The sequence below is a fragment of the Mya arenaria genome, chromosome 8 (genome assembly GCF_026914265.1).
Source record: "Mya arenaria isolate MELC-2E11 chromosome 8, ASM2691426v1".
Classification (NCBI taxonomy): Eukaryota; Metazoa; Mollusca; class Bivalvia; order Myida; family Myidae; genus Mya; species Mya arenaria.
In genome coordinates this window covers 68,351,147-68,423,235 of record NC_069129.1, presented here as the reverse complement: position 1 = coordinate 68,423,235, position 72,089 = coordinate 68,351,147, and the positions used below count along the sequence as shown (strand labels likewise).

Sequence of the window (72,089 nt, the reverse complement as noted above, 5' to 3'; positions counted from 1 at the left end):
CACTATATGTAAAAGTTACCAAACCTGATAATTTACGGGGCGGAGTAATAAATGAGAATTAGGGTATTTTAACAAAAAAAGAATAAATATATTTGTAACACTTTTATTGAAATATAAAAGTCACACCCTATGACAAGAATCTTCCCTGCAGTACATGTTCTAAGAATTCGAGCCAATCGTTTTAATTGTACCGTTTATTTTGATAGATTTAAGGGCCATCGCGTTTAAATGCGTTTAAGTGGGAGTTTGATAAGGAGATTGAATTTTCTGGTTTGTTGTTAGAGATAAAAAAATAATCGATTTTTTGGTAAGAAGCAACCTGTAGTACCGAAATCGAATCAATCATTTCTGTTGTTCATTATTTTGGTGTTGTTTCAGTGGAATTCAACGGTTCTTTGAGAAAGTGTCAACGTATTAAAAGAATGATTGTTCTCGAATCCAAAATGTCAAGACTGGTAGTGTAATCAAAACAAATCCTGTTAACCTTTACCATCGATTTACGGAGGAAAGGCCCGTGGAGAGTAACAATACCTCTTGAATACCTTCACCTTCACCGTTCCCTGTGATATGTTTAAAAGATGTCCAAAACAACATACTAATGCTTGTTATACGAGCATCGACGTCGTAATGGATTTTGTGTACAAAAAACTTAAAGTCATAATCATTTAATAATTTACCATGAGGATGCTCTTACCAGTTTGTAATTCTAAACTAGTCTGTTGTTCAGCTAACTTAGCTGATATTTTTCAGAATGATTTTTTACACCATGGCATCTGAATTATAGCACAGGAACGGTATTGTTTTGTTGTCGGATGTACGAACCCTTCAAGAGTATCACGGCGTGTTGTAATGCCATGGAAATGCTAAATCATTTGGAAGAAAAACAAGAGAAAATGTAAATAATATAACTTGCACGGCGTACACATGGCTTACATCATAAACCGAGTAAACCTATTCGATCAACGAATTTGACATAACGAATAAATCTACGAAAAAGGCATTTTCCCGGCATATGCCAATGCATTTTATAAAATTTCTGCCACATATTTATATTATTCATCAATCCCAGTAAACGTGCCTGTTGTTTACTTTAGCGGTGCCGTCTTTGACCTCTGGTCGGGCCTTATGTACACATATATCAAAGACAGGGACCTCTTTATTAACCTCATTTTAGAGCTTATTGCACATCTGAGATTCTCTATGGGTCGGGTTTGTTTAGAAGGAGCATGCCTCTGTTTACCAAGGTTTCATGCTCATGATAATCTGGTGTGTTGATGTTACATTATAAGTATGGACGTTTGGAGAAGCATGTGTTTAAATATGATGTTTTGAGTGTGTTACATCTACTTCAAAACATTTCAAACTAAGAAAGAATTTATATTGCCAGTTGGACCATCTCAACCCTGAGTAATGTCAATATACTTGGTTGAAATTATAACAGATGTAGTTTGTCTTGGAAATCTAGTTTTGTGTACTCTGAAAACCTGTAATTTAAGGAAAACGGTCTTAAAACCAAGACACCGCTCAAATAAGCAAGAAATGGACGATCTTTTTAATTGTATAATAATTACAAAATAGGTTGAGAAACTGCAGCTTTCTTAGGAATATTAATTAGGTAATAAATGGTGATAATTTGAAATAAATGTCGTATAAAGAGTAGAAATGTATTTACCAGCTAGTTAAAGCAGACATTTTCTGGTCGGTATTTGATAAAATAACCTATTTATTCATGTCTTACCTATACATAATATTATATCATCAGGGCGTATGGTTTCTTCCATTAAATCCATACATAATCAACCACGGGCATCAGTAATGTCAGTGATTCTAGAAGTCGCAGTGCATATTGACTTCGGCATGGCTATGGTGGCTGGGGAATTCGTTGCTTCTATTAGTCCTTTATACGTTTTGAGTCAACCGTGCATTTTCTCAAAACTGAGTAATCTAATTTAGGCCGCCAGTATCTGATGTATTCCAAAATTAGAATATGTAGGCTGTGCATTCGTAAGGGACGAGGGAAACAAGATGTAAGGTACACTCGAAACCCTCTCCCAAGAGAGATGTATGTTAATTACCCATCTGACAGATCAAGTTCTACACCAGTCTTACGAGATTAAGGTCACAGCTTCAAATAACGTTGGAAAAAAAGCTAATCCTATAAACGCTGTAAATCAGTAGACATTCCTTCTGGGATATATCGGAAGCGGATAGTTATGGTTTATTATAAACTAATACCCCATCATTTACGATATATAACAACAGGGAACGTAGCTGAAAAGCTAGCATTCGCCGCCGCAACATAACGATTGTAAATTAGTTTGCTCAATTTATTTCTTTACTGAACTAATCACCAGTTACTGTCATCCATATGCTTTAAATATAATATACTTACGAATATACGACGACTAATAATAATAATAAAAAGTTCAGTATTTACATGAAAACGGTGTTACCCAGCAGAGTAACGTATATTGGTTATATTTTAAGTCATTTATGTAAAGTATGATCAGGACATGCTTTGAAAGGAATAGAGGGTCAGAGATAAATGAACTGAACTAAGTTCTACGAAAGTTCACATATATCAGAATGGTGAAATGTTGATAAAGGTGGATCTAATGTATTTTCGTATCATTGTGGTCATTATGCTTGACATCTCTTTGTGTTTCCCATAATTTTCCGTCATGTCACCGCCTGGCTATTGAACCCAGTTTCGTTACTTTCTTGTATCTGCAGCAAAGGTGAACATCCTCGTATTGTTGCTTTATAAGACAACGATTTCTATCTCAGCAAAACTGGATAAATTATTTGAACCATTTGAATTGTTGTGTGAAGGTATATATATCAAGATCTAGTGATGACAAAGATAATAATTTTTGGTCATTTACCTGCATCGTTAATAACATAGGAGGAGGAAAGTTTATTCAAGGAAATATAACACACAATATATATTTGAAATAGGCTAACATGACCCGTGATATGTAAACCTTTGTTTGAATATAATATTTTCGCAAGCAAGTTATTAAGCAAATTGTGAAAATGCTGAACCATTTTACATGGAATAAACGTATTTTTAAAGAGAAACAAAACCTTGGGATTTCACAAATCGTTTTTTTTGACACGTTGAAAGAAAAAAAAAGAAACCCATATAATTTCAAAACAGCTAAACGAAGGGATGCAAAATGCCGCGGAAAAGAGATATTTTCTTTAATACAATGAAAGCTACAGGGACAAGCCCCTTTGTCTGATGTATTTGTAATAGAAATGAAAATATATAACACATAGGCATATAAATAAGAGAAATCTAGGACAGGGAGAAGTCGAATCGATAAAGCAATTTATGTTATCTCCAAAGTCGATTTCTTAACTTGAGCCGATTTCTTAACATATCAATAATCAATAAAAGGAAACGCATAAGTGATTTTAACATTGAAGTATGCCGAATGAAAATGATGTATTTTTAGAAATAATATTTTTTTTTATATATCGTACAATCAATGCAATACTTAAATTAGGAAAATTACTTAAGCTAGGTAATGACTTAAGATGCCTTAAGATGCCTTATGAATACGAGCGAAGGCTACGGACCCAAATAAATCTGTTTTCAGAAGACTTAAGCTATTTGTTATGTATTACTTGCTTCACTATGTTTTTGTGTGAAGAATAATGCTTAAACCAATAACAAAATAAAAAGTATAACAATATTTCAACTGCTTATAATAAGCGAGTGGTGATGATGTAAGTGCAGGTGTGTGTTTATCATACGCCTACATATCAAAATAATACGCACATATGAAACATTCCTTGGCTGACATATTCAAATCTTATATCTCTGACAAAATCAAAGAGACTGCAATTCATCATAAGCAACAAACGCCCTTTCAAAACAGAACGTAATGAATACCCTGCCAGCATGCCACCGTTTTCAAGAACAATGCTACCCCACAGCTGTGAAGTGAGTTGAAAACAATTTTATAAGAAACATTAAATTCCTCATACAAAAAAACCCAACTTATATCGTATAATCGTTCTGATGTCCTTCACGGAAAACTATTTTTGAGAAAAAACAATGACTTTGTACCAAATGAAATGAAGTTTACAAACATGTTAGGAAAATTATGATTGAGAGCCAATAAGAGATCAATATATCCTGAAGACAAATATTAAGAACCATTCTTTTACAAGGAAAAAGATAAGGCCAGTTAGAAATGAAACCGAACCGAACTAGGTGGGGACACATCATGACCAGGACCGGACTAGCTTCAGGCATATCATGACCAGGACCGGACTAGCTTCAGACATATCATGACCAGGACCGGACTAGCTTCAGACATATCATGACCAGTGCCGGACTAGCTTCAGACATATCATGAACAGGGCCGGACTAGCTTCAGGCATATCATGACCAGGACCGGACTAGCTTATGAAATGTCATGACCAGGACCGGACTAACTTCAGACATATCATGACCAGGACCGGACTAGCTTCAGACATATAATGACCAGGGCCGGACTAGCTTCAGGCATATCATGACCACGGCCAGACTAGCTTCAGATATATCATGACCAGGGCCGGACTAGCTTCAGGCATATCATGACCAGGGCCGAACTAGCTTCAGGCATATCATGACCAGGAAATGACTAGCTTAAGAAATGTCATGACCAGGACCGGACTAGCTTCAGACATATTATGACCAGGGCCGGACTAGCTTCAGGCATATCATGACCAGGGCCGAACTAGCTTCAGGCATATCATGACCAGGAAATGACTAGCTTAAGAAATGTCATGACCAGGGCCGGACTAGCTTCAGACATATCATGACCAGGGCCGGACTAGCTTCAGACAAATAAAAAAATGAAATACATGTATTAGGACTAGGTGAATATCATAATATATGCAAAAAGCTACAGAAACATGCTCAGTAGCAAAAAGTTTAAACATAAACCCGGTTTAGTGGCAATGGGCAAACGCCAAAGACATAGAACTCATAAACCTTGACATTTATATAGTATGAGGATATTAAAAAGACCATTGACAAACAAAGGGCATCCCACAAAATGAATGAATTTTTGATAGAGGACGGATGTGGACATGTAGTGGCTTGGGACAAATATGCAATTTAAAAACATAATTGCTGTGGACGATTGTTTGAAGAATAAACGACAACAGAGGAGTAAAACAAGAAGAGGACATTGCATGATTGTTATTGAATACACTATGTGGATAATGTTAGACGTTAGTCATAGTTGCTGAGGAACTAAAGACGAATGCAATTACAGTCAAGTCATGACAGACAACCAATACAGTAGTTATGGTTTTTAAAGCTTGTCAGTGCATGCTATCTCCATCGTAAATCCCTGTGGTGATAAGGAGAAAATTGCAAGCCTAAAGGAGTGATTTACCCTGTTTTAAAACCGAAGAGAACAGTTTCAAAAACAAAAATCAAAGAGCTTAAAGCATTGAAATGGTTCCTGCCTGCTATGGTTTGTGAGTCTAGTCATGTTATTGTATAACAAATTAATATAAACATAGAAAGAAAGATCATGCATGCTAACATGCATGCTAATGATTCCTTCGCAAATACTTTTTGATTTTTATCCTGATACTCATTAAAATCAAAACCATAGGATATCGGTTATTTGAAATACTCATTACATATGAGGAATATCCAAATAATTACTTAAGTATGGAGTCATGCTCAATTGCATATAAAACCTCATCAGGAACTTTAGTTATAACGCATTTAGGCATGTTTAGTAAAATCAACTTTACACTTCAAACATGACTGAGTCGTAATAAATTTCCTACCTGGGTGTTACCGCTAAGCCAAACGAATACAACTATATGCATTGGAAATGATTTTTTTCTTCTTTTTTTCCGTGAATGACAGGATCCTCGCGAAAAGTTCATTTAGCTCGAAACTCCAACATAGTTTCATTTTCTGTATGTATTAATGTAAATTAGTATTGCCCTCAAACTATGCCGCACGTGGACATAATTAAAATATCTATATCAATAGTTCATAAATATGCATATGCAGCATGCTCAAGAATCTTGCCTGAAATTTACTAAGAACTTTTCCCACATTTTCGTTACATGACATTACTCACAAATTGTAGCAGGTCGAAAACCTGTCGACGCTTTAAGCGCTTTGATTTTAATTGTTGATGTGTATAATATGCATTTAGTTATGGTTAAAAGTTGTTAGTATGGACTTACACAAGTTATTGGGTTGGTGATCCACAGTCACATAACCATTTATTTTGTGTAAGTACATACTTACAATCTTAATAAAAATATGCCAGTAACGAGCCGATTTAGGCCATTCGAGTAATTAACGTAGAAAGTATGCTAATGAATGAATTACAATCACCAAAAGAAGGATTAAGGATTAAAATGAAACATTATGATTTCATTTAAAACATTTTGGTTTATTACCTTACGCCAAATGAGCATTTAAGTCCATCTTCAATACGATCAATGTTCTTTTTCCGTGTTTAAACGAGTAACTTTATATTATAAACACTGAAAGTAAATTGCTATTACAGTTGTTGTTAACGTTGCATAAGCTCAAACAATTAAACACTTAATGCATGGTTTCCAACATTGTATTCTTAATGATTTACCAAGATGTATGTGTTTATAAATGAGCACAGAGTAGTTTAGTTTCACGTCTTTTACATGATTGGACTTTTTTTGCTTGCCCTAGTGCATCTATGTGCCCCATCCCATCTGATGGCAACTCACTGACATGCCACTGAAAATCAACATAACATACAGCCTGTTAATATAATGATATCGTTTGTAAATACATCTCCTGTTCTTGGATTTTCCATCATTGTCTGTCAACATTGATGGGTTTCACGTTGCATTGTATTCTTTCATAAAAGATGGACTTAAATGATAATGAACTAGAAAGCTGCCGAATAACAGAAAGTTGAATTCAATACACACAATGTTACATGTAGCATGACGGTCAAATTTTACAAATAGTTCAAGATGCATTTACATAGCATTGAATAGCAAGGCGATTAAGTAAGGAAATCCACTGCCGTAGTCTGGAACTTTGTGTAAAAATAAATTAATTGAAGGTTACGTAAACATTTAATGAGTATTATGTTTTTGCGTATCAATGGTAAACGAGTAAAATGCGTGTGTATGTTTCCACCAGTGCACTGTAACGGTATTTCCTATTCCAACTAACTCTGAATCTTCCAAAACTAAACTAAAGTGTTGCGACATCCGCTACTTGCAGTCAGCTGACCACTTGACCAACGTACATGCTAAATGTTCAAAAATTACAAAACTGAACACAAACATATAACTCATAAAATGTATCTGTGACTTGTTGAGAGTCTGTCGGTTTTTTATTCTTGTTACTTTATACAATCTTATAAGGAAATGTGGACTGCTGGGTTCGTGTTGCAGCCGCCAATTTGTAACTGTATCTATGGTAACCGCTTTGGATTAAACCGTTTCCTAACAACAAATTTCACATTTCGCTTTTGTGGAATAATTGATTACTAAATGAAGGCCAACGTTGTCAAAATTTACATGAACAACTTATAGCAATTCATTAAGGACAAGAATAATAATGGAACACATTGGTCTATTGGTAATCATGTGGATCTACCATTTAATATAGTCATTTCAATAATATTATACATTTAAACTTACTATCGGTGATTCAAATGCAAGCAATAGTATTCTTTGCTTAGGAGAGTCGGACAGAGTGAACTCGTAATTTGATCCTTGCAGTCTATATATAAGCTATCTTATCGTGACGAGAGGCCGACAAAAAAAGAAACAAGCAAAAATGATGAATTAAAGATTATATATGGATTATATCTGTATTTCAAATGTATCGGAACTTACAAAAAGTACCAGCTGTGCAACTCTGATATCAAAAAGCTCTTAAAATACTGCAAACAGTGGCACATGCATGAACACTTCAACCTTTGAAAGCACGAGGAGATAAAAGGAGCCAACATGTTCGTTCGTATCAATTCTTATTTGCACGACAGTTTAAAAAAAAAACACCACTAAATTTGGATCATATATTTGATGGCGAATGAGTGCAATGGTTAGGTCATGACACAATGAATGAACGCCGGAATATTTGTACAAAATGCATGACGTTTTCCTCTTCAAAATAGCGTCCTTTTAGCACTTTAGGATTTGAGTTTGCGAGATCCAGCCATTGTCAAAATGAAATATCATCCAAATCCACTTTTCTAGCATTTTTTCTGTTCATGGCCTAATACTTTTAACAGGAATAATTTTGCAATGGACTTATTTCGAGATGCAATTAAGGTCTCACGGGACTAGTTTGACCTGCTCCTTGCTTCGAGCTAACAATGTTCTGTGACCTGCTCCTTGCTTCGAGCTAACAATGTTCTGTGACCTGCTCCTTGCTTCGAGCTAACAATGTTCTGTGACCTGCTCCTTGCTTCGAGCTAACAATGTTCTGTGACCTGCTCCTTGCTTCGAGCTAACAATGTTCTGTGACCTGCTCCTTGCTTCGAGCTAACAATGTTCTGTGACCTGCTCCTTGCTTCGAGCTAACAATGTTCTGTGACCTGCTCCTTGCTTCGAGCTAACAATGTTCTGTGACCTGCTCCTTGCTTCGATCTAACAATGTTCTGTGACCTGCTCCTTGCTTCGAGCTAACAATGTTCTGTGACCTGCTCCTTGCTTCGAGCTAACAATGTTCTGTGACCTGCTCCTTGCTTCGAGCTAACAATGTTCTGTGACCTGCTCCTTGCTTCGAGCTAACAATGTTCTGTGACCTGCTCCTTGCTTCGAGCTAACAATGTTCTGTGACCTGCTCCTTGCTTCGAGCTAACAATGTTCTGTGACCTGCTCCTTGCTTCGAGCTAACAATGTTCTGTGACCTGCTCCTTGCTTCGAGCTAACAATGTTCTGTGACCTGCTCCTTGCTTCGATCTAACAATGTTCTGTGACCTGCTCCTTGCTTCGAGCTAACAATGTTCTGTGACCTGCTCCTTGCTTCGATCTAACAATGTTCTGTGACCTGCTCCTTGCTTCGAGCTAACAATGTTCTGTGACCTGCTCCTTGCTTCGATCTAACAATGTTCTGTTATGATTACACGTGCTCCTTGCTTCGAGCTAACAATGTTCTGTTATGATTACACGTGCTGTGCACTCGTGTGATATCATGGTGTCTACAATGGATTGCAATGTCTGAATATTATTTATAGAATGGCAGCTCTAAGTGATTTATCATTAAATTAGACGCTTGTTCTATTTTTTTGCGAGAATCTACTAATATTGGACACATACCGACTCAGTGTAATGCCATAATTTCAGCAACGTATGTGCTTTTCAAGGTCCAGCTGTACTTAACAAAAAACAATGACCAAATGATTTTTTTAATATGCATTAGGCAGGGGAGACAAACTTTTCAATGAAACCGCTCATTAAAGCTAAATACTCTTCAATAACCCCGTCCTGTCAGTTGGCTTTGCAGGCGAGTGATCTAAGTGGCTGGTTTAAAAGTTCTTTTGATCAGGCAGACCGAGTCTAAAAGAAGCATTTTGTTATTATTTTGCGCATTTTTTATAACATCGCTATTGAAGTCAGTTTGGGTAATACCAGTTACGAGAAACAACCCAGTTGTATGTTTTGATGAATGTTTTCAACTATTTCTGAAACGTACAGATAATCATAGGAAGAAAGTTAATACAATCATTTGATATTGAAAGGCCACTAGTATTAGGAAGAGTTGACAACCACTGTCAAGAAATAACAACTCATTACCCTAACGATATAAATAAAAATAATTATAAACAAATGAGCGATGAATGAAGTTTTTGTTTTCTCTTAAAACAACGGACTGTGTGTTTCGGGGTCCTGAGAAACCGGAGAATGTTTTTGTCAGTGTGAATAGAGTTTAGATTCTTTTCATACACGTTTCATGATGTTTGTGTTCTTAACATCTCTGTGGAACTTCGATAAGAGTTTTGCATTTTGTGGTTTTGTGTTATAGCGATAAAAATGAAACATGATTTTGGTTTGAAACAACCTGTAGAGATGATATTATGTATTACAGTTCTGCTGATTTTGTTTTGTTTTTATGTGATACAAACTATATGCAATGCTATACTGTTTTGAAAAGGCATAAGCCTTAACATGGTATTTCATCTACAAAACATTGAGCAATATCAATTCACAATGCAAATTACAATTATTCATACGATGTATACATACATCTAGTTAAACCTTTAATTTTCTATGTCTATACAATCATAAATAAACTAATGAATATGTTTCAAACAATTTTAGCATTGAGCATTGCAGAAAAAAACACATATCATGGTAGCCTCAACTTGGTTTTCTCTGTAGTTTCCTGTATATGATCTAAATGCTTGCAAAAGAAAACACACTTAAGTCTCGGCCCGTTCACACCTTCGTGGTGCTGACTGGCCGCTCTGATTCTCAGTAGTGAGTAACATTTCTTAAACAATTAGGTTCAATATTATTTGTACAGAAGTGATATATAATAATAATTAAACAGATAAAAGAACTCAAAAATATACATCGTACAGTCTTGGCTCAATTTCAAGAAACGATTTTAAAATGAAATATTTATAAATTCCAGGAAATGCAGTTTTCATGTATATTGCACTAACCTTTGATGGCGTTAGACCATGGGTAGTTTTTTCTATATGTTTCAGATAGATACTAAAATGGCATTTCACTTAAAAGCAACCCCAATTGAAAAACAAGTAACTGGCTACTGTAGAACAGTCCAAGACACAAAATTGAATCACAAGAAAACATAAGGTTGACCAATAAAGTGTCTCAAAAAATTGAGTAAAAACACATGACCCTGAGGTAAAGACTGAAATAGGCTACACACAACCAATTTACACCGTTCGACAGGCAATGTTTTTCCAATATTCACTTTGGAAACTATCACTATGCATAACAGTGTCAAAATTATGTTCAGCTCTATGCAAAAAAAACATCCATTTCTTTATTTCATTCAACTTAAACAAAAAATTGATACTTTAACACAAGCAGTCCTGAACACAAGCACTCTTTTTTCTGTATTAACATCCGGATCTTTGGGTCAACGGGGGCAGATAACTGTAGACTTGAGCCAGATTAAGTTTTTGAGTTAGCGGTTGTTTACTCTAGCGTGTCGTCTTTGACCACGATCGGGCCGATATGTACACATTCACAGGCGGGCCTCTAAACTGGCCTCATTTAACAGCTAATTTCTCGTATGAGATTCTCTGAGGTTCGGATAAAAGGTGCCTGCTTATTTGTTAATATACACCACGGCATACCTTTAATGCGATGTTGGTTAAAATACATCATGCTGTTTGCTGAGGGAAGTCAGGAGAAAGGAATGATGACTTATTTCAACACCAAATGAACATGATTGTTTCAGTGAAAAGAACCTTAAAACAAGTCATAAAGCTTCGGTTCAATAAATATCTTCTAATTATTGTGACCTATTTAAAGTTCCACCGTATTTGCCTGTTTGATGTATCGGCGGCTACAATAACAGAACCTATCTAGAGCAGATATAGTAGATTGAGAAACTGCAGCTACACAAGAGATAACAAATAACTCATAAACGGTGATAATGCGGGGAAATGGCGCATAAAAGCAGGCAAAATTCAGGTTGGGTAATTGATAAACTGGCCTAATTGATTCATTTTCTTTCCTATGCACTTATGATGTTATCATGAAGTACGGTTTTATGCCCGATAAGTGCGAAGAAATTTCTTCGACACACCAAGCAGACAGAGATGCACAGAGCAATTGGTCGGACAACCTTGACAATGACCAGTTGAATTTTGCAAAGAAGCAGGACAATGACTTGTTTGTTGTTTTAAATGATTTATTCCATGCATTGAGTCAACAGTACGCTAGGACAATCATACTTTCAATATTGTCGTTACTGTTACCAAACTATTTCCTGCAATAGAAATGTGTGGAAAGTCCCTCCTGTCCCTCCGGTTCGATTTCTATGATGCTTCAAGACGGTGTAGGTAAATGTCAGGACAGCTTCCGGTTCAGTACCGAATGAAAGCAAATCATTGTTAATGTTGTAAATCAGTAGATTCTCGGTATTTGTTCTGGAAATTATGGGAAGTATGAGAATCATGGGAAGTATGTGAAGTGGGAATTCATCTTATTTTTAACCAACAAATCCATGAATTTACGACACAAAACAACAGGATGTTTGAAAGGAATTATCACAATTTACCGCACAATACCGTACCGAATAAGCATTTGATTGCAGTCTTTTTACGGGAATGATGGTTAACTACTTACTAAATATTGCATTTATGGAAAATATTAGTTACTGGTATCAAGATTGTAACCGTGTATTCAATTACTGAATACGTAAAAAAAACTAAAAATACTAAATGATTGGTGAGTGCTAAAATATTAAGTGCGATCTACTTTCAGCCAAACAGTAGAAATATCGTGTTTTCTGAACGTTTCTTTCCAATTAAACTTAGTATCCTTCATAAACACCATTATTTTTTAATATGCATTCATCCTTTTTGGTGTATTAAATCAATTGTATTATTTGTGATATAAATCTATTTTGGGAGTAAGAGTACATCTTTAGATTGAAAAGGGTGCTGAAATTGGCGCCATGTTTATAGTATTGTAACAACATAAGCAAATAATGAAGACATGTTTTTAATAAATGGCCATAGATTCATGAACATGAATTATATTATACTCAAAAATAAACTTGTACCTAACTCTATGGAAAACGTACACTGCTTTCTTGATAATATATAATACACTGTACTGCATATTGGATGAACGCTACTTAATTCAACAACACGCAATTTTTTATACATAGATGTGAATCCATATATATACAATTCAAATGTACTTATATAAGTATAAGGAATTTTCCATTTCAATGTAACTGCATGTTTTTGAATTCTACAAAATGAACAAGACATGTTTAGAAAGCATGCATACCTTAAACATTCTTAGGATAACAACCTCAAACACTGTTTTCCTGATAAAATCAAAGAGACTGTAAATCATCATACAACGCAACATACACCCATTGATTGCATGCAGATAAAACACAAAACACGAAACTGTTAAACTAATGTACGCCCATTTGTCACATGAAGGATTAGCAGAATACTGGTATAAAAACATACGCATATTGGTCACATGTTGGTGCCCTTTTCAAAAGGGTGGTAATACAATGACTGCTCAAACATCCTAATGAAGCTTAGAAAATAATTCCCTATGAGTAAAACTTTATCTTAGTGAGGGGCATCACGATCCCCTCCGGCGCCTTGCTTAGAGATACGTTCATTACTAACAACAAATATGGCAGGTTTACCTGACAACTACAAACACATTATATTATATTGAACAAGAATGAGCATAGAGGGAACGAAACGATAACCGGCACCTTAAGCGACACACACGATAGTGATTCACACGATGAACGAAATACTAAGCTATTAAAACAGCCAAATGTATATAGAATATTTATTGTTTTACATATTCTACCTTTTGGAATTACCGAAACATACGAATGGAATTCATGGATTTAAGAAGGATATCTGGAACGATGAATTCCAAATCGACTATCCATTATTATCAAGCCCGGTAAACAAACATTTCATCCCCGGAGTTATGAGATGAAGGAGTATAAATTGGATCTCAACTACTTTTAGTAGCTATAAATTACTTCAATGATTTTCAATCTACATTATGGTGACAAAACATTTCTTTTCTTTTCTTCTTTCGTTTTCACATGAAAGGATGAGGTATTAAGGAGTATGGTGATATACATCGATTTAACCATAAATTATTAAATGCAAGTCACCATAACCTAAAACGAAACCAAATTATTTTTCGGGCGAAGACAAGTTGTCAAGAAAGAAAACCAATATCGATATAAACTGTATAGAGACATTTTGAGTTAACAATTCTACCGATTTAAACCGTTACACCCATAGTACTATTAGAAGTCCATGATGATTTTACATGCTATGCTAGGTGATGGTGTTGTAATATAACGCTTCTGGTCCAGGTTTATTGTTAGGAAAAACAGTTTTTGATCATAGCCCTAATTCATTCATTCACTTAAAGATATTTAAATTTTGAAAATATATATTGTTACGACCCATTGATAAAAAAGAGAAGGCACTGGACCAGGGGCTACATACCTGTGTACAGAAAGTATACTTTGTATTTTTATCCTGCACATACATATTAAAATGGAAAAAATCGGGCGCGGGCCGATTTAAAAAAAATAAAATAAATAAATATAAAAAAACAACAACGAAAAACAAAAAGAACTTTATATTATTAATTATTATTATATTATTTTTTTTAAAACAACCATAGTAACCCTCTCTATATATGTACATGAACATTTAAAAAACATGTAGGGAAAACAAGTAATGTCAACGCACTCTCTTGTCTTGAAGAATCTTCAATAAGTAAATAGTGAGGAATAGTCGGGCATCGACAACAAAGTGGTCAGTTCATATATATATTAGAAATATTAATACATATAGTGGGCAAAAAGGCCTATTCTCACAACACTTTCTTGTCAATGAACTGACCAAGAGTCTTGCCCATCCTTTAAATAAATACCATTCTTACACGTAAATTTTTTTTAAGATACAATGCAATATCAAATTTACAGCTGTATTTAAGACTGGAGAAATGAAACCATATCCAATATTCAGAGCTGTGGGACCTCCCTAGATGTCATTCATCGCAGGTTTCGCGGCATTTTGGGTAAAAAATTACTCCTCTGACGAAAATCCCATCAACCGATGGGGGTAAAACTCCCCTTATGGCTTCAAAATTCTGTTTAAGTCACACTTGGGGATGTGACGGGGTCAAGCCATAATGCAGCCATTATAGGGCGCGGGCAGACCTATATAAACTCAACAATAACAACAATCACATGTTGGTTAACCAGAATAATGGCAAACATACATAATCCCATTGGTCGAATATAGTTTAACATAATACTGGTATACAAACATACGCCCATTGGTCGAATATAGTTTAACAGAATACTGGTATACAAACATACGCCCATTGGTCGAATATAGTCTAACATAATACTGGTATACAAACATACGCCCATTGGTTGAATATAGTTTAACAGAATACTGGTATACAAACATACGCCCATTGGTCGAATATAGTTTAACAGAATACTGGTATACAAACATACGCCCATTGGTTGAATATAGTTTAACAGAATACTGGTATACAAACATACGCCCATTGGTCGAATATAGTTTAACATAATACTGGTATACAAACATACGCCCATTGGTTGAATATAGTTTAACAGAATACTGGTATACAAACATACGCCCATTGGTCGAATATAGTTTAACATAATACTGGTATACAAACATACGCCCATTGGTCGAATATAGTTTAACATAATACTGGTATACAAACATACGCCCATTGGTCGAATATAGTTTAACAGAATACTGGTATACAAACATACGTCCATTGGTCGCATGTTGGTTTACGAAATACTGGAATACATACATACCCCCATTGGTCGCATGTAGTTTAACAGAATACTGGTGTACAAACATACGTCCATTGGTCGAATGTAGTTTAACAGAATACTGGGGTACAAACATACGTCCATTGGTCGAATGTAGTTTAACAGAATACTGGGGTACAAACATACGTCCATTGGTCGAATGTAGTTTAACAGAATACTGGTATACAAACATACGTCCATTGGTCGTATGTTGGTTAACAAAATACTGGTATACAAACATACGCCCATTGCCAACATGTAGGTTAAAAGAATACTGGTATACAAACATACGCCCATTGGCCACATGTAGGTTAAAAGAATACTGGTATACAAACATACGCCCATTGCCAAAAAAAATACGCCCATTGGCCACATGTAGGTTAAAAGAACACTGGTATACAAACATACGCCCATTGGCCACATGTAGGTTTACGCCCATTGGTCGCATGTAGGTTTACAGAAAACTGGTATACAAACATACGCCCATTGGCCACATGTAGGTTTACAAAACACTGGTATACAAACATACGCCCATTGGTCGCATGTAGGTTTACGGAAAACTGGTATACAAACATACGCCCATTGGCCACATGTAGGTTTACAAAATACTGGTATACATACATTCGCCCATTGGTCGCATGGACATTTAACAGAATACTGGTATAAATCTAACAGAATACTGGTATAAATCTAACAGAATACTGGTATACTAACAACACCCATTGGTCGCATGTACGTTTAACAAAATACGTTTATACTAAGATACGCTCATTAAAATGAGAATACCGAAGCAGTCAAGTCAAAACTGTCACTCAATACAACAAAACAAGTTATCTCCCTAAAAATAGGCCGAGTATTAAAAAATAAAAAATGGAATGTTAAACAGCGCTGTGACAACAAGGATAAAACAACCAGAATATACCGTTTAATATGTTCTAGAACAAATAATGATTGTGCACCAAATGAAATGAAGTTAAAACATATGTAAGTATTACTACGACTGCGAGCACATAAGAGACAATTTAGTCCTCATTACAAATAATTAGAACCTAGAAATATAGACGACACTGAGACAGAACCGGGCTAGCTGCATGCACATGAGCAGGACCAGATAGGCTGCAGACCCATTATTACCAGAGCCGTACTAGTGGCAGACATATTTACTAGACATTTTCCAGGCCAGGACTAGTAGCAGACGCATGACCAGAACCAGACTAGATGTGGACACATAATGACAAGGACCGAACTAGCTGCAGACACCAAACGCACGACGGAATAGCTGCAGACACAAAACGCACGACGGAATAGCTACAGACACCAAACGCACGACGGAATAGCTACAGACACCAAACGCACGACGGAATAGCTACAGACACATGACTAGGAACAGACTAGCTGCAGACACATGACTGGGAACAGACTAGCTGCAGACACATGACCAGAACCGGACTATCTTCGGACACATCGTGACCAGGACCAGACTTGCGCCTTATATAGTCATCATGACCAGGTCGCAAGCTATGTTTCTTTATTACATATTTGTCCTGAGCGGCAATTGGTGCAAATCGCCCAGTAACCATATTCGTGTCCCTATAACTATAAAAAGAAATATAATGTCTTTTGAAGACAATCTGCATTAATGTAATGCTAACGGAAGAGACTTGTCCATTCAGATGTCATACATCGTATTTGAACCTCTCGCGTTGTTTCAATATGTTTGAACAGGTTAATATTCCCTCGCTTTCAATGTTGTCTTTTACCCCACCCCGGGGATAGGTTGGGGTCAAGAGATAACGGAGCTTATGTGCGCCGACTTTCTAACACTAAAACTTTATTTTTGTTTGTTTTGTATTTTCAAAACATTTTCCACAATCGCTTTATTTATTATCCAACCTTGAAGAACTTGAGTTACAGTGTAACGGTCATGTTGTCTCAGCCGAGTTCGATCGTGGAGCAAATCGCCACAATGACTCCCGAGTTATGTCCCTTTTTACATGCAAAATAATTGATTTATGTCTTATGTATACACTAATTAAAGTTGTGTTCAAACAATCATAATGCAATTTGGTGACAGTGTCTGTTGGCACAATGTCTCATTCAATTTAATTCGTAAGGTAGATCACCCCAGTAACTCTAGAGCCAAGCCCGTTTTACATAAAATTAATAGTAAGTGTATGACTAGAGTTTTGTTTACCAAATCACAATGAAATTTAGCGACATTGCTTATTGAAAAAATGTCGTGGTCGAAATGGATCGTGAGGTAAATCCCCCGTCAGTAACGCCATAGTTGTGCCCCATTTACATTAATCTACAGCTGGTTGACTACGTGTCCATGCGTATGAAGAACAGACAAATTTATCTATGTAACGGCTTCTGATTGTCACGTCTAAAAACAAAAAAGCAAGCAGCCAGCTGATAGAATGTTTGTTAATACCGCTAGCAAGCAGCCAGTTGATAGAATGTTTGTAAATACCGCTAGCAAGCAGCCAGTTGATAGAATGTTTGAAAATACCGCTAGCAAGCAGCCAGTTGATAGAATGTTTGTAAATACCGCTAGCAAGCAGCCAGTTGATAGAATGTTTGAAAATACCGCTCTTGTTCTTTAAATTCGCTATCATATCCAGGACTCTGGCATTCGGTTCCAACATTGATAGGCGTCAAGTGACGTAATATATCGTAGTTACGTTTCCTCATAAGACAGCCCATATAATATTTTGATTACCGTCGGAATGAACAAGAAAGCTGTTGTATAACAAAAGAAATGAACGATTTCAACACAGGTACCTGCATGGCTTTGCATGTAATGTCATAAACAATAATGAATGTAATGGGTGCCAAATTGCACAAACAGTTCAAGATGCCTTTCAATAGCATTCAGTGGCAACGATCCAACCACAATTCAGAAGCAGAAGTCTGGAAAATTGTGAAAAAATGAATCAGTTCAAGGTTACATAATCATCCTTGAAGTAAATGTTCCGTGTCAGCTTGTAAAACACTAATATGCTGGTATATATTCCTCGGAAAGAATGCGTTGAATAAGCAAACACCGGAGTTTTACTACGGTTACAAAGAATGCGCGCGATATTTCCCACAGTGCACGACATAGTATATTCTCAATCAAAGCGCTGTTCAGCGCTGAATGGGGCGAGGGTTATGTCTGTAGTTGTAAAATAGCCATCATCTTGGTTTAGCATAGATGTACGTACTTCTTTAGACCAAAATGCAGTTGTTAGTAGGCGGTGATTTTCATTTTTAAAATGAGATGGGCAAAAATATTCATTATAAGAGGCTTATTTCAAATTGATTTTCGTTAAATACGGTAACGCATTTAAACTAGTAATGCAAATTCATACCAATGTTTTTGTATTTAATTTGTTAGTTATTTACAGCAACTCTGAAGCTATGATACTGGTAATTTCGGAAACAAACCAAGTGTACAGGATACAAAACATTAACCTCATTCAGGGGACCAAACCAAAATATGTGTAGCGTGTAGCGAGCCGGTACCATACTGTGAACAGTTAATCTCAAGTAAGAGTAAGAGGGAACGTTGTGTTCATTCTCTTAAAATATGTCTGTCTATAAACAATATGGAACACAATTTGTGCAGATCATATGTGTGTCTATAATAAATGAACACGAATGCATGGTAGTTTTCCTCTTTAACGGTATCTTTACTTTTACTCATTCGAACGTTTGTAAATATAAAACAGTATGCGAGAAAATAATCTGATTTCGTACATTACTTAAAAGAACAAATTATAGACTATGATCAGCGGTTAAAAAAAGTACATCAGATCTTAAACCTCGATTTAGTGCATTTTTTCCTGCGGCAAAGTACACTCACATCTATTTATTTTATATCATCATCTGCAATCTACTTTCACTTTTATACTCTGGGTATTCTGAAACGATTTTCACAAGTATTGGTAAATATTAGTCTAAAGTAAAACAACGACTATACATACTACATTGTAGTTTCAATAACTTTCATTTTTTGTAGCCATGGCTGACATACTATTGTTTAGTCAATAGACGGATCATTTGAAACATATAATCAATCCTGCCATTGTATAAAATGTGTATATATTTATGAATGTTATACAATTTTCTATATTTACTTTGTGACGACCGATCATAACGTAGTCCGCTGTTTGCCGGCTGCAGTATTTTTCAAAGATAGTCTTTGCAATTAGTACTTATAGTTTGTGCACTGCCGACATTTCAGCGGGAAACCAATCCGCACCGTCAACACTTTTACTACTAGTATTATCAGATCCTGGATATATTTTCTAAACGTTCCGACAACAGGCAGGAAGTACAATAGCCTTATTTTCGAAAAAGGGAATGAACAAAAATGTTAAATCATAAATTCTTTATGGAAGCGTTTCTTTATAGCAAATGTATCGGAAAGCTTGAAGCTAACACTGCCAGGGTATTAGATTTGAAATATTGCACAATTCAACTTTTGATAGCTCGAAAAGATAAAATGCCGTCTCTATGAGACAACGTCTTTCCTAAGAGGAGGTTGGTATTTTTTCATATCAATTTTTACAATTTTTTAACTGCATGAAATGTTTCAAAATAAATAATTTTGATTGTATATCTGATAGCGAACGAGTACAACAGTTAGGTCATGATGTCTACACGTCTGGCAGTGTCTGAGAATTATTTATAGAATGGCAGGCAGTTTATCGTGAACACTGAATCAACACCGATGTGTTTGTTCTGAATGTACTCAATACGTGACTGTTTTCCCATCAGGACAAATGACATCACTTTTAGCAACGTAGCGATTTTGCGTTATTAAGCTATTCTCAATATAATAATTATCTCGTCCAGATACACCTTTTCTCTTCGAGTTTTTTAATGAATAAAGTTTACAATGCACTTATGTCAATGTCAATGAAGTTGCAATGTTGGTTTTACCCCTCTTCGTCGATATATTTGATTGACAACTGTCGTTTTATTGTCTGAATATTTGCGCATGTCTTGCATTCGCACACAAAAACATATACTGCGTCCAACATCTGTTTGTGTTTCCAAGTTGCATGTCTTGCGCGTGCGAAAGTATTTAAACGTCATTCACTATCAAATAATGGATACCTTTTTATAATTTAATTGTCAAAGAAAGCTCCATGGTACTTTACGACGATCACTTCTAATACAAAAAAATGCTTATCTTCAGTTTTGCACAACATCCTTTCTGCAGAGAGCATGTCTTCTGATAAAAGATGATATTTTATTACAGAGTCGATACACTCATGAAGGATTCTCCGCTTTAGGATGTGTTGAAAACTTTGTCTGTCCAGACAGGCAGGCAGACAGACGGACAGTGTATATCTGACATGTATAATGAACAATATCAACAACACATACAATACAAATCTAATGTTATTTTTAACGTGTAACGTGTACTTGCATTGTAACAAACAAATAATTAGAATACAGCCTATTTTTTCAGCCAATGTCATTGCAGCCAGGTAGGGTTAATCATTAAGAATCAAGTTCAACTTTCGCGGGTGTTTAAAGGTCCGCCTATTGCCTCTTATCGTAGCGAACGAGCTCTTCTGAAGCATTATTATTTATTTCAGGTCATCTAACTGACTAGCCTTCGGAACACATCGGCCATTTTCCATGGAAAACAATGGATGGGGGGAGGGTATATTGTAAAGCAATTTTCTCATAGGGAATCAACACACCGATGTGGATGGTTAACAACTTGCGTTCTGGCATTTAATATTTAGGCTAGGTCGCTAACCTTTTCTTTCGCTGTATAGGAAGTACTTAAAATATTGTTTGAATCCGGAATATCGCTTTACGCATTTATGGACCGGAAACCGAAATGCCGCTGAATTTCAGTATAAAAATGAATAAAACGTCCAAATATTGCTTGAGTTTCGTTGTTTTATTATCTTTGCTTCTCTGGACATTTCTTTTGATAATAAGTTTTCACCAACGCGTAGCGATCCGAACATACATGTGTTGGCCCATGAAGTATTCTATATTATTCTTATCCCTCAGTGATTCCGTTCGGTCGATTGGCCAGCTATTATGACAGTCCAATCAAAACGCTTAGATTCAACTCTTATAGTTCGCTTTAAGGTATTAGCCATGTAATACAACTCGGGAAACATCGGGTTACATCGACATATATCGCCACTCGCCGTAACAGATCGCGACGAATATCGGGCGTATTCGGCCTGTACCGGATGTTGCTATTTTTAGAAACAGAAGGTATTTCCCGGCTATTCATAGGTCAATAATGGAATTTCTACATCGTAGGATTTGGAAACATTGTGATGTTTTTCTCATGAATATAAGTTTAAAATAAATAAACATTAAAAGTACACGCTGACAGTTGATTACGATACATCTAACAATTTGAGTCATTACAGTAAAACATGGATTATAAGTGAAATATACGCGTAAGAGAAGATTTTCTCTCGAAAAAACGAACTGTCAACAATCGGCATGGAACTGGGATATTCAGATATTCGTATCAAAGGGCTCTGAATGTAAGTATCCTTGAGCAGTTTTGTACGTTGATGTGTTCATAAACGTTTGTTTTTTAATTTATCTTTGGAATTCTTAAATCATTTTTATTAGCTAAATGTTTAGACAGCATGTTCATATTTTACATGTACTTATGTACATGTTACATATTTTTATATGTACTTATGTACATAACTTATGTTTAAGATATGATATGAGTATGTAATCTTTAAATTGATTGTTTTATCTTAGAAAAATATTAGACTTAAAATTTTGTTTAAAAATGATGTGTTTTGGTACGTGACCTATTTCTAACATACCACAATACATGTACATGCCGGTTATTTGTTTACAAAATGCATATTTTCAAAATTAACCTGTGAAAAAAAGTTATATACGGTTTGGGGCTTGAAGCCGCATCTGCTAGGACACTATTGACATTCATTGGCTTGGTGTAGGTCTCGTTAAAACCCCATACTGTTGTGAATCATTATCAACCATATGCACAACAACTACACATTTGTGCCTACCAACCCTTACTCTTGGCTAAAACAGATATTAGTTCAGAATGTATAATACTTGTGCATTTGTATATTACGGTGGAAGTTTCTGCTGGTTGATAATCAGAAGTCTAATTTCTTTCAGGCAGGAAAATGACTGAATATTACTTAGTCAACAACACTGGGTTATGAAGAATTCCAGCCTGCATTAAATACTATGTTTGTTCCTTGAGAGCGGATTTGACAGCCATGTCCATCCACAAGGCAGTCGCATCTGATCGAGATAATGTGAGTATTTCATATAAAACATATTTGACTTGGTTTTTGTTTTTATAAACACACTGTATTCAATAATCAAGTGTTGGTGGTGGTGGTGGTGATGGTGGTCAAGTGGCGGTGGTGGTGGTGGTGGTGGTGGTGGTGGTGGTGATGATGATGATGATGATGATGATGATGATGATGATGAATTTTATTGATAAATTTAATAATTTTCTTTATAGATATACATGTATGTATCAGCTTGTTGTTGTTTTTTCAAAATAATGTCGAGAAATATTAAACTGTTAATATTTTATTTTGTATATGTATGGCAGTATAATTATCTATACTCATTAGTTAGAAAGGCTTAAAAGTACAACTTTTTTCCTTTACAGCACTAAACATTCTTGATGGGTAAAGTACCTGAAGGTGCATGAAAACCAAATCAGCATTGACTCAGCATTGAGTAGTTATCATCTGTGCACACACTACAAGTACAAAGCATGGGAACAGAGCAAACTTCAACTGTTGAAGAGTGAAGAATTATTGTGAAAAAAACTAAATGTTAGAATACCAATGACAAAATAAAACAGATAGACATCAAATTACCTACAGAGATTGTTTACATGTTATAATATTAAAAAAAATTAGTTGAGAACTTTCACTCTGATATTTTTGGAGGGGCGAGCCCACTTAGTGTTCTTGTTTCTTCACATATTTTAGTTTAAAAGTACACTCATTTGTTTTAAACTCTGTATTCTGAGTGAGTATCATAAGTAAAATTCATTTATTTGAAAGAGTACATTTTATGAATAAGTCCAATTAAGCTTTATAAATTTTTACAAGAAAAAGGTTGATTTTTAAGCATTTTATTAGCTATAAAAATGTATGGTAACATGACATTATGTACATTTTCTTCAAAACTGGACGGTAAACTATCATAAATTGTCTTTTAAATTGTTCAATAGACATCATAGATAATATCTAAAATGATTTCAGCAGCTTGCCTTATAGTTAACTATTTTTTATGAATTTTATAAAACTGCTATATATTTTCAAACATCGAAAAACTGCTCTTTTCCGAAGAATCATAAGATCAATCAAAATCATTTTTTTCCATGTGTATCAATAATGTGTTCGTTTGAACTTTAGTTTTCTGTTAACTGAAGTTTATTTTACCAGAAACTGTTGTGTTTATTTCATAATCTCTGATAATGCGAAAAAAAATCAAATATAGGCAAAATATTTACTTGTCGCTCTTTGTAGCCCTTGGAGTTTGGGGGTGGGTGTAATGAAACATAAATAACTTTTTTAATTCACGGTAAAAAATCTTCAAAATTTGGATAAAAGTCCCATAGTGTACCGTAATTATAACTATGTTGTCGGTTAAAGCTTTTAAAAAAGTGTGTATTACGCGGCTAATACCTTAAGTTCGATTTGGTTATTGAATACGAGCCCGGGCGTCATGATGTGGTAGAAATCTAGTGTTATTTTAAAAAAAGCCTCAATTTAAAGGTTAATCATCGTAACACGTTTGTTAAAGCTGCACCTTCAGAGATTGACCATTTTAACAACTTTTTTACGTCATTGCTACAGTATACAAACATGAATCAGAAAATGATCCAGCAATGAATCAGGCCGCTTGACTGCCAAGCCGTTAACTTCACGCCGCCAGGCCGCCAGAGAGCTAGACCGCCGGAAAACTGTCGAACGACTCGCTTTTTATCCAAGCGTAAGTAACGCTTTTTGCCATAAAATATCAGTTTTCTAAAGAAAATATGAAAAACAGCGATCTGATCTTTTGTCAGCAGTCTGGTATTACTGATTCCCAGACAAGCGCAAACAATGGCTCTTTTTAAGATGAAGAAATAAACACATATTGTAAAAGCGGTCAATCTGTGTGAGTGCAGCTTTAGCGGTCAATCTGTGTGAGTGCAGCTTTAGCGGTCAATCTGTGTGAGTGCAGCTTTAAGTATTTCAGAACAATAGTTTTAATTCATTGAAGTGACCTAATATAAGTTAAAGGTATATTTATAAGATTTATAATTATATGTACCCCCTCCACTGTATACCCAGCGGCTTTATTTAACGAAGGTTTCCTGCTGTATGGAACGCTGCAATACAATGTATGTATGAACTGTTTTAGCGGTGCTGTATACATAAATATCATTGTAACGTGGGGTGTATTTTACGGGTCCGCTGTCATTTGTTATTTCAGAAAAGAATGCGGTCACATTCCAGTTACGAATTAACAAACATACCTGAAACATTATTTTTTGTTTCAGTAAAATATCATTCTACATTTCATACATATGTTTAACGTACGAGTGTATATCATTGGGGATAAAGTTTGGCAAATCAAAATTATTGATGATAGGGTGTTTCTTGGAAACCTTGAAACTTAACCGAAATGTCATCTCACGCTACCTTACATAAATGAATAGAAAATTATTATTTTATGAATATGAATATTCATTACTATAATCACAAAACACACAATTTATATAGACTTTGGAATTATTTCTAAATAAAATGTTGTTCACAGGTTTTAAGAGCGCTGTGTTGAGATGATTAGTGATGACTTCTCCGGAATCAATCATCGAACAGCATAGATTTCAGTTTTGCCGTATTTTATTCTAATTCCGAATATATATTCAGTAATATTGTGAACCACTGAGCAGGAATGTTGCTACAAACGTGGAACGCACATAAAATATGTTTTTTCATTATCCGATTTCCATGGCATTTTATCAAACACATTATATATAATTTCTGTCAAAACTAACCAGAGCTGGGCTTTGTCTTTTTAATCTGAGGCATTCGGTCAATGTGAATGTTACAGATAAAATCATTAGGGTCTAAAGACACTTAACCTATTTACCAATGCTGACACATACATTTGTCTTGTGAACTTACAACAGTGAGTGGAAAGAAAACACCAGATCACAACTTTACTCACAATCCCGTACGCACTGGTGTTACAACTCTTTCTCAGCCTATCAATTATTTCAGAGACGCTTAGAGTTCGAAGGTCAAAGTTCCAATTACGGAAGTTGCGCATGCGCAGAGAGAGTTTCGGATTGCTACGGACGGGAGATTTAAAACCATTCACCAATCGGAGAGGCGAGAGAGAGGCAATTTACCCGGCGTATAAAAACCGCGCCCTTTTGAGAGTCAAAAGAAACCGTTGGCATTTTACATCTGGCAGTGGATGAAAGAACATGAATAAAATCATGCAGGAAAATATCGAAGATCTGTGCAAGCCCGCTCTCTGGCGCGCTGTTGTAGCAGAGTTCTTCGGAACCCTATTTCTGGTTCTATTCGGGTGCGGTGCAATTGATAATAATGGCATCAACAATTCAATTGTTCAGATTGCCTTAGCTTTTGGACTTATCTATGGATCGATGGTATGGTGTTTTAATCATGTCAGTGGTGGTCACTTTAACCCAGCTGTGTCAGTTGCCGCCGTCGTGTGCCGCCGGGCGTCCGTTGTTCGCGGCCTCCTCTACATCATTGCCCAGCTTGTAGGAGGAATCGCTGGCGCCGGCATCCTGCGCGGTCTGTCCGCCGACGCCAGCTACACCGTTGGCGTCACGGCTGTGCGAGGAACACTGACGGAAGCCCAGGGTTTTGGTGTGGAGCTACTCATCAGCTTCGTTCTCGTATTTGTCGTGCTCGCCTCCACCGACGACAAGAGATGCGACCTTAGCGGATCCGCTCCCCTCACCATCGGCCTCGCAATTGTCGCCGGCACCCTCTTCGCCGTAAGTTAATTTATAATATATATAGTGTTTTGTTTTAAATGTACTGCAATACGACAAAGCTAAACCAGAAGCCCCAAAACAACACGGAAAGTTGTTAACTAACATTACTATGTTTACTTCTGATTTCTGATGAAAAAGGTGTCATACTTTCATAGTAGCATTGTTTTAGTTAACATTTTTTAAATGCAGCATTTATGAGTGTGTGTCGAATGGATTTCTTTTCATAGCAATAGAGAGCCGTATTACTAGTTCATCGACCATTAGTTGAACGCTAATGATTCAATTTAGATAACAAAACAGATAAATGATGGTTGAAATCGCTGTGACTTTGGCAACAAAGAACCTAGCTCGGGGCGATGAATCGGTCTCATTCATAAAGGCAGTAGATTCAGAAGCTGGTGTTTAGTTTCGCGCGCCAGTGTCGTAGTAACGCTGACATCTGGCCTCGCGCTAACCAATCATCGTTTCGTATTTCAAACAGTGTAACGCCCCCGGGATCGAATGCGCCCTGTGATCGCTGTTACACATGTGGATTTTGATGTCTCAATAATGTTTTTGCTACTGTGTAATGTTTCAATATATCATAATGGCACGTCTACATGTTAAGATAATGTGGGTTTCTCTGATTTTAATTTTCGAATCAGTTGCGACGCATGCTATTGTGAAGCGCTATTTCTTTGTCCAATGGACTATAAAAATGTAGAAACCACATATTTCACACGGTATTTAGGGAAACGCCACGAGAGCCTAATTGCATAAAGCCCTAATTTCGGTGACATTTTCAACAACCATTAGCGCAGATAAATGCCTGGCATCAGCGCGACAAAACGCGCGGACAATTGTTGTTTGAGAAAATTGACACTAATTTATACTGAAGCAGAAAATTCAGCGCCCAGAAAATTTTGAAAATCATTTAAGTTTGTTACCTTGACAAAGCATGCAAGACCATGTTACGATCCTTAAACCTCTTTAAAGGGGCCACTCAACAGATTGAATCGTTTCTGTAATATCAATAATTTATTGTTCATTGCCGCATGACACTGGTTTTGATACCGTATCATGGAAATGGCCTAATATTCGCGGGGATCTCATTAGATCAAAAGACTGAGGATTTAAATCAATACAGCTCCCTCCTCACAGAATTAGGAGCTGATCGCGCTTTAATGAGGTCCCTTGTTTAGTTGAACAAAGAGTCTTGAACAAATCCTAAAATCAATAGCTCGTGCCAGCACGTGCGCACGCGACGTGGATTTCGCAGTATTCTGAATTTCTTCAAATCAGTCTCTTTGTTATTCATACATTAATGGAGAAAGTATTTATTATCCTGAAATAATGATGGGAAACCTTTATGTCCCCACGGGAAGTCAATACGTTCTAATTATATTATTGATGACTATTACTAGTTGTCAGAGATTGAATCTATGATCCCTTTATGTCGTGATTGTCTAAAAATGCCGGCGGTGACAGGTAATGAACAAAATTAAAACAGCCTCCCCTTTAAGACCATAAAAAAGTTCAAACATGGTAGTTACATGCTTTTTAGCTTTAGTGTCTATGCACAGACAAGGTTCTTAAAAAAAAGCTCAAACTCCCATTGCAACTATTACTTTTGGCGCTCATAATTTTTAGTTCAGCATTTTTATACTGTTGTTCTTACTCAGTTTATATTTGAATTAATATTCTTCTTTTGGTCCGTTTGTCGACGTATTCGTATTATGTTCTGTCTGACATGTTTACTGGTACAAAAAGGAGAAAAACGGCCCTTAAAGTGTTATAAAACATTTTGATACCACCAAAAGATAAAACAAAATCTACCAGTACATTTTCCACAAATCGCAGAAATAACATAAAAATAAGTTACAAATAAGACGACGGCTCATCTTTTAAGATTGATGGTAATTTTGATGACGGTTTGCTCTGCTTTTATTGATGTCATTTCTATTTATTTCATATTTTCTATTTATAGTACAACTACACGATGGCGAGCATGAACCCGGCACGGACGTTTGGACCCGCTCTCGTACAGAACAACTGGGCCAACCACTGGGTACGTTTTAACGTTTTAAATCACGCATTAACTTTTTCATAGGAGCACCCATTTAAACATATGCGAGCTGAGTGTTATATTGGTAGAGTTTGTTTTCATCACTTTAGACCTTTATTTTGCGCTGATGAGTTTTTAAAAAAAAAGTTCTACACATATCTACATTAACCAAAATAATCAATTCATACTTCTGTTTACAATGGTTTTAACAAGACGGTTCGATTACAGCCTGACGTTAGCTGGCTTAATGGTTTATTATAATGAAAATCATTTTCTGATTAGCACTGCATCATTTGGTCAACCCTTTTCTCGACACCCTGGTCCCCTGCAGCAGCTGTTTTCCCTTACTTGATAGCTGTGTTAAGATAAAATTCCCTTTGAACTCGTATAATTATGTTTGAATTTCGTAGAGTATAAAACCAAGATATGGTTTCAGATTTCAAATTTCAATTGAAGACTTTTCTTTTGTTACAAAAACATTACACTTTTTGGGGAATTAGATCTAAAACAATGCCGAACAGATGAAAGGAAGGCTATGGGCATATTGATTTGTAATTAAGATGGTCAAATGTTTAATCTACTCACATACGTATCGGCTTATCAAAGAAACATTTCACGGTTGATGCTAAATCCCGTTCTGATAGTGCTACCTGAGAAATCCCATGTGAGCGCTCAATGCGGGTTTGATAAACCTCGCCCCTGTGTATTGTAAAAACAGACCTGCAGACACATTCCAGACGTGAATGTTTATGATAGGATGACGGATGGAGGGCTTACAATAAACATAGTTGTAAATATGAACTCTCCCCTGGCCACTCAGTAGAAGGCTGCACCGTCGGCCATGTGGCGGGGCTGGCGGGCCATGTGGTTTGGTTTCACATTCACACGCCCTGTTTCAAGCATGTGTGAGATATGTTTAGCTTTCCTCGTTTCTAATTTTATAAATCTACAAGTGCTATTGACTTGACATTGAAACATAATCCTTTCCTGCTTTCTAAACAAGCACTTATTAGCAGAACTTGTAACATCCATGTCTAAATTCGAGACAGTTAAGGGCTTCGTCCTTGACGCTTTACAAAGTACGAAACACATGGTCAGTAAAAGTCTTAGTATAGTGTTACAATATTCACGTAATCAAAATCTGAAACCTGATCATGTAATATTTAGTCTCAGATTTCACAGATACAACTCAAGCCCTGACACACAGATGGCACACTCATGGCACCTCAATCACTCGCGCATCCAGAAGCCATGCGCGGCGGCAGCGCTGCCACTTGCACCTTTATCTCGGCGTTATCTCGCTTATTAGGGAATCTTGACATTTCTAACAGATTACCCAGCCATTCCTGTTAATTGATATTTTATTGATCAAGATAGTTGACTTGCTTTGTGTTTATATTTTCGAGAAATGGTAATATTCCGGATGTTCTTTACGTTGCACTTTTCTGTAGCAAAAATCGGTGAAACACCGTGGTATCAAAGAGAATGTTTTGGCAAAAGCCGCAATATTTTTCCTCAATATTATGGGCTTTTTTCATCGCTGTTTCTTTTCATTTGATCATAATAACGCACACCGAGGGCACCTGGTGTTCCCTGTGATGTCTAAAGTTAATAATAAGTGGCGAAGCGGTATTCTTCTTCTTCCCCACTTGATTCATGTATGACATCTGGGTCTCTTGTTCAATTTACGATAGCTTTCTGCAAATATGTTTGCTTTATTCATTTTAATTGTCTAACTATCTCTAAAATTGTCTATAAATATATGTTTAAAATATTTTCATCACTCAAACTTGACCGTATTGAGGTTGAACCCCAGCGTGTTTCCTGCACAAATCTTATTTCAGTCATTAAACCACAAGCACCACTTGAGCAAATGGAACGATTTTCTTTTGATTAGCGCCATCTTTACTATCAAATAAACTTCATGGGTTATAGGGTTACGCTGAATTCAGGCAATAACATTCTCGTTGGTAACTTATTCCGTTATCGCTGAATTATCAACGTAATGATTCTCAAACTGAGATTGGGAACTTAAACGTATCTAGAACTCGAGAATTTCTGAATCTTGCAGGAATTCACGGAAAGCCTCTTTGATCGCGTATATAATGCTGTTATAATGAAACAGGGTGTGTGCCAATATAGCAAATATTGTTTTCGCTTCATTGCAAATGAGCTACGCGTTTGACATTTATCATTTTTCAGGGTTTGCAGTAATTTAGAAATTTGGAAAAAGGCAGTACACCATTCTTCTAGCAAGAAAAAAGAAAAATTAGTAGCTTGATATATCCCATATATATGTGACAGGAATGGTAGCCCTCGTTCCCTAATGACAGATTGAAACTGTCCAAATTTAAGGCTATGCTGGTAAAACAATCCCCACACCCCACCTCTACCTTTGGCAAACACAATCTGGAAATCCCATTACAATCTGTATGATTTCTGGTGGTAACATTTTTGCAAGGTATATATGGAAAACATTGGCCATCAATGTAATCAGAAATAGTAAAAAATCTTCTTCCCATTCGGGCAACCTGTTGGCCAGTGCATGTTCTGGATGAGTCAGCCTGATTGATTTCAAATGATAAGATTTTCATTTAGATTTATTCCATGATATTTTGCCATTTATTTATTTGGCCGCCAATCTGGAGAACGATAAGAATTTTGTTCCAAGATAAGTTGCATCTATGTTTGTTGTTCTTGTTTGACTGAAATGTATCAGTTGAGAATATTCAACGTTTGCAGTTTCATCGAGAAGGGATTTTATTGTAATGAAGTATCCAATTTGATTAATGACAATGTTGCCCGCGTTCGTTAGGAAAATTATTGTCTCCGTGGCTAGGGGTCTTTTATGTCATAAATTAAATTACAGCCTTGTACAACATCAATAAAACCAGTGGGCCTTATTATGCGCTTCAGCCCCTGCGTCCCTGTCGGGGGTCGTTTTTATGCCGATTGTTGATGATTACTCACGTCGGGGTCTTTATTGGAAACATGTGATGGGGGGAAGTTGCTGATCCCTTTCTTAAAATAACCGAAATATGTAGTTCTCTGTCCTTCATGCGCATTATGGTGAATGTGGTGTATACTTTAATAACCAGTTAAGCTTCAAAGGATGACATTTAGAAACATATTGCATTTCTTGTCGGCACTTGACATTTATGCGGTGAATTCCTGGTTGCGTTGAGTTACTTCAATAATACTTTAATTACAATGATCTTTGCTTTGCTTCATTCTCGAGTGCTGTGTTTACGTCCAATTACTGTGACAGTTTCATCAATGCTCGAGAAAATTGTTTATTTCTCCAGCGCACGTGTGCATGCGCTATCAAATCAAGGTCAATCAGAGCTTGGAGTTTTTGGGCCAATCTGAGGCAATGATCGTGAGGAGACGCCAATGAAAACCAGATGTATTCCCGGAAAAAGTCCCTAACTGCCGCCACACATGCCTCATGTATACCTTTGTGCCGCTTGGAATGTTGATATGGGCCTGGGGTTTGACATAGATAGTCAGAAAAAGGTTCACCGCGGGGTCGATGCCAACCATTTATCCATTCTCGTGTCATGTGGGTCCATATTTAATATAACTATTCAAAAATATTCACGTTTCATTGCTTATCCCGAAAACGACAAGTAAATGTTAAGATTAATTTCGTTCTGAAGTGCTTGACAAGAGTTATCTGGAGTTAGCAAACATATCTCATTCGTTAATTTAATCGCTTTTTGAACAGAAAACGCTAATTTATGGACGTTACGAAAATCTTTTAAGTTCACTTTATTGCCCTGCGGTAACCAAGGTTTCACTAAAACTGCTACAAAACGATCGTTACCATAACAATGCTCTTTCCGTCTAATTTGAAATACCGGAACGGAATCCCGCTGCATTTTTGTGTGGATAAAAGAGTACTCTTTAAACGCTTTTTCAAACGCTACTCCGCTGTTTTGTTCTCTCGTTCGCGCCATTATCATTACCCCACAATATTATCGAATCCTATTATCAGTATGAAACCTGCCAAAATGTCAGGAGTGTTACGTATTGTAATTGCCAAGAATATTTTGATGTAAAGATAACAGACCCACACTGATTATAATTATATATATATATAAATGCAAATATTAATAATGTCTGAACCACTTTATTTTCATTAGTTAATTTATTTCGATATACATACTTTCATTCTATAATCACGTATACGCATTCCTCAACATCAAACGTATTAAATGAATTGCCGGTAAAACCCTTACCTACTTTAAAAGTTTCACAGCGGAAGCGATGTGCCCTTAGTATCTGATAAAAAAATCAGAGTTATGCGTGATAACAACTTCATAGACTCGGCTGTAGCGATGTGATTTCTTACAACATAATCATCTTTACCGCTGAAGTTTCAAAACAAAATGTTTATTTAGAAATACCGAAGCGTGAATACGTTCAGGTAATCATAAACGTGCCCATCTGTTGATGCTGACAACATTTTTAGTTGCATTTTTTTCTGATAGATAATTACAAAATTGTCTGGAAGCTATGGCTTTTACTGAAAATTCGGGCATGAAATCATCCAGAACAGCCGGATTTTGTGGCTTGAAATTAGATTAAAGTGGATGAACCCTAGCGGTGTTTATGTACAATAAACTTGCTGTAACTACCAAAGCAGTTCCGAGCGGGTAAAACAAGTATTTATTTCAGTCGTTTGCCAGAATATAGACCTGTTTCGAGCAAAAACCAACTCAATATACCCAGCAAATGGTTGACTGCGGATATTACCATTATTTATCGCCCCATACTCTGACCATTATTTATCGCCCCATACTCTGACAAATCGCGAACTATTTCGAAATTAACAAAAATGACAACAAGTGACCTTTTCGTGGTAAAATAATTGTCGCTTTATGACATTAGGAATGTGTGTCATGCGACGAAGGTCCCATAAATAAAACAGTTCAATTTGTCGACATTCCTAGGTACTACATTTTGTAAACAAACATGACCTTGTTCTGATTATTAATAAACGCTTCGCATCCACATAAGCGCCACAATAATGCGTGGTGAAGACATTATCAATGAAATTTATGTGTGAATATGAACATCTTGACACGCAATTTATTTGCTTGTCAAATAAGGGCAACTGCGGGTCTGAGTGACCGGTTTTCTTGACCTGTATATACTCTTCTATTGAGTCATTCTGAGTTCAAATGGACTTATTTTACACGTCTGATTTTCATACATTAAAATAACAACTTTAAACACAATCAGCAGATCGTCGAAACATTGCCAAACAGTGCGAAAATGACAAATGACCACTTGGCAGTCCAGTAACGTAGCATTTACGTAACCGTTGCACGTTAGCTGACTCTCCCATGTTCCGTTACGTAGCACACAAACAGTGATTTATCTTCAAATCTGCTTAAGTGCGTCCTTTGGATTCGCATACTTACATGAGCAAAAACAGAGTCACAGGCGTATATTTATGTTGAAGATGTTTAAGAATAATGAGTCTTTTATATGATAGGACTTTGGATGCAAATGAAAATAATCATTACAGACGTTCATTATGCAGATGACTTAACGTCTTTTTCTCTGTACGATCAGGTGTACTGGGTTGGTCCAATCATCGGCGGGCTGGTTGCTGCCCTCGTATACGAGTACGTGTTCGCCGCCGGCGCCTCCTTCAGCAGAACCAGGAAATTCGTCCTCAAGCACCGCAAGCCCGCTGACAAACCCAAGAAACAGAAGAACACGGACGAGCTGAACAGCAGCAAGGCTGGACTCATCGAGGTAATGCTGATGACTTACTTGGAGTTCATTTAAGGAATGAATTGCGGGGTTGATGTCATTATCGGGGTATGAACGCAATTGGGTTGGTCAATGTGTGTGGAGTCCGAAACTCCACGTGTACTTTGACCAACCCAATTGCGTTCATATCCCCGATAATGACATCAACCCCGCAATTCATTCCTTATATTTACACCAATAGTTCACTATTTCATTCAAGAATTGTTAAAAAAAACTTTCAGTAATCCGTTCTTACCCATTCTGTAAAAAGAACGTCCCGGAAACATTTTTTTCAAATGACGTCACAGAACGCGGGAAAAGATCAACCACTTGAAATCAGCGTGTACTTCTGTATTGCTAACTTTGAACGACGTTAAGGGGGATAAGTCACCTTCATTTGAAATTAAAAATTGTTTAAATTGCATACTTTCATGTAATACATGTATATTCAATGCAATTCATGAATTGGGTCATAACAAAATGACTAATATGATTTGTTCTTGTGTTATCTTGTGGTGCATCGTAACACAATTATACTCATGCAACTGTTTCCCTGCAGGTCCCCACAACAGACAACGAGGGCGACGCCGTGCTGGAGATGGAGAAAATCGAAGAGGAGAAAAAGGATGAAGAGCCAGCAACAGCGGAGTCAGAGGTCAAGGCCGAGTAGAAACCACGTGACCAGTTGTTGCGAAATGCGCATGCGCACAACCACCTCATGACATAGATTAGATAGGAACTGTTTGAAAGCCTGAAGTAATATATGGGTTTGGTTGCGAACTTGTATTGAAGTTTATTGAGATGGAATCATCTGGAATGAAATTTCATTTTACTTAAATTGAGCATTCAGATATTATTCGATTGTAACCTCGTAATAGCGATTTGTTTCCTTTTGCCAGTTATATATTCAAGCATTAATTCTTAACATAAGCCAGTATTACTTTTACTGAATATGGTGTAGCAAATAATGAATGGAGATTGGTTATTGGTGCATAGTATTTACATACTTACATAAACCATTATCACCTCATTATCATCATCGTCATCATCATCATCATTACTTTTTGTCATCTCCTTACTTCAACACGTTTGCATTTGTCACATATTTAAAAAGGCAAACACTACCAGGAAATAAGTACTACATATTTGGCAGCTGTTTTGGGCACAGAACTGCACGTTTTGTTCGGCAAGTGAATGTCAGATTGGGTGAGGAGTCCATGATCAAAGAATGCCTTACATTTTGTGTGTTTGTTTTTGTTTTAGTATAATTCATTCTCATTACCAAAAAATGGTTAACAAAAATGTCACCAACTGTCCTGTGCAAATGAATCATTTTCGGTTCGTCATATTTCATTTACTGTATAGCGCACCAAAGTCATTATTATATTATGTGTATTATTTTGTATATACCATATTATTTAATATAATTCTACATACTTATATGCTTTTAAAAAAATACGTATTCACTAAATATTAAATTTTGGGAATGATTTTTAAAAAAATGCGAACAAATAACATGTATGTCCTCCAACAGTTTATTATTATTTTTATTATACTAGTCAATATTTTTCTCATCTTTCCTGGCTTAGAACATGTACTTTTATCGTCTTTTTTATTAGGTTTTTCTTTAGACTGTACGATTATTTATATATTCTGCTGCAGAATACAATGATTTTGATATCTAAGTGTTCAATAAACGAAACGAAATGAAATATTCTGATTTGTGTGTGTGTTTTTTTAGCTCACCCAAATACGAAATGCTAACAGCTATATATTGTGATCGATTAATGCCCAACATCTGTTTTCCGTCGTCAAGCGTTAACATTTTGAATCTCTTGTCTGAAACACCATGGCATGGGCCAGATCCATGATACTCGGTAAGCAGCCTCAGGTATTGGTCCTTCGTTCAAAGTATGCCTCTTGGGAGAAAATAGCCCAGCCCCAGGGATCTTAGGTTTTCTTTATACTTATATAGAAAGTCTTCGAAAATACTCTCTGAATCTGCAAAGCCCAGACCCTTGATATCCTGTAGTGTTCATTTTCCAACAGCTTAAATAATCACTGACTAGTTGACTAGTCAATTTAATCAGGTGAACGATATAGGGCCAGTTTGGCCGTCTTGTTCATTATTATTGAAAATCGCATCACAGGGTAGTTTCTGTTCCTGCTAGGAATAAAATCGACTTTGAGCTACAATCCAATGTATAGAGATGAAGAACACTTTTTCCGAATGTTGGCTGTTCACAAAAGCCTTGGACATATCCACCAATGTTCGATTCATTATTGTTGAAAATAACTTCACCTGCAATCCGGGAGAACAAAAGATGGACAAGAATGGACAGAAGAAAAAGAAAGTTTATTCAAATAAGTATATCACACAATTCATATTTGAACATGACCCGTGACCGAATTCAATGTAATACAATGACTTATATATATACATGTATGGTGAAAAAGATTAATTAACTCTTTTTAATTTATTATATTCATCTCACAGATATAACAACTATATCTATAGAATTGAACACAATTCTCTTAAAATATCAATTATGAGTTGTACCGTAACTGTATTATTAGTTACACTGTTAGTAGCTTGGGGGTGTATATCACATACCCCCCTAGCTACTAACAGTGTAACGAATATATCTCACCGAGTACTTTTAATAATAAGATTATATTAAGATAATAACGTACAGTAGTTTGGGGTATTCCGGATCAGTAACAACCTTTTCGCGTATTTTTAGTTCAAATCCATTGGTATGAATTATTTTTTTTATATAAAATGAAAGACAAACTATTCCTAAGTTGAACCAAACTTGTTTGTAACAAAATGTTACGGCTTTTATTAATATTTACACGCTTGAATAACCTTACCAATTTTGGTTACTTCCGGTTCACCTTGGGCAGTTTCGGATCAAAGTATGGGTGTTCTCAAAGTAGTTATAAAACTTTGTCAAAGGGTTACACTTCACTAAATTAGAAGTATATAATGTGTTTCACATTGAATTAAGAAGTTGTGGCATACATTAGTACCAGTTAATCAATGTATTCCTATATATGCCTTGTGGACATGTCATATTCAAATTTAACAAAGGGGGCATTTTAAAAGAGAACAATGATTTAACTAGATTGTATTTTAAACATACATGCTAGCATTAAATAACAAACTAACACAACTTTAGAACATGCATTCATTAAGATTCCAGCTATAAGACAGGAATTAACAAATACTCACACTCATAACATCACAAACCAGGTATACAAAACAAATATTTACACTTGTAACATCACATACCAGGTATACACAACAATAAAAGTTTGACTAGACTTATAAAATCACATTTTTAAAGCACTTGAAGATTTTACCCCGTATCATCAAGCATCAATCAAAAAATACTCACACTTATAACATCACATACCAGGTGTACAAAACGAATCAAAGTTTGACTAGACTTATATAAAAAAATCACATTTAAAAAACATGATTACACACTTGGAAGATTTTAACCTGTATCATTAAGCATCAATTAAACAACTGTTCTTTTCACTTAATAAATGACACGTTCATAGCTGAACCTTCTTGCATTGTTTCCAATGCTGAGCGCAACAGGGAGACAGACATTTCAAATGTTCTTGATGGACACGAGATGAAATAGGAGCATGGGATAACAGCACCCCCTCCTTTCTCGTTAAGTGCTGGCCAGGGAGGAAAGCTTAGACACGGTTCACCAGTTGTAATGGCGTAAATACTTCCCTCCTCGTCAAGAACTATTCTGAAAAACCCTGCTAATGTTCTTGGTACATGACCAATGGGAAGGCCGGCAATGTCGGATAATTTCAATTGTCTACTTTGGTCTGTAACCATGTCATGAATATGTTCATTAAATGTCTCAAGGTTTGGCAGCCACAAAAAACATGCCTCTTTGTCTACGATGTTAGTGTATTCACAGTCCACCCTAAGTTTAGTAGGCGGATCCGTAATAGGTGGCTTGATCTTGTAGACATGGTATCCTTTAATAACACTTTTCTCCAACACAATGGTCTTCAGCAAAGTAGCATCAGTTGTGCCTGAAGGACCAGGAACTGGCTCACTGGTTTTTACCTGAAACAGAAAGTATTTATTGATCAAAATTAAATGAGGTATATTCACTAAATTTTATGTTTTTAGTTGGAAATTGAATTTGAATATCACAAAACAGGATACGTGTATTTGTTTTTAAGATTCACTATATTTACAAATGTACATGTATATCAATTTCAAGGCAGTTACAGATGAACAAAATATTAATGTGCAAGATGTACTGGTAATTATTAGAAACATCAACTAAATCAACTTCTCCAGAAAGCCGCCTGTGTAAATAACCATAGGATACACCATAAAGTTCTGAAGATTTTCTTATAGACTTTACCTTTTTCGATTGCGATAATGGCTCGTCTACATCTCAGGGCTTTCCCGGGGGATCCACTTTGGTATTTCTTTTTAATACATTTAGCTTTCTTCACAGCTGGGCTTTGATGTTTTGGTTTTCCCATTTCTGAAAATAACAATTCAACTAAATTAAATGTATTTCAAGACACAAGACTAAGTTCAAGTAAATAAGTTGTTTTTTAAAGCTTAAAATTTTCAATCCAATGTTCCATTAAACAAAACTATCATAGATATATCCTGGATATGTCAAAATGATCATTCAAATAATTCACTTGAACATTAAAATGAAAATAAGCATAAATATTCAATTTCTTTTGAAAAATACAACCCATAAAAGCTGTTTGACAGCTCAAAATACATTTGAGAAAATCCCCCATTGAGTATCAATTTGGGAGTCACGTGATCCGTAACTGAACGATCAATATCATATCATAACATGTGGCAATTTACACAGGTGGCCGATATAATATTGGCTTATTTTGGGTCATAAAGGACATATTTGTGAACATTTTGATGTATAAATATGATGCATTTAAACAATACTTACTGGTAAGACTCCGATGTTTTCATTGAAACGCCATAATTTTCCCGTACTTTTTAAAGAGCGAGTGCGCATGTCCGATTGTCTGACACAAAAAATAGGTCACGAAAGTCGCAATTTGTAAACAAATAATTGTTTGAATTCTTTAAAAAGGTTAACTCTTCCAATATCAACTAACTGTTTAGGACAATTTTTATTACAATTTTCATAATTGATTGTTTTCACCTGCTTTGATCCGGAACTAACCAAGATCCGGAATACCCCAAACAACTGTTTTTGTTTTGAAAATATTCGGTAACGCTTAAATGTTGCCTCAAAATTATATTTTAAGAAAAACAAAAAGTTTATGTAATCAAGTTTATTTGGAACAAATACAATAACAATGTAAATATAGTAATACAATTGTTTAACAGCATATATATTTTCTCAGTAATGTTACATTAAAGTATAACTGTACAAGAAAGCTGTATCACAGTCAATAAATGTAATAATAAGAAAAACAACAACAGTTTAACAATTAACTGTTTTTAACACTTTATTTTTAACAATTTCTTGAAGGTAGCTCCTCAGCACATTTGCAGATTTCTTGTTGCATCAAAGCGTCTCTTCTGAATTTAGTTTAACCTTTTTTCGACAGATTCGTCACTTGTTGTGCTTGTAAACCGTTTTATGGTCGCCATTTTGTAACCAATGGCTCATGTAAACAGTCGGTTACACACAACAGATTGCTTGAATAAAATGGATATTCAATAACGTGCATGCGTTAGCTCCCCTACAGTGAAAAGATAAGCCGAGAGAAAAGTTACAATTTTTTCGGCCGCCATTTTGTTACGTCCTCTGCGGAGTATGAAAATTACAGGGGTGGTATGAAACTTACTGGAAATTACAGGGGGGTATGGATTATACACGTCGTGCACGTGACCGCTCTAGGCCAATCGGATAGCGTCATTCATGTAGGAGGTGAGATATATCTATATACCGTATAACGTGCGCACAATGCTATACTGATGTCATGAATTTTAACAAGTAATACACGTTACTATTATATTACTTATGTACAAATAATTTTAAAATTGAATGACTCATTTTGACTAAAATTTTAATAGATAGATAATCTATGTAAAACAAAAGAAATAAGCTTGTACGAAATTATGCATGGTTGACATCGATACAATCCGGTTAATGTGTGTCAACTTATTCCGAATAATTTATTGATCTGTAGTAATTCATATGCATTGTATTCACTATACGTCTAGTATAAAGAGTACCGTTTTTCATATACCATTTTACCTTAGACTAAGTCGTGTTTACACGCACATTTTTTTCTTATTTCAAAAGCATGTTATATGTATGCTGATAATTTTCTAACAGTATTTACCTTTTCGGACTGCAAAAGATGTACAGTCGTATACATACATATTAGGCCTTGTTCTATAACATCGTTTTATATATCTATCTCTAATAATATTATAAAGGGACATACCATCACAAATTGGTATTTATCTTTAAGTACTTGACATTAATTACAAATCCTATTTTCTTTTGGTATATTTGACCATCTTCCTGTTTCTATAAGAAGACGATGAAAACTTAAGTCTTAACCGTGACAGAGCAGTTTTGTATTTTTCTACATTACCCATGTTTGGCATTCAAATCTAGCGAACGATCTATAAAACGTAGCTCTAGATGATTCATTTATCCGACTATTAAGATTTTAAATAAAGTTCCTCATACCTCATTGAACCCAAAATTACACAGTATGTCCCTTACACTAGCGGCCCAGTTCTTTTTTCTTGGTCTAATATAAATGTCTCTTTAACATCATTTAATACACATTGTTAAGAAATTTTCTAACCGAGCTCAATATCATTTTAAACCAACATTTAAGAATAGGTACATAACTTAGATGAACAAAATTTAAACTTCCCAGCCCGATAAATAAAATATCATCCTGTGCTGATGTCTTAACTTTTAATATTGATAATAAATATAGTATGTAAGCGTGTTCGCACAATGCATCTGTAAATCCCACTTCACACCCATAAAATATGATAGATTAAACCAGCTTAGGCCTAAAAAAAATATGTCTGTTTCCTGTAACCCGACCGACCGTAATTTTTTACCGCCGACCGCATTTTTTTTATGCCCTCAAATTCGAAACGTCAGATTTTAGCGATCTCTGGCCTGTGATGACAACGATAATTTAGTCGTGTCCAAATTCGCCGCATAGTTACAAACGTTTCCGGTTCGACACTTGTAGTATGCATCAGTTTTGACCCGGGATATTTCGGTGTGAGAGTCGGTATCATCTGAAAGGGGCCTCAATGCATGATCTGAATGTTTGTTTAACCAGCAAGAGCAATTAACACCCGTAGTGACAAGTGATTATCGATCTCGAATCTGATCGGTAACCGTGTCAATTAGCAGCACTCAAACTCAATGACGTAATATTAACTCCGCCCATTATACAAATTAACGGATACCTTCCGCTTTTTCGCTAAGTGCGATGGTATTGAAAAACAATAATGCTAAGATATATTTCGTTCATTTATTTTAAGTTGTTTTATTAAATCTTCGGTTAATTAAAAAAATATTCTTATAAGTTTTTAATCAGTTAACAAAAAAATAACCTTTTTTCGTAGCGCATGGTCTAAAAAGCGCGGGAAACAGTTGCACGCTAACTGCCTGTCAATTTTAATGAAAGTGAAAGGAGAACTGCGTAGATCGTTGTCAGTGTTACAGTAAGTTCTATAACGAAACAGAATTGTATAACAGTTATGGTTATGCCATTAATGAAAAATACAATGTTGCAATATTGGCAACAGGAACGTTGAATGTTTTTGTTTACTTCCGGAAAAAAGATAAACGTGAAAGTGAAACTGAAAGTTAAAGTAAGAAAGAAGTCGTTGCAACTAAACAATCGCTGGTGTATATCGCAGCCGCCGCCACCACCACCGCCGCCGCCGCCGCCGCCGCCGCCGCCGCCGCCACCACCACCACCACCACCACCACCACTACTACTACTACTACTACTACTCCTACCACTACTATCACTACTACCTATAACCTACTACTGCTGCTGCTGCTGCTGCTGCTCTTACTGTTACTGCTTCTGCTTCTGCTACTACTACTTCTACTACTAATACTACTGCTACTGCTACTGCTTCTGCTTCTGCTTCCGCTGCAACTACTACTACAACCACTACCACTACCACTACTACTACTACTTCTACTACTACTACTACTACTACTACTACAAATACTACTACTACTACTCTTCCTACCACTACTATCACTACTACCTATAACCTACTACTGCTGCTGCTGCTGCTCTTACTGTTACTGCTTCTGCTTCTACTACTACTACTTCTACTACTAATACTACTGCTACTGCTACTGCTTCTGCTTCTGCTTCCGCTGCAACTACTACTACAACCACTACCACTACCACTACCACTACTACTACTACTACTACTACTACTACTACTAATACTACTACTACTACGACTACCACTACTACTACTTCTACTTCTACTTAACTGCTGCTGCTACTGTGGCTACTACTGCTGCTATTACTACTAGTATAACTTAAACTTCTTCTGATACTATTACTTCTGCTGCTGCTGATGTTGCTGCTGCTGCTACTGCTGCTTCTGCTGCTGCTGATGATGATGCTACTGCTGCTGCTGCTGCTGTTGCTGCTGCTGATGATGATGGTGGTGGTGGTGGTGGTGGTGGTGGTGGCCGACGATACCGCCGACGCCGACGACACCTAGGCTATGACTAAAACGAGCGAAAATAACCAGTTCAGCACATTGCAAGACTATGTCAAGGGGAAATACTCTTTTATAGTTACACTAAATCGCAATATAAGAGTTGTCTTCCGTCCGATCACGAACTCCATCAGTTATCTATTTAGCCAAGGTCACACATAGCTTGCGACTAACTCACAACAGCCAATATTTTATCTTATATGAACTAATTGCCGCGAACTTGAAAGTGTTTTTGCCGGAAAGTTCACTAAATACATCAAGTGGGACATACCAGGAAAGAAATTGAAACGCTTGTCCTATTTGAGGCGACGATAAAATAATTGCTAGATTTCCATCACCGTCCGCCCCCTTTTTTAAACCCCATAACTGTTATAATCTCATACAAAAATGTTAAACTGGGGTTTGTATTTGCGTATCGGTCCAGTACTGGCCGGGAACGGCGTTTATTCATACCGACAGTGTCGATGTGTAACATTCACATGTAAAACACTGCAATTGTTACGATCTGGAAACACGTGTATACATATGGTTCCTTATGCAATAAGAAAAAGCAAGAATACTGTTCAACGGAGAGTGAGATCTAAGAAAAAAGTCACCTTCGTCCCCATTAAAACAAACACACACTCAAAACAATTGGGTGGGAATATAGTGATTTGTTTATAATGGCGGCCTGAATGCAACTTGGATTTATTGCACCTTCTTTTAAATAACATGCAAGCAGTTCTGTTGCAGTTGACAATTTATTTAATATGTACACACAAACATCTACAATAGTAGTGTTTACATACATTGTAATACTTATATGATGCTCAAAATATGTTCCAAAATTACAGTATGTTTTTTTGTAAATTCGTGTACAATAATGATCAAAATCACCAGTAACTTTTACATCTGGTGGGAGAAAGACATTCAAGTATAAACCGGATTTCGACTCGAAGTTACATCAGGGGGCTGAGTTAAATTAGCATTATTTATATGTGTTTAAAATGCATTATGTGGGCATTTTAATGTACACTGTACATGCAAATAAAGCAAGCCCCAATTTCTTATGACTTTGTTTTGGTGTAAATCATTAATATATATGAAAACAAGAAATTTGAATGATTAAAACGATTAAAATAAGTTACCTGACAACATGTCAGAAATTTGCATGTAATTAAACTGACATATATACGAATGAAGTGAGAACAGACATTTAAATGTAATCCCCATCGGCGGAAAAGAAACACAACCCAATGTAAGGTTGCTTTGATATAAAGGGTATTTTAGATCAACTATATGTTTTGTTTGTTTCAGTTCAATATCTTATAAATATGTCATTATTAGAGATAAAACGAATGTAACATCTCCTTTCGTGAAATCTTAACAATACACTTTCTCTCCGATGTGTTATTTGTATCACTGGCCTGAGGTCACAGTTAGTTTTATTATACACTAATCTGGATTTGAACTTTAAAACAGTCCCAATTTAAAACGAAGACCTGACAGTTGATGAACAATCCATGACACAAAATAAAACAACAAATTTATATTCTTCAATTATTTTTTTTGCAATATTTACACTTGCATCTATAAATGTTTGCAATACAGTATCATTTAATTAAGTCTAATGCATAAAGCAGCTATTGTTTCTTCATCTATGCTCCCAAACTTAATATGACTACACAACACTCGTATCGTAGAACACGCCTAATCGGCATTGCCAAAGTGCAGGCGGAGGTCAGACTCCGCCTAGAACATGGACAATTTGCTTCACGCGCCTTATATGAGCAATGAATGACAATCATTTATGGTTCGTGGGGGAATCCGTGGTCTAGTTGTAACATACTTGACTGTAAATCCAGGGGTCGCAGGTTCGATTCCCCACCGATCCACTTAAACAAATACTAATCTTCTTCTGGGAGGGACTTTATGTGGGGTCCCTTGTGGCAGTGGTATACACTGGTGCACGTTAAAGAACCAGGATAGCTCTTAAAAGACCAACTCTCTTATCGGAGCACTAGCCGAATGGGCTTTGCCCGAATGTTAGTATAAATAAGCTTACAGACCTACCCTTTTTTGGTTCTCATTTTATGGTTCAGTGGACCATCGCCCTCTCCCCACCCCTTAAAAAGGAGAAAAATACCGATCACTCCGGCAAAGGAAGGGAGTAGTCGTGTGAACCTTATTTTAGGACTTGTTGATGAGCGCGTTCAAGCTTGAAACTCGTAAGCGACAGCTCGCTTTGATGTATTGTGCAATAATTATTAATTACTATTGAAAAAGTTTCAAGTGTGCATGTCTGGTTAATTTTGAACAGCAATTACTGTACTGATGGAGTGTGTAAATGTTATATATTATGTAAATAAGTGCACCATAATGAACTTTCTTGTATATCTTATTTTATACTATGAAAATTGTAATCCTATTATCACGCGGTCATACACATCTTCTTATCAGTCACAGCCGATAACACTAGAGGATTCAGGGGGGATAGGGGCGCCTGGCGCGCGTCCCCACCCACCCCCTTAACCGTCCAAGTTTACCTTTAATTTCAATATAGGAGAAGAAAAGTAATAAAATACGCCAAAAATGCACCATTTCGGACTAGAGCCCCAAACCCACTGCCAACACTTTAAACCAAATAATAACCCGCCCCTGTATAGCTGCTACATAATTTTGAAAACAAAGGCCCGATGAGTCCGGACCGGATGAGACCGGGACCGGGAAATAGTACCACTCCGTATAAATTAATGTATTTGATTTTAGCTTAAAGCATGTTTATGTTAATCTCTGTTGGAATGAATCTTAAATTAAATATACCATTTGCCATAATATATTTCTCTATATCGAATTTAAATTTGGTTTGCTTTCGTTGATCTTCGTTGCTGCATGGACGTATTTATATACAGCGTGGAGGACATGTTGATATGTACAAATTTACATCTTAACAAAATATAGACTCAAATAATGTTTCAATGCTATTTGTTTCACTTCTAAGTACTTACTTTTTACATTCGGTCATGGTGACCTGACCAATATTATCACAGTTTAAAAACACAATTATTTTTAGTTTGCTCTCCAGCGTCATCATTACGTTATATAACGTGTGTTCTTTCGATTTACGTGCAGGCTTACACGTGGACTCCATGTAAGTAAACAAGCAAAGAAATTGCAGCCCGGCTTGTAGAAGTTTCTAGTTGTTTCTAGCGTACTAGCGGAGAAACAAATCTATTTTTAACATCCGAACTATTTTTATGAATAAGTAGTTATGCACTAGTTTTAATTTTAATAAACGATAAACAGGACTTTATTTAATTTCTTTATAAACATGATAAAGATGGGTATTATATATATGAATGTTACTCTTATGAATATTTTGAATATCGAAAGTAGAGGTTGTTTCTAGGTCATATGCAAATGATGTGACGCATGAGCTGCATACATCTTTAAATAACTCGATACAGGCAATATCAAGGCCACCGAGGTGAGTATAAATAGTTGATCTTGGTAGGGTGCAGTGGTTTCTTTTTAAATGAAAAGAACGGGACGGAGTGATAATTGTTGTACAACATGGAACTATCGGGAAGGTATGATATTATGTAATTAAGTGTTTCATTTGAATAATATAAAGTATTTGGTGAATATCGACCCGACCTCACTAAGACAATAACCGGCACTAGGGTATTTCAATGACAGCTACTTTCTGTTTCAGGCTTCAGGAAGGTCAAGGATTTACATTGTCTGAATGAAAATCTCTGGCTCCTATAAAGGACGATTATAAGGACTTTCTCTCGATTAAGAATACAGGACATACTTAAAATGGATGTACAGTATTTGTTCCAACATACATACACGACATGGTAGAATATGATGTTTTGCCGGAAGATTTTTTGTTGAGATTGTTTCCACGAAATCTGTCGTATTCGGAGGAAAGTTATCTGGATAATTTCTCTATCTGTGCCGCGTATGTGAAAGTACCGAAACAAAACAAAAGAGTTGGCTACTCCGAACAGACACTTAAGAACCAGGATTTTGACTTTCTGGACCAGGAGTGTCCGGACATAGACACGGATCTTGTAGAAATAAGGAAGTCGCACGGGATGGAGGCGGAAGGCACTTCCGTCGACCCGGAATACCCCGGGATGTCGAAGGAGAATACCTCGGAGGTGGGGTCGGAGGAGGGGATCTTCGTAAACATGATGGACGATCTGGAGCTTGTCGGCAGCCAGACTACCATGGAGTCCCCGTTGAGCAACGCGTCGGCGGAAAGTGACCCCAGTTACTTCTCCTTGGATTCTGTGGGTTCCCCCGACGAGAATGGGCAAATGAATTCTGTGGATCAAGAATGTCTTTCAAAAGCAGTAACTAGGGAACTTCAAAGAAGTGAGTTGCGGAAATCTGTGCCGGATAATTCTATTGAGACTCAGTCGGATGATTCAAGGTCAGTTGAAGTATCAGAAAGATCAGCGAATGTCGTCAAGTCGAACTCAGCGAAGTTAAAGCTGGATACGAAACTGGCGAACACCGGCGCGGAGGCTTCCCACAAGTACCTGTTGGTTCTGCCCGATAGTCCCCTGTACGACGAACCTGAATTTAACATTAATAAAGCTGAGCTCAGAAAATCCTCTTCTCTTAAATCAACCAAAACCCCACCTGGAACACCTTCCCGTAAGAAAATAGTACGTTTTGCGGACGCTATGGGCCTTGACCTAGAGTCCGTCCGTCACGTGCTGGATGCCGAAAACCCGCCCCGGATACCAAGCTCCGCTATCAAAGACTTGAAAGTTGGCGTGGAACTAGATCGGAGGGTGGTCGGTAGCCGCCTACTGGCTTTGTGTTTCACACAGCCGTCTGCTGACCCTAATTTTATGACAAAAGTGATGGCAAACAAAGTGTGTCTGGAAAATTGTGTGATAACGGACATGGCGATCACCGGTGTAGTGCGAGTGGCAAACATTGGATATCACAAATGTGTGCGTGTACGATACTCAATAAATAACTGGGTGACGTTCTATGACGTCATGGCATCGTACGTGCAAAACTCGTGCAGCGGTTCGACGGACCGATTTTCGTTCACTATCGTAGCGCCGTCTAGTCTTGGGCCTGGTACTAACATATCGTTCGCAGTGAGTTACACAGTGAATGATGTAGTCTACTGGGATAGCAATGATTCCAAAAACTATGAAATTTCATGTTTCGCTAAATCTACCCCAACAAACCTCGAAGAGAGTTGGGTGCATTTTGTATAGTATTATTGTTCTATGATTACTTAGGTTTACCTTTGTTTATGTTTTGAAGTCAAAAAGTAGCTGTTATGTGATATTTGAAATCGTAATAACTTTTTGTCTGTGATTGGTTAAATCGTCCGTGGAACGACTCTATTCTGCATAATTTTCTTATTAGAGTTTCATTAAAACACGCATTTAAGTCCATTGCTACTGTGAATTAGTTAATCAATATAATATTGTTTGTTTTTCGGAATATTGCCCTAGCCTTGGTTTTTGGGTCGGCGTCGTCGGTATACCAACAATTAAACCTTTACTCAATAACCGAGAATGATATTGATATAACACTTATAATGACTGTAACAACTCTGGCTGAAATACCTGCAAAGTTACGCCCCTTGATGGACGAAGAAAAACCGGACGAGTTATAGGGCGTTTACAGTGGTACTAGAAAATCTTCTGTTGGTTACTTATAAATGTCAAGATTAACATTTTCCCGACAGCTTAGGCTTATCTCACCGTCATGTCGGAGTATGTTTGTACGTATACATATCTATATATGTTGTACCTGTTGCACAGGTGGGCATAATATTGATGATTCATTTCTTGATACTGTGCATTTTATGCATCGCACACCTGCATGTTCTGTTTCGCTGATAGTTCAAGGCTCTAAATGGTGCATGAATTTGTTGTCTGTTAAACAGTAGTAATAGAAAAAAACAATTCATTTTTTTGTAATATGAACATAAAGAGACATCTTGTGATCATGTCAAATCACAAACCATTAACAGTTAGTGAATTACCAATCCATTTAAAAGAGAATCTTCGTACATTTTGATCTAAATTTAAACTTTCTTCAATGCTTATATTGATTTTATATTATTTTGTTTTCTTGGACATTACAAGCAGTAATGGCAGCCTGAGCAATTACAAGCAGTAATATTTGATTATATGCCTTTTAAAGAATATTGAAGACTTTATTTTCAAGTTTGATAAGTGAAGTAAATGAGTGCCATATTCATTATTTGTTTGTTTTACATGTTTATAGCTTTATTTGCGACCTGCATAAGTTTCATTTCTTTAGTTTGTTACAGCTCATAAATTGTAGCAACGACCTTGTAGCTTAGTAATTTATATTGTAGCTTTGCACGATATCAAGGACGACCTTGAGGAAAATTGTGGCCGCGGAAAGTCGTACCCAGATACTTGTCGAAATATTTTCCTCATACTGTTTCTCTCGAATAATGATCAGAGCATAACTTAATGCCACATTTTGCCAAGAAATTATATATTATTATTCCTCTAATCGTTGTTAATTATTATTTTATTTTTTTTACTCGAGATACGAGTTTTTCCAACTGATATTAGATGGATGGTAAATGTTACAATCATTTTTGCAATACTACAATTATTCTTAAAAAATACGTTATTATTATATTATTATTATTATTATTATTATTATTATTATTATTATTATTATTGATGGTATCATTTTATTATGGTCACTATTGACTGGTGTAATTGATCTGTTTTTATTGATTTTGTTGCATCCGAGTGAGGCTTAAGCTGTCCCTATAAGGGCTCATGTAATGCATATTAAGCGAATACTACTGTACTTTATTTTTATTTCACATTTCAAATGTTCCTTTCTGTAAGAAAATGTCAATCTTGGCAAATATTGTAATTTATTTCATAAAATGTAAAGCGGTCTAAGTTTAACTACCTCACTCTTCCATTTAGTGACAACCTTTGCACGCAGTACAGGCATTTCGAAATCACTTGTTTTTATCGCTATATAATAAAAACCTTTGAGACGTATCATTATATACTGTAGATGCTTAAGCTGTGAGGATCAGTCGTATTGTTGAGTGTTGATCGTTTGTCTTTTTCATTAGAATTATCTGCCATCTGTTTGATCATAAAACTGTTCATTTCTGCGAGTTGAACATGTATACCCTGTTATGTTCTATGAAAAGGACCCTCGCTAGTGAAGCACAAATTGCATGAGATTAAATGAAAGCTTTATAGTCGTCCTTTAAGTTCAAGTGGAGTTTAATTACTACGCCTTTTATTGTACACTATTTTAACGTAGTTAAGCTTTTATGTTTTTGTTAAATAAAATTTGTTATTTTTATAGTGGTATTTGTGATGTGCAGAATGTGTGTCGCAATATTACACAATACATCTGTAAAACAGTTCGGTCTTCCTTATTATCCACCCGCGTGTTGTTTGGGATACTGAAGTTAAAACTGTGAAGTTAATGGTTTTAAATCTTAGAAATAAATCAATCACCTGTCCCTGAAAGTTTAATTGATGATGATTTTGTTAATCTCTTACAGCATGCATCAATACGATCACAGACGACGTTTATATATAAGCAACGGTTATTTAACTATCTATTATTTGATTCAAAACACAACTTGATCGATACGTAAGCCACCGCAATCTTGCTGTAAATATACCATTTAAAAGTACAGGAATCGTCCAATTATTAAGCAGTTGCGTAAGTCCAATACAGGAGTGTATTTTTACAGGAGTAAAAGCAAGGCCACTTCGGGTTATAGAAGGTTACAGCGGATATTGCACTATCGTCGAGTGCAAACAGGTCATAAAACAGTTCACCTAGTGTTCTATATACTAGCTAGCTTTTTATGAGTACGTGTTAGTACAGATCAGTAAAATCTTTAAAAAAAGACACGACGTAAACACGATAAGCCATGATTTCTGAGACGTTAATAGTTATTTACATTAAGAAAACTGTGAAACAAATATGTGGATATTTTTATGCTGATATGTTATATGTTATTTCAGTACGGCGGTATTTGTTTGTTCATATGGTTATATAATCAATCAATGGTACAAAACGCTGGCATAATCGACGTGTTTAGCGTTCACCTCCATACTCACAGATGCAGGCATGATCGATAACTGAACTAAATGCTGCCATGATCCGTGAATTGAGCGTTCCCCTCGATACTCATATATAGGACACACGATGAGGGCATGGTTCATGTGTTCATGTTCCCCCTCCACGATGATGGATAGGACATAACGCGGGCATGGTCGACGGCTCGTTTATTTAGCTTTCCTCTCACTGTTCTAAGAAAGGATATGGTAGTTGAATGATCAATTTAATTCCCCCCTCTCACAGTACTCTGAGATAATTGACGTTGCAGGCATGAACCATGTATTCAACGTTATCATTCACTACTGATATGTGCTAGAAATATGAATGTATTTGGTCTGCCTCGTGACTCTGAAACAGGACATCATGCGGGCATAATCAATGCATTTAGCCTATCCATTAAATATTACTCTGAGATAGCACATGATGTTAAAACGATCAATGTATTTAGCGTGCTCCTCAATAATCTGCGACTCGACAAGATAGATACATTATCTTTGTATTTAGCGTACTCTTCAATAATCTGCGACTCGACAAGATAGATACATTATCTTTGTATTTAGCGTACTCCTCAATAATCTGGGATTTGACAAGATGTTAACATTATCTTTGTACTAAGCATGCTCCTCAATATTCTGCGATTGGAAAAGACTCTACCATTATCTTTGTATTTAGCGTGCTCTTCAATAGTCTGCGATTCAACAAGATGCTTACATTATCTTTATATTAAGAATGCTCCTCAATTATCTGCGATTCGACAAGATACATGAATTATCTTTATATTAAGCAAGCTCCTCAATATTCTGTGATTCGACAAGGTACTAACATAATCTTTATTTTTAGAGTACTTTTGAATTTTCTGGGATTCGACAAGATACTTAAATAATCTTTATATTGAGCGTGCTCCTCAATATTCTGCGATTCGACAAGATACTTACAATTGTCTTTGTATTCAGCGTGCTCCTCAATAACCTGCGAATCGACAAGATACTTACTTTATCTTTATATTCAGCGTGCTCCTCAATAATCCGCGATTGGACAAGATGCTTACATTATCTTTGTATTCAGCGTGTCCCTCAATACCCTGCATTGGGCAAGATGCTGACAATATCTTTGTATTCAGCGTGCTCCTCAATAATCCGCGATTGGACAAGATCCTGATATTATCTTTGTATTCAGCGTGTCCCTCAATACTCTGTATTGGGCAAGATGCTGACAATATCTTTGTATTCAGCGTGCTCCTCAATACCCTGTATTGGACAAGATGCTGACATTATCTTTGTATTATACGTGTCCCTCAATGCTCTGTAATGGACAAGATGCTGACATTGTCTTCGTATTAAGCGTGCCCCTCAATATTCTGTATTGGACAAGATGCTGACGTTGTCTTCATAGTTAGTGTGCCCCTAAAAAATCTGCGAATGGAAAAGATGCTGACATGGTCCTTGTATTAAGCGTGTTCCTCAATATCTGCGATAGGACATGCTGCTTGAATAATCAAGGTAAATAGTATGGCCCTCACTTCTGTGAGAAAGGACACGATGCTGGATTTTTCCACGTATTTATCGTTCCCCTTATTGCTCAAGATATGATGTGACTTTTGAATAATTAATTTACGCTAACCTTCATCACTTAAAGATAGGGCATTGTGCTGGCTTCATCCATGTATTTAGTGATCCTCCAAATTTTACGAGATAGACCATGATGCTGGAATGATCAATTAATTTAGAGTTACCCTCAATATTCTGAGATAGAACCTGATGCTAGCATGTATCAGTGTATTTGCATAACTGCTGGTATACATGCTGGTATAATGCGTGTATTAAACATTTCCTTCACTACTCTGAGAAAGGTCCCTATTACGGCAATATTAAAGGGGCTAGGCACAACTGATACCGATGTAAAAAGAAATTTTTTTTGTCAAAAACACTTAAAATTGACATCGTTGTGTACAAAGCATTGAATCCTTTTTTGCTGATGTATCACATCGCTTACGACACATGCCTTTTCAGCAGTTTTGGCGCATTTTGCAGAAATTCACTGAGGTTGTCTACCACGAAAAAACACAGTAAGATTAAAATAGCGTCGGTGTATCTGTACAAATAACCAGATATTATTAAAACCGGGCAAACATTATGAACTATTCTTAAACGGGGCAAACCGATGAAACAGCAACATGATTGCTGCGTTTATTATTATAATCATGTAAAAATATGTATTATCGCCTCCTACTCGCTCGCATTGACAAATATAGGCTTGTTTTGATGAACTACTATATTTTGGGACCACCTGGTGTCTAGCCCCTTTAAAGTATATAGCGTGCCCCTCATACTCTGAGAAAGAGCATCAAAGCTGGTAATAAAAACTAGCATGGACCATGTGCTTTGCGCGTCCCTCAATATTCTTATGCTCCACTCCATTTCGTTGCATGCTGCTAACTTTGTCTTTATTGCAGACTTGTTTAGATTTACTGTGTCTGTAATGACTTCATGAACTAACATTGTCAATTTTATGGTATAACTTCATTCTGACATGCGGACGTTTGTGTCATGGCATTCTCGATATGGCTGGTAAAGTACATCCTTATGCAACACTCTGTGGTAATCTCTAACACTATCCATATAACGCTAAAACTTATTTATTCTGAAAAATTATACATTGCGTCTATATGCCGATCATCTGCCCATAGGGGACATCCAGCCTTCGAGGGCATATATCCCAACGTGGGCAAATTTGCCCCTAGGGTATTCTCGGAAGCGTTTTATGGCAATTGAGGAACTTGAGTATTGTTAATAAAATGCCAATAGCTTGTGCCGACTTCATAGGCATAATGACGAACGTGTTCATAACTTTTAGCTGAAATAGCAATGAGCTAGCTTAACTAAATGTTTTGAAAGGTTAGCACGTTTAACTTTTGATAACATTTGGGTCTCAAAGAAAGATCAAATAGCCATGCTGAACCGTGATTTTCACACATACGAATACGTCATAGGTGTGACATATTTGTACGAATTCCCCACAGGTGTGTCACACAAAATCGTACGAATATGCCACACATGCGTGATGTTTCAGTTGTGTAAAGACCATTGACTCTATTGTTTCCGAGGTAATGTATGTATATTGTTGGTATACTTTTGCTTGTACCGGAGGATTAGCTTGGGAAAGCCAGAATATCTATAATTCCGGGCTTAAACTATTGTAACAATAGTATCAACCATAATGTCCTTCGGACATATGTATACCCAACATGTTATCATTGAAATAAAAACCTTTTTTGTTTATCTACATGCACGTTTTTCTTCTGATTGTATTGCGCCGACTTGATGCAATGCATCAATTTTTTTCTTGTGTTCATTTGTTTTCTCATTCCCTTAAGTAGCTATGAGCCCCTAATACATTAGAGTCGCTTATCTTCTGGTTGGAGGTCAAATCGTTATTGCTCGTAATGATTCTCACATCAATCTCGTAAACTTGCAAAAGAAGCTGAATTTACATTGAAATCATATACATTTGTAAGTCTATAACTGACAAGGACATTTCTTTTTCAATAGACACTGCATAGTAAGACTGTACACACATCCTAATATTAACACTTCCAATTAAGCATTTCCCAATAAGCAATTACCAGTAAACACCTTTTTCCTGGACCAAGTCGATCCCCTTATCAACTCCTTACTTCTGAGTATTTTGGCTCACTACTGAGTAAGACGAATACCCAACTTGGGGTGACGCTAATCGTCAAGCGAATAGATTTGGTATGGCCTTGTGTTAATGACGAAGTAAGGAAGTTAATTGTATATAAGTTTATCGTAATCTCATAGATATGATGGTGGGAAACTGAAACATGTTTATCATTGCATATCCTCAGAAATACCTATTTCTGTCATTCGAAGAAATACATATTTATAAAACTAAAATTAAAAACTATAAGATAGCCCGGATATAGACCGGATATATATATAGCGGCCATTTTTATTAAGCATACCATATTTAATTTCCATATGGTTTTATTTTAATTTATTTTTAATTTCCCTTAAACATATGATCCCCCAAATGTGTTGCATTTATTGTCAAATGAACCACTCGCATTTTCAATTTAGATGCTGTTTCAATTGTACTTAGTTTAATACTGTAATTGTTATATCCAATACATGCACTGGTCTTGATAATGCGATATTGCTTCAGTAAAATATTGAATACCTATGTATGATTCGAGGGCGGATCCAGGAATTGACGTTAGAGGGGGCGACTTAGGGACGCAACCTTGTGGCATGCGCCCCTCCCTCAGAACGAAAAGTATGTGCAATAAACTGTTTGCATAGGGATTTGGAGTTGCTCCATCAATAATTTGTTTACAATAATATTATGTAGTCGGCAAAGGTGCATTATGAGCGTTTAATTATTATTTTCTCCGATTATGACATAAAAAACAAGAGGGTCATGATGGCCCTAAAACGCCCACCTAAGCAAAGGGCCACAACTCTGTGATAAAGCAATAATAAAAATGTTGCAATTTAAACATATCTTTACTGATGACGATGCCTTGTTTTATACTTGTAAAGAGTCATGCAATGAAACTACCAGTAAAGTTTCATTGAATTTGGCCTGGTAGCTTCAGAGATTTTTTAAAGCAAAACAGTAATTCGGCCATTTTGTTGTTGTTGTTGTTGTTGTTGTTGATCAATCTCTATGCTTTGTTGTATTTTTGTAGAGTGTCATGCAATGAAGCTTCCTGTAAAGTTTCAGTGAATTTGGCCTGGTAGTTTCAGAGGAGATGTTTTTTTTTAAAGCAAAACAGAAAGTCGGCCAGATTGTTTTTGTTGTTGATCAATCGCGACCCCTTGTTGTATTTTTGTAGAAGTTTACCCAAGGAAGCTTCCTGTAAAGTTTCATTGAATTTGGACTGGTAGTTTTAGAGGAGATGGTTTTTTTAAGCAAAAAAAGGAAGTTGGCTATTTCGTTGTTGTTGTTGATCAATCGTGACCCATTGTTGTAATTTTGTAGAGGGTTACCCAATGAAACCTCCTGTAAAGTTTCATTGAATTTGGAGCGGTAGTTTCAAAGAAGGTGCTTTTTTTAAAGCAAAACAGGAAGTCAGCCATTTTGTTGTTGTTGCTGTTGTTGTTATTGTTGATCAATCGTCACGTGACCCCTTGTTGTATTTTTGTAGAGGGTCACACAAAGAAGCTTCCAGTAAAGTTTCATTGAATTTGGACAGGTAGTTTCAGAGAAGATGTTTTTTAAAGCAAAACAGGAAGTCAGCCATTTTGTTGTTGTTGCTGTTGTTGTTATTGTTGATCAATCGTGACCCCTTGTTGTATTTTTGTAGAGGGTCACCCAAAGAAGCTTCCAGTAAAGTTTCATTGAATTTGGACAGGTAGTTTCAGAGAAGATGTTTTTTTAAGGCAAACCAGGAAGTCGGCCATTTTGTTGTTGTTGTTGTTGATCAATCATGACCCTTGTTGGATTTTTGCAAAGGGTCACGCAAGGAAGCTTCCTGTAAACTTTCATTGAATTTGGACTGGTAATTTCAGAGGAGGTTTTTTAAAACAAAACAGGGAGTCAGCCATTGTGTTGTTGTTGCTGTTGTTGTTGTTGTTGTTGTTGATCAATCGTGACCCCTCTAAATCCGCTTGTGCGATTAGATTAAACTGGCTTTAGTTCTAAGTGTAACATTTCTTTACATTATCTTATATTAACAGACCGTATAAGCAAGTTCGCAGACGACGCCTGACAATATGATCCGCTTGTGTCTGCAATGATACGGATGTGACACACATGTGATATCAATGTTAAATGGTGAATACCGAAAAAGCACACACATACCATTAAAACACGTGTCCGTGAATGTCAAATCACAAAAAATGACAAATCATGGCACAGCAATGGAGTGATAATCACAATCACAATTCATATTGCTGCACTTCTGCTCTTGTAAAGGGTCTTCTGCTCTAACCCTATACGGAAAATCAGGTTTGTAAACATAGGTGATGATGCTTCTCATTACGGAGCCTCGCTCTGAAATAATGGTTTCTGCGTTATCCCTATACGGAACTTCCGGTTTGTTAATATAGGTGATGCTGCATCATATTATCATGGTTTCTGCTTAATCCCAGTACGAAACGTCCGGTTTGTTAATATAGGTGATGCTGCATCTCATTATCGTGGTTTCTGCTTAATCCCAGTACGGAACTTCCGGTTTGTTAATATAGGTGATGCTGCATCTCATTATCATGGTTTCTGCTTAATCCTTGTACGGGACTTCCGGTTTGGTATCACGGATAAAGCTGCATCTCAATACGGAGCTTCCGGTCCGGATATGCGATGTTTGTTTGATAGTTCTACGGAGCTTTGGGTCTTGTATCACGATTAGCTCTTCAGCTCCGGTCTTGGTCTCTGCTTGATTAGGGAGCCGTGTGTGTCATAAACTCACTTGGTTAAAAATGATGGGTGCGCTGGATCACCATGCGCAATTTCCGGTCTGGCATCACGGACTCTGCTGAATCACAACACGCAACGTCCGGTTTTGTATCATATATTCTGATGATTAACAAAGCGAACTATCAAGACGGGTGTCTTAAAAAAATGCACGCAACTTCTGATCTAGTGTCGCGATTGTCGGTGGCTCCCAACACAGCATTATCTATAATAGAATCAAATGTTTGGATTGATAGCAATGCATTTATACTTTTTGAAAGGAGTTTGAATAGTGTAATATAAATTAAGAGAAACCATTTCACCTTCGCACAATTGTATTTCAGTTATGAGATAGGAGTAACGGAATGGTGCCACACATTGTCCTCTTTTGGTAGTACCCTTCTACCTCATGGAGAGCAGCCTTTTCGGCCTTAATATAATTAAACGTTTAATACTGTCAAATATCTTTTTGTTTTCATTAAAACTCATAATAAGCTGTTGTCCAATTGAAACCGAATATTAAATCGAATAAACACAATTTCTAACATTTTCTGTCATAGTTTTTTAAGTTCTTCACAATGAAGCCTTTTTTCTCCTGAAGAAACCTGTCCTTTTTAAAATCCAAAGTAATATACTAATAACATTGAACATGTAAGTTATCAAAGCATTGCATATAGGTCAAGTTCAACTTTATCGACGTTAACGTTTGCATGTTCAAACAGTGTCCGCCAATCAGGGGTGCTTATTATGGCCGTTACTGTACGTAGAGACATATATATGATGCCAATATTCCATTATTTGTAAAAAAAAAACAGAATGTATAAAGGAGATATTTTTCTTTTGTGTTTGCTATGGTAACGACGTTTTGTTGATCAATATGACCTAAAAATACTATGTTATCTTTCCTTTCTTTATCCTTCAGTTGATAAAAGGACATCAAAAGTTTTCAAGAGAGAATAATTCACCTTGACTTATTAATATGTGTCTTTGTTATTGCTAATACGCTTTTGAAGTCATATGTAAATTTCTCAAATTGTTAAAAATGATGACCAACGCCAATGATTTTTTTCACTGTCGTTAGGGAATATTTTATTGCCTACACTGTGTCGTGCTAGGACTAGTTTCAAGAATCATAATACCTTCATTCTTAGAAAAAATATAATTTACAAACAGTTTGGATATTTGTATCAGTATTGTGACTAACATATAACATCAATTGATTTACTCCGGGTTATTGAACTGTTGACCACATGACCTACATGGTTTTACCAAGACATGACCCAGAGTCAACCTTGACCTTCATAAATTATGATAGAGTAACAAAATTTAACCAATTTGTAAACAAAAGTTGTTCAGCATTAGGATATGGAACCTTGCTGTTTATTCACGAGACGTTAACAATTCTAACACATGGCTCTGATCATTGGTATATGAAGATTAAAGTCCCTACAGGGCTCGATTAAATATGATTGTTTACATGTGTGACCTACATTTCAACTTAAAAATACCCACACAAATAAAACATGTTTACTAAGCTTTGCGAACTAGAGAAAGTAGAGAAACTTCGATTCCCGGCCTGGGCTCATGTGAGTTTGGTTTTGCTGGTTTGTGGTCACCAAGCCGGACAAGTGGGTTTTCTCCGGGTACTCTGGTTTTCCCCCACAAACACAAGACCACACTCTCGCGCAATATCGTGCCCACGAGAGTGACTTAGTATAAGCTATCATAGCTTCCTTCACAATCGTTGTAAAATATATAACGTTTGAACTAACTAGAGAAAGAAAAATGAAGATTCAAGTGTTGAAAGTAATTTCTTAATGAATGACCCCGTGAAACACGCTGAATCGGCATGACTTAGAATTGAATCGCACGGATTCTAAATAAGTTCTGTAGCATGGGTAGAGCGTCATAGAGAAAAACATCGATTTATTTGTATAACCAAGTTAATCCACATTTGACCATAGAATGATGAGTTCATCTTAATGAGATATTTGCAATGATACATTAATTATGTTTGGATGATTTACAAATGGTTTAAGGTTTACAAATGGTTTAATTTGTAATTTCAAAGCACCGTTAGTGAACAAATTTACTGAAATTGAAATAAACAATTTAGCCTTTAGACACGATTTTGTAAGAGATGTGAAAAAAAGAAATAAGGTTACATTGAAATGATGTTAAATGAAAATAAGGTTGGAAATGAGGAAACATTAGAAATAAGGTTACATGGTAATAAGGTTACATGGTAAGGTAAAATGGTAATAAGGTTACATGGTAATAAGGTTACATGGTAATAAGGTTACATGGAAATAAGGTTACATGGTAATAAGGTTACATGGTAATAAGGTTACATGGTAATAAGGTTACATGGAAATAAGGTTACATGGTAATAAGGTTACATGGAAATAAGGTTACATGGTAAGGTAACATGTAAATAAGGTTACATGGTAATAAGTTTACATGGTAATAAGGTTACATGGTAATAAGGTTACATGGAAATAAGGTTACAAAGGTTACATGGAAATAAGGTTACATGGTAATAAGGTTACATGGAAAATAGGAAACATGGAAACAAGGTTACATAAGGTTAGATGAAAATAAGGCTACGAAATGTTGACGATGGCCGAAAACCGAAGAACAATGACCGATCTACATAGAAGCTAACCAAGAACACTCCAACTGCGCTTTATGCTAAGCCCAGACATGACAGCCATTTTATTGTTTTGCAGATCCTTATCAAATATCTGTTAAAATTGAATTTTAACTGTGACCTTCTAAATGTTCAAAACACTTACCCTATACAAATCAACGCTTTTGAATTCCAGTGAAGTCATTTATCCCGGCCTAATAGTTGTCTATTCCCGGCTTCCCCGTCATGGATAAATAGTCTGCCCCGCCTAAGCCACAACCATCTCCGTACCTGGATACAGGCATCTGAAAGGAACTAATTTAAAACCTCGAGTTATATCTATACACCATAAATATCTAGACTAACGAATACTTTATATTCAATATTTGTTTTGTTAAGGGTGCTTGGATCATGTCAACCGTCGTGGGTTCGATTCCCGGTTGACCGGCTTTGCACGCAAGTCAATGGTGATCAAATATGGTTAATATCGAAGAAGGCAAGTTCGAAACCACATTTAACATTCATAGAAAAAAAACAAGCATGCAGTAACACGTTAAGTTTCCAGTACAGATGTTTATTGCTTGTTTAATGTTTGTTTTTGAGAAATGTGTCAGCTTCTATTAAGTACTGTAATGGTATTCTTACACATATACTCCATTTGATGATACTAATATATATGAAATGGGGCCATTAGCTGTAATAAGATGTCAATAAAAACGCCTAAAATGACTAAGCGGGGACGAAGACACAGTTGGAAACTAATGTTGCACTTAACCAAAGTTTGAGCAACTGACTCATCGTTAAAGCCTTGTTTAATGAGAATATAACGCCTCTGTTCTGTTGACATTACATTTAAGAAAATGCAAGAACGAAAACATCTTAAATTGCGTCAATAATAACTTGGCGATCTACGAAAATGCAGTTGCCATCCAGTGTTGCACTTAAACTAAAGTTGGATTAACTGTTTTTCGCCAAATCTTTTTACATTCTACCCCGACGGTATGGTGATCTAGATCTGATAAGCGCATGCGGAGACATCCCCACTGATGAAAGTCCCTCTAGGCCACCGAGGTCCCTGTCGCTACCTGCACATAGAGTTCTGAGAATATTCGGCTCAGATTTCTAGAAGGCGTCGAGCGCGTGTCCACCAAGGTCGAGCATCAGAGGTATTCCACTTACAAGAAAACCCGAACAATCACTATCAAATCTAAACAACTGTACCATTGTAATAGTTAACAAGGAAGTGATGTAATTTAATCACTATTGTGTTATAACCATTGCAATAACATATTACAGTAAAATTTACATGAAAAGTCCACCGAATTCTCGTGTATGCTTTGCATTCGTGTTGTTATTATGATTTTGAATCACAAGAGCCAACACATGCTTTGAGAAATGTTTGCAATAGAAATTGACAACTTTTGCAACTATAGCTTACTTATAAGCATATGACTCCAAAAAAGGGCAGCACTAGCACTTAAAAAACTTAAAGAAATACAATACAGTATTGTAACAATGCATATTAGAAATTATACAACTTAGCTGGTTTCCACCATTTCCTCTTCATCCAAGTAATATGCCAAAACTGCTGGTACTGAACATTTTGAAAGTATATGTTATATAAATGAATACATGGTAAAGGTTGTCTTATCCTTAACTGAGGGCTTACCCTCAAGTCATATAATACACTCATTCGAAACACCTTCACTATTTTATTTCAAAATTGAAAGGAACATTGATTGATTCGCACATTGGTTAAAGTCGCTCACTATTGGGTTATTGTGGTGATAATTGCTAAACAGTGTGGTACATTGCTAAACAGTGTGGTACATTGCTAAACAGTGTGGTACATTGCTAAACAGTGTGGTACATTCGTGGTAAAAGTAGGAAATTACTCTTTTATACATATTATTAGGACAACATTTTAAACGCATGTTCTACGGTTAAAATATGAGACCATGGAATCCGACATTGACATCTGATCCCAGATAGTTAATTTTCAAATGATTATATCATCCGGTAGTGGACTTTACATTGCCTACTACGAAAGACCGGTGGAGACATTTTAAGATGTTTCAAGATTTCACGATTTTAACCTCACGAAATCATTAAATCTCGATGCTGAAATAATGAATTCGGGGAGTTAAATTTGTAAAACCGTGATTTCTTGGAGTTGATATCATGAATTTAAATTGCGTTTACAAACGTAGCATTAGCCAAAAAAGAAACATTTTGAATAAATTTATATTAATATATCTGTGTTGAAAGCCATATAAATACGATAATTTAGCTAGATTTCAGTATTTATTTATATATTATTTCATAATGAATTAATGTGTATACTTTATACCGCTGGGTATTAAAAAACGCCCTTTAAAAGAGACCATAAAGTTGTACCTATTAGTTAGTCTTGTTGATTAAATTGCAAAACATGTACATATGTCATCTATTATATGATACTGTTAGAGATCATTTATATGTAGTGCAACCCTAATTCCATCTCCAAAGTATATGTGCAGCACTATATTAAGAGGCGCCGGTCCTAATATTCTTGTGTTTCCTTTTGGTGAGGTAATTAAAACATGTTAAATTTACACCTAAGAGTTGGTGAAAAAAGGGGTAGGAATATGTCACAACACCTACTTGTGTGACGAAGCCACACTTGAATAGCGAATAGTTAAATTTGACATACACATGGTATTTTTCAAACATTTCAGTCCTTTGTAGAAACAGTCTGTCGAGAAATAAAAAAAATAATCTTTGACAGAATTAATACTGCTGATTCTGTAAGAATCTTCTTCCCTTATTGCGTCTATCTTTCATTGTTATATCCTGCCAAAATAAAAAAAAAAATATTGCGTTACGGGGGTATATGCCCGGGGGTATATGTTCTCTACCGCAGACTTGACTAACCTCTGTTCACATATTTGCCCTGCCCGTTTTTAAACGCAACATTCTAACGCTTTATAGTAAAGCTACAGTCACCAACTTTCTAACATTGTCCTTGTTATTGTTAAACCGTAATCTAACATTGGCCATGTCATTAATCATGATTCATACACTCTACATTCGTCAACAACATGCTTAAAGTATGAAATGTAACATTGTCTATGTAATGTTATAGCCATCTTTGTCATAATCATGCCGACATTGTCAATGTAATGGTACAAGTACATTATTTTGCAAAATTTTAATATTGTCAATGTTATAATATAATTATGTTCCCCAGCACCATATTTCATTGACCATGTTATGATACAACTACATTCTTCATAAACATGTTAACATTATTTATGCCATGGCCTAAAAACATTCTTTAACAACAGCTCAACATTGTCAGTGTTATGATACAACTACACCCTAAAGCAACATATTAACATTGCGTATTTTATGATATAACCACAGTGCGCATCAACAGTGTAACATTGTCCATGCCTTGATATAACCACATTCTTTGGTATCATGTTGACATTGTTTATATGATTACATTGCAACATTCCTCAGCAACAGTTTAACATTATCCATGTGACGGTATAACTACATCCTAAAGCAACAGGTCGACATTATCCGCGTTATGGCATAAACACAATCCTCAGCAACATGTTAACCTTGTCCGTGTAATGGTATAACTACATCCTAAAGCAAAATGTTAACATTGTCCATGTAATTGTATTTCTAAAATCTTCGTTAAAATGCTATCATTATTAAAGTTATGATATGTCTGTTTTCGTGTGCCACAGTCTTACATTGTCGTTGTGGTCGTATGACTACAATTTTCTTTAATACATTTACATTGTCCATGTTTAGGAATAACTACCTTCTGTCTGATGGCTTTGTCTTAGCATATATTTCAACTACATATTTCATTAACATATAAACACAAGGAATGCAATGCCATTTGTTTCTGCACTGCTGTTTGTGAAATATGGGTGGGATTGCATCCTGAGTACAATAAAAAAATCCAGTTTGCTAAAGCAATGTTGGTGATGTCATGCTATCGACAGTAATTGTACGGTCCTTGCACTGTGATGTCATGCTATCGACAGTAATTGTACGGTCCTTGCACACAGCCTGTATGCTTGTAATTCTGGTATTCAGCAAATGCTAATAATGACACAAATAATTACTGTCGTTACAATGGGAGAATATTGGGTATGGCAAACATATTCCAGAAATGATATTTTTGTATAATGTTAAAGGGATTTGCTCATGTTTTTAGACCATTTTGTTCACGGTAATCCATATGAAAACACTATTATTATAATAAGTTTACGCTTTGATACCGAAATAGCAGAAAACAATATAGTATAAAAACCTTATTTCAGTGGGCAGCGAACCACGCCAGCACAGTCAACATTGACAACAAAACCATTCGTCCACAAATAGTCTTACATACGCCGATTTTTTAGCGCTGTTCAAACAAAACTGTGGTCTTCAAAGAAAATATTTAAGCATATATCAACATCAGTTAAAGGGTTCCAGTCGTAAGTATCTTAGTTTTAACACTCCTCATGATTAATTTGTCATTTAACAAAACACGAGGGAGTCCCTTTAAATTAAGCATATACCTGTAAAGGTATAGGGTATATACATGTACAGCCAGATGTGGTAAATTATATTTAGAAAATTCGAGAAAGATTAGGCGAAAGAAGCTTACGTATCTTATTATGTTGGTAAAAACTTCTTACTAAATACTGATTTTTCAAAAACAAAAAAGTTCATCATCAAAATGATATCGTTTCATCTTGTTATATGCGACTAAGATATGTCAAGAATTCGGGCCTAATCAGTATTGCACAACACTGTTTTCATTTATTTATGCGTACACCAAACCACCTTGACAACCTAGAATATATGAACTGCTTTATCAAAAACAAATGTGCCGTTTTCCAGATTTGGAAATCAATTCATTATATTAAATCCATTTCGTCTGGAAGTTTCGGAAAAAATATTCAAGATATATTGAGACATACCGATGAATAATTCATACAAAAGTGAAAAGTTTCCCATTTACTTGTGTCTAAAACGAACTCGATGCATCTCCAGGCGCGGACCTGTACCAGGTGACACCGTTTTTGTCTGGGAGGGAAGATGGATCCCTCTCCAGAAAAATCAGTAGTCATAGTACTTTATCTTTTATTTAAACATCATTGAATTTAACCGGTGCCTTTAAGTAGCCCATTCATCAATAATCGATATTTAGATCGACATTCAAAATTTAAACGTACGAATTCTTTAATGTGCAGAAAGAGCAATTGGAGAACTAACAAACAGGAATTGCATCGAGGCAGCGAGCTGCAGTCCAGCAGGGCAAAACTGGTAAGTAAAGAGCAGTATTTCAGCAATGGTAATGCTATTTGGACTAGGTTAATGTAAAGTAGAATTGTAGTAAAGTCATAAGGAGAAGCATGGAGCAGAATTCTAGCACATTATTAGCAAAAGATTCAAGCAGCCTTGCAGCAAAGTCATTTGGTGAAGTAACGCACAGCATTTCGTATATGTCAATAGCGTAAAATACAGACAGAGTCTATATATGCTTAGCATCGAGGGGAAATGCAATAAGGCCATAACGATTTGCAATGATCATCGTTGCAGCAGTCATAAGGAGAAGCCCCAATCATTATCACAGCAAGACCATAAAAATTTGTATTTGTATTTTGTTTGGTGTTTGCTTTTACAATAAAACGATTAGATAACGCACATGGTTTAGAAAGGCATTGTATGTAAACGTTTTATAATTTCAACATATCTGCGTGCATGTGATGCTACCAAATATAAAGACTGAATACCCTAAAATGTTATTGGTTAACTAGAAGATCAGTAAACCAATCAAGACTCACCTTTCTGATGTGTAAGCGCTTAATAAAAAGTCAATAATCTACATATTTTGGTATTTTCCATAAACATCTCATTTTAATATAAAATATGTTTTGTTCAACAAAATGCTTATAAAATTACTTACAAGTACAGCGCGCAACTTTTTCATTCGTTTTCATAGCGAATAACTTTATTTTTCCACACAAGCAAAACGACACCTCGAGGTGCAAATTGAAAACATTTCAGCGTGTTGTGAGGTATGCTAACATGCTAAACACATGTCAAAGAAATGTATGTTTGTCATTTTGCAATGGTTATGTTGTCAAAACATCGATAAGACAGAAGTCGAAATCTTATTTTAAAATTAAGAACGTTACAATATTTATTTTAGAGCTAAATAAAAAATGAAGATATAACTACAGCAAGCATAATACAAATTTCATAAAGAACCTTTCGCCTTAACAGAAACAATTCCGACGATCTATGTTATGACTATAAATGTAACTATTACCTCTTCTTTATGTTGTATCTTGGACTTTTTAATGACTCCCATCGAAGAAGGTGTGAATGGGGTAAATAAACTTTACGTTAATTGTAATCATATGATTTAATCCCGAATTATGGCGTGGTTCACCTATGCATTTTTGTATAGAAGGACAGGTCAGAAGCGAACATAAAGCTACAATGGCTCAGACTTTTGTTTTCCTGCCAATGTCTGCGATTTAAGACCAATTCACGCCCAATCTCATTAAAATCATATCGTGACGTTCACTTCATTTCATTACGTTATGTACGATGATCCACATAGCGTAACGTCGTGAAGCGTGTATTGGGGATCTGATTTTAATGAGATTGATTCACGCCGAGGTTCATATGTTGTAAAAAAGAATCGAACAAGCAATTTTTGAATGACGTTTTTGGACCATTTTGCCCGATAGCATAGGCAGAACAGAGCACCTAAGTTCAGCTAAATCATGTTCGTACAACTTAAATTTATGGAAATTTATTACCAGAACTGCTAAATATAAAACTGGTGATTGAAAAATAATTCATCTAAATTGCTTCATTGAAGTGTTTGTGCAAACTCTACGCTTTACATGAAAGGGACTACTTCCTTTCATTGCCGGTAAGATTGGCCTGACTGTTTTTGGTCAGCTCATGCGATCCATTAAAGCTTATCGCTTGTCTTTCATTGCTCATGGCGCGTGCAGTGTACGTGTTCTGGGCGAGTTCTGACCTCCGTAAACCAATTAAAATCAATACGGGAATATCCGTGGTATATGCATTTGTTTAGATCTTCACTCTCCTTAAACATATTTGCTAATCCGTTGAAAGTAGAGCAGTATTTGATCGGAATGTATGTTTTATTTCTGTATGGGAATAGGATTCCAACACTCTGCTGGGAATAGGATCCTAGTCCTCAGCTGGGAGTAGGATCCCAACCCTCAGCTGGGAATAGCATTCCAGCCCTCAGCTGGGAGTAGGTTCCCAGCTCTCAGCTGGGAGTAGGTTCCCAACCCTCAGCTGGGAGTAGAATCCCCGCACTCATTTGGGAAAAGAATCCCAGTCCTCATCTGGGAGTAGAATCCCAACCCTCAGCAGAGAATATAATCCCAACCCTCATTATGGAATAGGATCCCAGCCCTCAGCTGAGAATAGAATTCCAGCCCTCATCTTGGAGCAGAATCCCAGCCCTCAGCTTGGAGTAGAATGTCAACCCTCATCTGGGAGATGAATCCCAGCCCTCAGCTTGGAGTAGGATGTCAACCCTCATCTGGGAAATGAATCCCAGCCCTCAGCATGGAGTAGGATGTCAACCCTCATCTGGGAGATGAATCCCAGCCCTAATCTTGGAGTAGGATGTCAACCCTCATCTGGGAGATGAATCCCAGCCCTCATCTTGGAGTAGGATGTCAACCCTCATCTGGGAGATGAATCCCAGCCCTCAGCTTGGAGTAGGATTCCAGCCTCAGCTTGGAAAAGGACCACGGCCCTAATATGGGAAGAGGATCTCAGTCCTCAGCTGGGAAAAGGACCACGGCCCTAATATGGGAAGAGGATCCCAGTCCTCAGCTGGGAAAAGGACCACGGCCCTAATATGGGAAGAGGATCCCAGTCCTCAGCTGGGAAAAGGACCACGGCCCTAATATGGGAAGAGGATCTCAGTCCTCAGCTGGAAAAAGGACCACGGCCATAATATGGGAAGAGGATCTCAGTCCTCAGCTGGGAAAAAGACCACGGCCCTAATATGAGAAGAGGATCCCAGTCCTCAGCTGGGAAAAGGACCACGGCCCTAATATGAGAAGAGGATCCCAGTCCTCAGCTGGGAAAAGGACCACGGCCCTAATATGGGAAGAGGATCCCAGTCCTCAGCTGGGAAAAGGACCACGGCCCTAATATGGGAAGAGGATCCCAGTCCTCAGCTGGGAAAAGGACCACGGCCCTAATATGAGAAGAGGATCCCAGTCCTCAGCTCGGAAAAGGGATTCCAGCTCTCAGCTTTGAAAAGGATACCAGCCATTAGCTGGGAAAAGGATACCAGCCCTCATCTGGGAGTAGGATTCCGGACCCTCATGAACAACTGATTGTAGGGATCATGACCTAAACAACCTCATATATACAATGGTAGGGTGTTGTATTTAAAACAATCTCTTCGGTTTCTTGATATTTAATTTTGTAAATACTCACGGTTTTATTTTAACTTAGCAAATTTTGTTACCAAGACGCATTTAGACAAACTCTTGTGTACCCGACATCAGCTGATGTTTGTGTTCACACACGTAGCAATTTCAGTAATTTTAAATAATTATTAGCTATTGATATTCATAGTTACATTTTTATCTCATAGATACACAACTGCTCAACATCTTATATATTATCGAGTATATTAAGCAGTTAAATAAGTTATTTCCATATTGTTATTTAAGCCAAACTGGGGATTTGAACATTTATTTCAGCTAGTCTCAGAAGGAGTCTGCTTCTCGGGCAAGGCACATGTCCAGATTCGCCATTGAGCACGTGCTCTCATGATAAATCCCACAAGACAGGAGACGAAAACTGGCAGCAATCACCACAGTGTCAGTTAATAGACTGTTATGAGTAGTATAGTGTTGATAAACTGTCATGACTGAACATTCCACATTGTCCTTATTTTGTTTTGATTAAATAATAGTTTTTTACTTTTATTATTTGCGTGATAGTTATGAGCTTGTATATAGTAACGATCGAGTCCGCTTCCAGTGTCAAATTCATAAGTCCTTAGTGTTCTCAATAAGAACCGGCCTTCGGCCAAAATAGACGGTTAAAACTTCATTTAGGCCAGTTCAAATTTGGGAAAGTAAGTGAATATTGAGAAGAAAAAGTAGGTGTTGGGCGGTTACTTTGCAATTATGACGGTTCAACCAAAATTCATTGGTTAAAAATAGTTATGTCATGAAAATCTACAAGTGACAACATATATATCATTCTGAATGTATAACCTGTCTCCAAGTTCTGGCTTTTGTGCTTTTTCACCAGTGCCACGAGCCACAATGTGTCGCGACTGAGCACCTTAGTGTTGAGCACCATCAATTGAACCCGGAATGTCAGAGATGTGTTAATCGGCTCTATTCACGATTTCAAACTTCAAGAAATCACGGTTTAACGAATTAAACTCCACGAATTCATGATTTAAACATCAACATTTCATGATTTTCATGATTTCGTTAAGTTGAACTGTCAACGACGGACATGTAATACAAAGTACCCTTCCGGCTAATATAATCAACTGAAAATTCAGTTCAGATGTCAATGTCAGTAACCATGGTCTCAAAGCTTAAATATAACACAGGTTTTGAATATTGTCGCAAAGATGTTCAAACTTGATTAATGTTTAAAATGTTTCATGGAAGTTATTTTAGTGTACATAAGAAACGGAAATGAAACTTCAATGCTCAAACCCAGTAAACATTGACGTTGGGTGAACGTTGTGCAAACTAAGGACCCCAACATTAAAATGTCGTTGAATGAAATTTTAGTTGGATTTGAAAGTGTTTAGACGTCATATCTCCACGTCGGGGTACGACCATAAATGCATAATCAAATCAAAAACTATGTTTTATCCAGCGCGATAGAATTTAAACCATAATTTTATGATAGTTGAACTTTTTTCCAAAGTCTTAAAGTTTCATGTAACGTTAGTTTTATATTCACAGGATAAATGGATTATACTTTTGATTTCTTTTATTCTACACTCTAGGTAAGCATAATAATACTATTTTAGAGGATTATTCCCATCGGCATTAACTTTACAAAAAATATAGCTGGAAAAAAGCCTTAATAAAGGCGTTATATTGAAGGAACAGCAGTGAAATAAATATAACTGTTCGTCATGACGTCCGTAAACACCATCGCATTAGTGAAATGTACAAATCGAATTTCTATGTCAAAAAAGTAATGTTGCCACAAGTGAAATATGATTTTGGTGTTCACGATGGTACACTGAAACGAACGTTCTTTTTTCTTTTTTTATTATATGCTAAAAGGGATATAAAAAATAGCATTTTATTTTAGTTTAGCTGGAAAGCACCTAAAGGTGTATGTGAAAGGAACGTCGATTCAGAAATTAAGCAGATGAATTTATTTCCAAGCCCTGTGTGCGCTAATGTTTGATCTGGATGTGAGAACGGGCTAAAACAGTGAAAACATATCAAATATTATGTTCACTGTTTGAAATCTCAGTAAAACATATAATATAAGTCCGTACAACGTCGAGACTCCGACGATAACACGAAGTTAAATCTTGAAAGGCTACAATGTGATCAAAGTCCAAAGTCGTCTTGACGTCGGGTGTTTGCAACCAAGTGTTTACACTTTGGCCAAAATGCAAATTTGAATTAATTTTATTGATAAATATTAATTATTGAGCTATAACTTTTGTTTGCTTTGATCGAACAAAAGAAATAACCAGTATTACACAATGTTGACCCTGACCTTGAACTAATGCGGAACATTGGTTCTGCATTTTGTCTTGATTCGTTGGGCAATTGACCAAAGTTTGAAAAAAAATCCTTAATGGGTAGACACACAATCCTGTTACCTTGAACGGTGAAAATGACCTTCAGTCGACAAGGCTGAAAATGAGATGTACGTGTTCCCCGGATGATGTCTATGGTCCCCTTAAGTACTTACTATACTTTGATTTTGTTTGCAATTATTGGCTAACGTTGGGCTTGGATATCCATACTTGAACAAGGAGTGTGACACCATCATTTTATTATACATGTGTGTTTGTTTTGTTTACATGTGATGTGTGTCCCGTTAAGTATTGGATGTAAAGGCCCATGGGTAGGAAAAAACTGTGAAATGATATGCCACACAATCAACAAAAAATACTTCGAACTTTACAATATACCAAGAAAGAATACATAGCTGTTAACGCATTTTTAGCATTAAAATAGCCATCGCTTAGTACTGTACAGAGCACCAGATTAAAACAAAACATACATATTTCCTACGCCAGACTGTAAAAGGGTCCTTTATAAACGCTAAAAATACGCTACGTTTTTTTTCTATACGAGCATTTTTTACAATATGCGATAATTTTGTTATTATAAAAATGCTCTTCCTTGTTTTTAACTTGTCACATATTTACTGTGCAAACATCGAAAACCGCTCGGGAGTAAACAAGTTATTGCGTTTATATGACATGAACTACCCACGGGGTGAAGGTCAAATTTCACCTCACCTCGAGGATGTCCGCAAATGTTATTCTTGCATACCGGACGTGTGTTTCCGGTCATGTGACCAGTGCTGGAAAACCCCATCTTACACCCCATGTAAGATGAGTCACGCGCAACAACGCGCCACTTCTTATTTCTTTTATTGCATGGTTTATGAAAATAATATTATGCTATTTCAATAAAGCGCAGTCAAATATATATGTATGCAAAACTTTTAATTAGAATTGAAAATAAATAGTCGTAAAAAACGCGATTTTTAGTTATTTAA

General features: G+C 36.3%; 2 protein-coding genes and 2 long non-coding RNA genes across 4 annotated transcripts; 3 read left to right on the top strand and 1 right to left on the bottom strand.

Moving 5' to 3' along the window:
• The first annotated feature begins 21,744 nt into the window (after window positions 1–21,744).
• On the top strand, window positions 21,745–23,595 carry LOC128243739 (uncharacterized). Its single transcript, XR_008262882.1, has 3 exons — window positions 21,745–22,074; window positions 22,697–22,839; window positions 23,205–23,595. It is a non-coding gene; the product is annotated as an uncharacterized LOC128243739 (long non-coding RNA).
• Window positions 23,596–25,721: 2,126 nt separating this feature from the next.
• Window positions 25,722–36,103, top strand: LOC128243738 (aquaporin AQPAe.a-like). Its single transcript, XM_052961660.1, has 4 exons — window positions 25,722–26,573; window positions 28,540–28,620; window positions 34,201–34,386; window positions 34,943–36,103. Exons 1-4 carry the CDS (start codon window positions 26,031–26,033, stop codon window positions 35,051–35,053), a joined length of 921 nt encoding a protein of 306 aa, XP_052817620.1. The 5' UTR covers window positions 25,722–26,030; the 3' UTR covers window positions 35,054–36,103.
• A 1,145-nt stretch (window positions 36,104–37,248) lies between these two features.
• LOC128245068 (uncharacterized) lies at window positions 37,249–39,568 on the bottom strand. The gene is made up of 3 exons (XR_008263048.1): window positions 39,360–39,568; window positions 38,793–38,918; window positions 37,249–38,485 (listed from the first exon to the last, which is right to left on the bottom strand). It is a non-coding gene; the product is annotated as an uncharacterized LOC128245068 (long non-coding RNA).
• A 7,009-nt stretch (window positions 39,569–46,577) lies between these two features.
• LOC128243700 (glycogen-binding subunit 76A-like) lies at window positions 46,578–50,529 on the top strand. The gene is made up of 2 exons (XM_052961606.1): window positions 46,578–46,695; window positions 46,821–50,529. The coding sequence occupies exon 2, from the start codon at window positions 46,966–46,968 to the stop codon at window positions 48,355–48,357; it is 1,392 nt and encodes a 463-aa protein (XP_052817566.1). The 5' UTR covers window positions 46,578–46,695; window positions 46,821–46,965; the 3' UTR covers window positions 48,358–50,529.
• Window positions 50,530–72,089: the final 21,560 nt, after the last annotated feature.

Excerpts from the sequence above, each read along its gene's own strand:
- LOC128243738 (XM_052961660.1), top strand. The coding sequence starts at position 26,031 with ATGAATAAAATCATGCAGGAAAATATCGAAGATCTGTGCAAGCCCGCT. Across the intron at positions 28,621-34,200 it reads ACAACTGGGCCAACCACTGG|GTGTACTGGGTTGGTCCAAT; the intron begins GTACGTTTTAAC and ends CTGTACGATCAG. Across the intron at positions 34,387-34,942 it reads GCAAGGCTGGACTCATCGAG|GTCCCCACAACAGACAACGA; the intron begins GTAATGCTGATG and ends GTTTCCCTGCAG.
- LOC128243700 (XM_052961606.1), top strand. The coding sequence starts at position 46,966 with ATGGTAGAATATGATGTTTTGCCGGAAGATTTTTTGTTGAGATTGTTT.